This window comes from Colobus angolensis, unplaced genomic scaffold, assembly GCF_000951035.1.
Source record: "Colobus angolensis palliatus isolate OR3802 unplaced genomic scaffold, Cang.pa_1.0 Scaffold354, whole genome shotgun sequence".
Taxonomy (NCBI): Eukaryota; Metazoa; Chordata; class Mammalia; order Primates; family Cercopithecidae; genus Colobus; species Colobus angolensis.
The window spans coordinates 1,391,594-1,462,697 of NW_012116866.1; the positions used below are offsets into that span (position 1 = coordinate 1,391,594).

General features: G+C 47.1%; 2 protein-coding genes across 3 annotated transcripts in view; one reads left to right on the forward strand and one right to left on the reverse strand.

Annotated features, from left to right (window-relative positions):
- Window positions 1–2,807: 2,807 nt before the first annotated feature.
- Window positions 2,808–43,375, forward strand: OLFML2B (olfactomedin-like 2B). Of its 2 annotated transcripts, none has more exons than XM_011952977.1 (8): window positions 2,808–3,475; window positions 6,528–6,791; window positions 8,768–8,875; window positions 20,082–20,258; window positions 26,360–26,588; window positions 28,338–28,871; window positions 41,592–41,768; window positions 42,297–43,375. In XM_011952977.1, exons 1-8 carry the CDS (start codon window positions 3,302–3,304, stop codon window positions 42,896–42,898), a joined length of 2,265 nt encoding a protein of 754 aa, XP_011808367.1. In that variant the 5' UTR covers window positions 2,808–3,301; the 3' UTR covers window positions 42,899–43,375. The 2 variants fall into 2 exon arrangements, with proteins under 2 accessions (XP_011808367.1, XP_011808369.1); XM_011952979.1 differs by having other exon boundaries at window positions 26,363–26,588.
- Window positions 43,376–67,624: 24,249 nt separating this feature from the next.
- The window catches only part of ATF6 (activating transcription factor 6), a 208,030-nt gene continuing 204,550 nt past the window's right edge, over window positions 67,625–71,104 (reverse strand). Inside the window, exon 16 of the mRNA XM_011952980.1 lies at window positions 67,625–68,239. Coding sequence (XP_011808370.1) covers window positions 68,031–68,239 — 209 coding nt within the window. The 3' untranslated portion in view covers window positions 67,625–68,030. The remainder of the gene's footprint in view (window positions 68,240–71,104) is intronic.

Consider the following 71,104-nt stretch of genomic DNA (forward strand, 5'->3'; position numbering starts at 1 on the left):
CGTTGACTGTGGTCAAAGACACAATCAAAGACAAGAAGTCGGGGAAGAGTAGCACCAGAAAGGTTCTCTCTTCTATTTGTTTATTTTATGAGGAAGCAAAATATCTTGTCTGGGTGGTTACCCCTAGATGTAAAGGAGACTGGGAAATTGAATGTCTGGTACAGGGGTAGCTGGAACTTGCTTAAATCAATTATGACTAGGTCAAAAAGCCAATGCTGTAAGAATAATGGAGTGGAAAATGGAAAGGGCTTGGGTCCTCGCTGACATCACTGAGTTGCTGAATTAAAATTTTAAACAGCCAACCTTGTCTTCTTAGAGTGGGATAATAAATGTGTATTTGATTGAGACATTTCTAGGAGAATTTTCTATCACTTGCAGTCAAATGCACCCTAATGGATACAGAGATGGTATTTATAAAGGTAACTGAGCCTACACCCAGTTGGACTATTTGTAGTTCCCATTCATTCAACCCATATTTATTTAGTGTCCACTTTGTTCTAGGCACTGGTTAAACTCTGAAGATATAATGGTGAGCAAAACCAACAAGGTCCTTGCCCTCTCGAATTTATAATCTAGTGAAGACAGGCACCCCCAAAACAACCCACAAAGGAGTATAAATATCCATCTCTCCTGCTTCTATAAAAAGGTATGTGGTATTATGGAAGCATTTAATAGAGAAATTATGCTGGTGGTGGAGTCAAGGAAGGCTGCCCTGAGAAGTGAGCAGCCCTCTGTAATACTAATATGCACATTCAGGATTATGTCTTTGCCCGGAATGCTCTCTTTCTCTCCCCTGCCACCGACCCCCGACCACATCATGTTGCCTTATCCACCATTTTGTTGAAACTTCCCATCATCCCAGTCATCTTCAGTATCATGCTTTCATGAAATCCACACTGACCTTTCCACTAGAAGTGACTTATTCCCTATTTAAACCCCATGAGATATGTTCTTACTCTGCCTCACAACTTCAGTGCTTATTCTGCTTACCTCCTGACTCCCACCCCCACTTGTACGTAAGATGTGAACGATCTCATCTTCCCATTAAATGTATAGCAACCTAGTTTGTTGTCTTGCACTTGGCCAACATTCAATGCTTATTGATTTTTTTTTTTTTTTTTGAGACCAAGTATTGCTCTGTAGCCCAGGCTGTAGTGCAGTAGCGGATCTCGGCTCGCTGTAACCTCTGCCTCCAGGGTTCAAGCGATTCTTCTGCCTCAGCCTCTAGAGTAGCTGGGATTACAGGTGCATGCCACCAGGCTAGGCTAATTTTTGTGTTTTTAGTAGAGATTACAGGGGTGAGCCACCATATTCCGTCCCTTAATTGAATTTTAAAACTACTTTTTATCGGTGGAGCGCAGTGGCTCACCCCTGTAATCCCAACACTTTGGGAGGGCAAGGCAGATGGATGGCTTGAGGCCAGGAGTTCAAGACCAGCATGGCGAAACCCCGACTACTAAAAATACAAAAAATTAAATGGGCATGGTGTCATGCACCTGTAATCCCAGGTACTCTGGAGGCTGAGGCATGAGAATCACTTGAACCCAGGAGGTGGAGGTTGCAGTGAGCCAAGATCATCCCGCCACTGCACTCCAGCCTGGGCAGCAGAGCAAGACTCTGTCTCAAACAAACAAACAATCAAATACACTGCATTTTATCAATGTTTATCCCCATATAGCTTCAGAAAAGATTTGATAGCTTACACAGAGGAGAGTGTGTGCATGATGTCCCCACAAACCCAGACACCCAGAGCATTGAATTTTTGTCCATAAGCTGAGTTTTTTAAAGATTAAAATATATTAATAGAGGTTATTATTACACGTAAGTCAACTATTACTTATACACGCTAGTTTCCTTAGTTTATTACAACCCTTATTCCTCAGCATAAGAAGCAAGGTGCTTGAATTTCCCAAGGGTCCGTAATATCATTTGAAGGGGCCTGGCTCTGTTCGATATTCCGAGTGACAGTTGTCCAGGATGGCACAGTGCCCTTCCTTAAATTCACATATTGCTAGTCTTCATTGTAGGTTTATAAAAGGTTGTCCTCAGTAATTGAGGGACCTAGTAACATAATTGCACACTATTGAAAGTGGACCCTCTCTTAGAGATAATCTGGTAACAGAGACCAGGAGATTTGTCCCTAACCAGGAAGACAGGAAGAGCTGTTCCCTTTGGTAATCATTTATCAGGCAGCAGCTTTCCCCATGGGGACTCGCGGAGAGTGTCGGAGATGTACAGTCATTCCTCTAACTTTCAATGTTTACACAACTCAGGATACACTCCAGAAAGGAATTCAGTGATTCTCCTCTGGGTGGAAGTATTACTAGGTTCTAAAGCCGTGGCAGGCAAGCAGCTACCAAGGGCGCTAGGTTCAAAGCTGCCCGAGAACTCGCCCAGAGTTAAGTCAAGGAAAAGAAATGCCTGGGAACAAACGCCCCTTCTTCCTTGCCCCAGGTGTGCAAAAGGAGGATGCCGCAGATCCGCAACTGACTCGGGATTGGAGTGAGGGCTGGGTGCCTGCGATGGAAACTCGCTCTTCTAGGCGAGAATGGGCAAACCCCCAGACTTCAGTGAGGCCGCTCTGGGTAACTTCTCTCCACTCACTTGGGATCAGATGAAAGGAAAGGAAAGCCCTTCCGACTTCACCCCCAGCCGGCGCGCGGCAGCTGAGCCCCAGCGGGGGCTGGGTCCGCCGGGTCCGCCTCAGTCCGAGTCCGCCTCCGCCCGAGTCCCCCTCCGCCCGTGTCCCCCTCCGCCCGAGTCCCCCCGTGCGCTTCCCGGTTCTCCTCCTCCGCGCGGTCACTGGCTGCATCTCCGCCGCCCCGGCACAATAGAGGCTCCGCCCTCCTTCCGCGCGAGTTCTCCGCGGCTCCCTAGCCCAGCAGCCTTCGCAGCCCGCGCCGCCACCGCCTCTGCCCGCCCGGTGCCAGGTCCCTGCGCTCCCCGAGGCTCCCCGCCGACCGTGCCGGCGCGCACCGCGGGCGTCTGTCCGAACGCCTTACAGCCACCTGAGCCCTCCTGCGGGCGACGCACTCAGCTAGCCCTTGCCCGCCTCCCCTCTTCTCTGCGTCTGACTCTCCACTGGGGCTGCACAGTCGAGGGCTGCTCGCGTGGGGAAGGAGATGCCCAGAGTCTCTGGGGCGCACCCTCCCGTTCTGCTCAGTCGCACCCAGCTTTAGAAGGTGCTCTGAGCAGCCACTTTCGGCCTCTAGCTAGGACACCCTCTCGCAGAAGTCCTTGCCGAGACCCCCGGCCCCAGCCATTCTCTGAAGGGGCTGAGGACCCTCTTATCGCGCCCCTCATGGCCAAGCCTCGGCTGCTAGTTCTCTACTTCGTTCTGACTGTGATTCCGGCCTGGGTGTCCAGCATTGTCCCCACAGGGACAAGCGAGCCCCCAGATGCGCAGACAGTGGCGCCTACGGAGGACGAGACTCTGCAAAACGAGGCGGACAACCAGGAGAACGTTTTATCTCAGGTAGGATGCCGAGTGCCACGACCGCTCTTCTTGCCCTGAATGGTGGTGAGAGCCAGAAGCTGGTCCTTGCTGAAGTGTTTAAGGGCAGCTGTTTTTCCTTCCATTACCAATGGAAAGGGCATTTGATTTTCATGTATCAGAATATTTTCTTAATGGAAGGATGTAAGTTCTCCTCTCAAAATCATAGGGTCTTTAATCAGGAGAAGAGAGAGATGAAGGAAGGGAAGATGCCGCTCGACTTCTTGAGAAGAAAGAAAAAAAAAAGTTGTTTTTGGTTTCAGGGTTGTGAAAAGTTATCTCTTATTTATGTGGTTGTTTGTCAGAATTGGAATGTGAAAACAGGCGGATATGTTGACCAGGAGGCAGATGGCATATCCCATCGGGAGATATTTTATGGCAGAGGGTGAGACATCAGGCGGGGGCATGGGGTGAAGTAAGAACAGAAGCTTGTGGTGAATGTGAGGTGACCCTCAAACAGAGAGATTGAGAACATGACGGGGTGTATTGGGAGGGGAGGGTGGGAATGCAGATGCAGGCAGCTGGGGCAGACGGTCAGTGGGGGCCCGAGTAACCCATGATAGCAGTGGACTTTGTAAAGTGTCTGTTTACCAAGTACTTAAACTTGTTTTTTATGACTCAGTCTTCAAAACACCCTAATACCCATCTATAGATAAAGAGATACATGAGTAGGCTGGGAGTGGGTGGCTCACGCCAGTAATCCCAGCACTTTGGGAGGCTGAGGCAGGCAGATCATGAGGTCAGGAGTTCAAGACCAGCCTGACCAATGTGATGAAACCCCATCTCTACTAAAAATACAAAAATTAGCCAGGCGTGGTGGTGGGCACCTGCAGTCCCAGCTACTTGGGAAGCTGAGGTAGGAGAATCGCTTGAACCCGGCGGGAGGCAGAGGTTGCAGTGAGCGGAGATCGGGCCACTGCACTCCAGCCTGAGTGACAGAGTGAGACTCCTCCGTCTCAAAAAAAAAAAAAAAGAGATACAAGGGTAGAGCCAGGGCTTCTGACAGTCTTCAGCCCAGATATCATGTCTGTAAGGGGTAGTTCTCTCTGGAGTGTTTATTTTGTGCTCTCCAGAGCCAACATGATGACGTGTGGTGAGTGTCACCAGAGTCCTCAGAATGGGGGATGTCTGAGAAAAGATCCTCCAGCGCTGCCTGTACCTTCACTTCCACCAAGCCCTAGGACTGGGCCTTGTCTCCTTCCTGTAGAGAGAATGATCAGCTGCAATTTGGGATTTATCAAACACTAGCCTCCTCACTCTTCCTTTAATAATGATGCTAATATATGCCCTCTGCCCACCTATTACCTCCCACTGACCTCTAAATTGAAAAGACATAAAAATCTCTCACATTGAGGCTCTGGAACACTATCAACAAAAACTTTCCTGAAACCCAAGCCTCCTGAAAGGAAGGAATCCACCCGGGGTTCTCAGAGCAGGGTTACGTAGGAATCCAGGCAGAGTTTCAGAGAGCAGACAGCCACAATTTACTGTCAATCCGTAAAGAACAGCTGCTTAAGCCACCCTTAACTACACCACCTTCTTCCACTGATCAATTCTGTATTTGACAACAGCCCTAAAGCAAATACTAATATTAGAAGAAACTCAACCTTTGCAAGGAAAACATTACAAGTCTTCTTCCCCCCAGACAGCATCCCAAGGAACATTTCCACTCAAACAAGCTCAATGCTTGCCTACCGGAATCATTTGTCAAATGAAGGGAACCTTTCTGCTTGCCTAGGAAGGGAGCCCTGGCTTTGGAGATGTAGGGCCTTTTGGAGAGGATTGGGAGAGAAGAGCCTTTTCCCAGCAAGTGCCCAGGGTTGGGGCTCCAGAAAGCCTACTGTCGCATGTTTTCCTGCCTGGGGAGGCTGGCCGGGGCAAGTGCCCAGAAGGAAATGTTTAGCATTGCAAAAGCAGCAAGTGCTGCCAGTTTGCTCTCCTGGGTTTGGCCTGGGGTTTGGGTTCAGAAGCATAAACTCCTAGACTGAGTAAACCTTACTGACTTCTGGACCTGTCTCTTTCCTCTCAATTCCCTTTCTCCACATCTAACCCATCCTTCAAGGCCCAGATTAAATGCCACTCCTCGAAGAAGTCTTCCCTGGCTTCCAGTTGGAGCCACTCTTAGCTCCCACTGCCCTTTCTCTCTGCCTCTTCAGGGGCACTTATCACTCTCTACTCTGTGTGACTGCTATTTATATGCCTCCTGCACTGCAGGCTTCTTGAGAGCAGGCTCTCCGTCTGGCCCATCTCTTTATCCTTCACAGCACCTCAGAGTCCTTAGTAGGCACTCCATAAATGTTGAATAAACAAATGAGAGATGCCAGTAGTCTTCAAACTTGAATACTAACTTTTCAATCTCTCCAATTTCTTCTTTTCCTTTTTACATTTACACCTGGATTCTGACTGGGCACGGTGTCTCATGCCTGTAATCCCAGCACTTTTGGAGTCCAGGGCAGGTGGATCACTTGAGGTCAGGAGTTCAAGACCAGCCTAGCAAACATGGTGAAAGTGAAAATACAAAATTGGCTGGGCATGGTAGTATGCGCCTGTAATCCCAGCTACTTGGCAGGCTGAGTTAGGAGAATCACTTGAACCTGGGAGGTGGAGGTTGCAGTGATCTGAGATCATGCCACTGCACTCCAGTCTGGACAACAGAGCAAGACACTGTCTCAAAAAAAAAAAAAAAAAAGAAAGAAAGAAAAGAGAAAAAGAAAAAAAAGAAAAGAAATAGAAAGCAAAGGCTATTGGACAAATGACAGGGCTCATCTGTTTTTTCCTTTAAATAATGAAAGGCTAAGTCCCCATGAGAAAGGCACAGCTTTCCAAGACAAATGAAGAGAGCTGAACTCTGAATGCCTTCAAGGAAATGTCAGTCAGCAAACTGCATTTCAATGACCTGTTGGCTCCATGGTTCAGAGTTGTCTGAGGTCTCTGACTAGTGCAGCACGTTTGACTAAGTAAATGGAGAGCCTCCTTCTGGAGGCTGACTGACACCTGTGTTTGCATGCCCCCAACCCATTTTCTGTGTATCTAGTTGCTGGGGGACTATGACAAGGTCAAGGCTATGTCTGAGGGCTCGGACTGTCAGTGCAAGTGTGTGGTGAGACCCCTGGGCCGGGATGCCTGCCAGAGGATCAATGTGGGGGCCTCCAGGAAGGAAGACTTCTACACCGTGGAAACCATCACCTCAGGCTCGTCCTGCAAGTGTGCCTGTGTCGCACCCCCATCCGCCCTCAATCCCTGCGAGGGAGACTTCAGGCTCCAGAAGCTGCGGGAGGTGGACAGCCAGGACTTGAAGGTAGGACCTGGTATGGGGCAATGCCTTGGATGAGAGGGCACTTTTGAGACCCACAAGTCTAGCAGGGCCATGGTTGAAGATTGTAAACCCTTTGAAGAGGGTCAGGCCTGGTCCCTGGAGGGTGTGTGTGGATCAAGGTTGATGTCCTGCCAAACTTGTCCTTTTCAGCTCTAGTGTATAAGGGAGATGCTTAAAGCAAAGTGTGCCTGCCCCTCCTTATGGAGCCAGAGAGGCTGGGCCTGGGAGCAGCTGCCAGGCCCAGCTGGCCAAAAGAACTCAGTGTTCTTCAGGAAAATTGCTGCCACAATTTACTGTCAGCCCAGCACACACCCCAAAGACTCAAAAGAAAAATGCGAGTAAGCCTTTGGTCCTTAGCGCAAGGGCTGGGTTGGCCTAGGGAAGGAGAGGCCTGGGGCCTGCTCTAGATTGGGTCATCAAACTGTGATCCTTTCATGGTCTATAGGGTAGGGAAGCTCAGTCCCCACTTAGGCAGCCCCATGGATTGGCTGAGGACTTCTTCTGATCCTGCACCCCCACTTCCGTTGCAGCCTTGGGTAGTGGAACAAGCTGGGTTTTGGAGTCAGACGGATTTGGGTTCAAATCATCGCTGTGTGATCCCACTTAAGTTATTTAACTTGTCTGCCCCCAGCTCCTTGAATAACGTGGGAATAATAACATCTACTTGGTGGGGTTATAAGAATCAATGAGATAACAACTGGGAAGTACTTGGCACACTACCAGACATTCACCTAGGCATGACCATGTAAATGAATGAATGGATGACCATGTAAAGTGCTTCTGGCACCTGCGCTCTGCATGCCCTCAGTGCCGCCAGAGCCTTGGCCACCTTCCTCCCAGGGTCTGTACTAGCAGGCAGGATGGTATTGATAAACACTGAGAAGGCTGGGTGCACTATGGCAGCTTGCCATAGAGCAAGAGTCTCAAAGATGGGACACTGAGTCCTCTTTTATCCCAGGGTCAGTTTAGCATTTTGTGCTAAGGAGAACTTGTTGATGTCTTTCAGAGCCTTTAGTAGACAATGAAGTTGAGTGTTTCAGAAGCATATCCTCAAGGTGTTGACATGTAGAGCCACCTTGTTGAGTGTTTATACAATAAAAATACCTGTTATCAGCCAACTATCTTGGGGAAGCAGAGATGAAGGATACATGGACACTGTTTGCTTTCTTTTTTCACTTTTATTTTAGATGTAGGAGTACATGCGCAGGTTTGTTATAGAGGTAAACTCACGTCACGGGAGTTTGTTGTACAGATTATTTTGTCATCCAGTTGCTAAGCCTAGTACCTAATAGTTATTTTTTTCTGCTCCTCCCCCTCCTCCTACCCTCCACCCTCAAGCAGGCCTTAGTATCTGTTGTTCCCTTCTTTGTGTCTATGAGTTCTCATCATTTAGCTCCCACCTATATAAGTGAGAACATGTGGTATTTGGTTTTCTGTTCCTGTGTTAGTTTGCTAAGGATAATAGCCTCCAGCTCCATCCATGTTCCCATAAAAGACATAATCTCATGTTTTTCATGGCTGCATATTATTCCATGGTGTATACATACTACATTTTCTTTATCCAGCCTGTCATTGATGTGCATTTAGGTTGATTCCATGTCTTTGCTATCGAGACACTACTTTCAAGGAGCTCACAGTCTAGTAGGAAAGACAGATGTCAATGCAATTGACAGATTTCGTAAAAGAGGTATAAACAGTTTGTGAAGAGGTCTAGACCTCAGGTTTACTTGTTCTTATAGGACTCTCCCATTTTCTTACCCAAACATTTCAGAAGGCAGACTGCACATACACCATTGTGCTTGCCTACATCCCTGCCTACACAAATGTGTTTCTCGTGGCAACCTCTCAATTCCTGGCTAGTGACTTTCCTGTCGAGCCCCCAGCATGCAGATCTGAAAGGAAACTGCCCTGTGTCTGTCTGCCCCAGCCCTGGACTAACCCTTTGCCTTGTTTCATAGCTCTCCACAATCATAGACTTGTTGGAAGGAGCATTCTATGGCCTGGATCTCCTGAAGCTACATTCAGTCACCACCAAATTGGTGGGACGAGTGGATAAACTGGAGGAGGTAAGGAAGATTCTGGTTTCCATATCTTTTTCTTGATCGAGCCCAAAAGTGTACCAAACATCCCACAGTAAATTTTCAACTAACAGATGTGCTGACTAGACTTAACCCATCCTATTCTATGAAAGGGAAAATACACATAAAAGATTCATCCAAAACTATGCCAAATTGTTGGTGACAAAGAAAATCAGTTAAGGAGAAATGCCAATACTGTACCTTCTTTTTTTCATCTATAAAATCCTCTTAATCATATAATCAATGTCTTTCCATTTTTACCTTGACTTCCAGGGACCTCAGAACTCAATGAAATATAAAGGTACAATAAGTATCTTACCTCCAGTTTTAAGGTGGAGTCATCTCCTTCCTTCATATATGGTTCCTAACTTCTCTTACTGTTCTGGTTCATACCCCTGTACTTATGTGTGTGAATCCATCTGAAATTCATTTTAGAGGAAGAAGACATAAAAATGATTACTAGTAAGTAATGTTCCCTACTCAGCATTTAGACTAGTCATGCCCAGGATGAATGGACAAGTCATGCAATTTTCATAGACAAAGACACCATACTATTCTGACTCGGCTCTGGGACTTGTACAGGTGGTGCTATGGTTTTCATCTAGTGGTGTGTGACATGATGATGGGAACACGGAGTTGTTACAGATACTGTATTAATGTTGACAGTCTTGTTGCTGTGATGCCTTAACATATAGATGAGAAATCATTTAGTCACCCAAAAAGTAACTAACGATCATTATTCAATATTATTAGTAAGAAACTTCATGGATATGTTTCATTGACTCGCATCTGGCTCTTGGACTGATACTTGAAACAGTGACTCAAAGAGCTGCTGCTCTGAGTGGAAATCTATTTCTTTAATGTTTGCAGCGTTACTGTAAGTGGTAAATTTAATAGCACAATGACTGTAAACATATCAATATTCCTTATGAAAAAGGGGACTTTTGGGGGGATATCATGAAAAAGCTAAGGTTCTTTAATCTATGATTAGCAGATGTAGTAGTTTGTGGCAGAAAGAGCAGCAGGCTCGGAGTCAGGACAGGATGAGTTCCTTATCTCTGTTTGAGCTGCCAAGCAGCCATGTCCTACCTTCTCCATCTGGACAGTGAGAATAGTACCCTGCCTACTCCGTATGATTACTCAGAGGATACAAAGTACACTAATCAGTAAGAAAATGCTTTGAAATGGTTTCATTAAACAAGGCTCTGACCATGGAGAGATTGAGGACAAACATTCCTACATTACTTTGCCAAGAGAGCTGGCACAAAGATGATGAAACATTGAAGTTACAAGTATCAGTTTCAGCACACTCCTTCCACTCCTAAAAATTTTCCCAGAAAGTGAACACCAGTTCCTTTCCCACCCGTCCTTGGGCTTAGCTCCTCCAATGCTATGAGGAGGTGTTTTCTGAATATGGCTGTTGGCTCTGGGAGGGTTGGTAGGTCCTTAATCATATCAGTTGTGAGGTCTGATGAGAGGGGTCAGGGTTTTGGATCCTGAAATTTGTAGACAGATCAGGGTGGCCAACAATACTGCATCAGCCTCCTCCTCGCTGTCTGCCACTCTCTTCAAGGGGTTCTCTCAAAGAACTAGGACCCTGGGCATCTTGAGTATCTCCTTCCTCAATGTTAGCAGCTGGAATGATGACATTGTGGATGGTCAGCACCATCCCACTACCAGTGGACTTCATGCAGGCTTCGGACTCTTCCTCCTAGTTAAAACTACTTTCTGGTTCTTTCAGATGCATTCAAAAGGAATTAAACCAAGGTCCCATATTGGGAGGTGCCTGTGTTTTCCTAGGCCCCCAGAACCATCCAAATGTGCAAGGCCCCTTTAAGAAAGGGATTGCTCTTCTATAGGGACAGGAGCAACAGCAACCTCTTCTGCTTTCACCTGACCTTGGCAGCCGAACAGTTGCCATTCTGCCTGGAGAACATAGCTTGAGAAAGGTAGATTTGGTGGGAGAGTACAGTGCTCTGGAGGCTAAGGTCAGGTGCTCAGTCTCTGAGAAGGCCAGTGGGCTGGGCTTGTCCAAGGACCACAGTCTCGTTACAGCCTTGTCCAACAGCTGAGCCCTCCCTGCTCAGGAGGGAGTATGGGTGAATTTGATGCAGTACCACTGTCCCAGCAGGGTGGTATCATCTATATAGTCACACAGTGACCTGGTTTTTGCAAAAAACCGTTTTAGTTACATCAGTGAGAGTATCTCCTTGCCAAAACTGTGGTATGTTTAGTAGCAAAGATTGGACCTTAATAATAATAATCCCTTACATTTATATAGCATATTATGTTTTGTAAAGCATTCCATATACATTTAGTCCATTTGTTCCTGGGTAGTATGAGAATCAAGGAAATTAGATGACTTGGCCAAAATCACAGTGCTAAGAAGTACGGGGCCTTCTGGTTCCTGGTTCAGGGCTCTTTCTAATCAACCCTGTAAGTGTCTTCAAATCATTGCCATCTGCCCTGCAAGCATCAGTTTTTCCTAACAGGAATTTCAAACAATAGCTCTTCCAAGGAAATTTCTAGGCAAAACTGTGACTGTATCCCATAGTCCCATTAAACAGGATTAAAGTTGAGTTTGGGAAGGAGGTTTCCCCAACTACAGAGCCTAAGGTGATAGGGTGCTGAAGTGTGACAGTAGTCTTCAGATGGATCTGGGCCCCTGCGCCCGAATAGTGGTGCATTGTATTTGCTCGAGTTTGTCTCAAGGCTCATGCCAGCTGACTGTCTGGAGTCTGCAGTAATTGAAAAGGCAGGATGTTGGGTAAATTGAAAAAACACTCCCTCTCCAGCTCGGTTCTGCAGGAGGAATGGAAGTTAAATTCTGCTGCTGGTCCTTGAATATTCTTGAGTCCCAATGGGAGTTCTTTGGAGGTCAGACAAGACAAAAGGGGTCAGACTGGAGAGGCATTTTGCCCAGAGTAAGATCAATGGTTGGCAGTATAAGCAAGCACACATTTATGGGATATAGCTACAGTTCCACCTTGAGTATATAGGAGGAGGTAGGAATGGAAACTTCATTTGCGGATGAAAGAGGAAGGAAGGAGAGAGAAATGGAATCTGAACTATTTTGAGTTTACCTTTTGGTAAAATCAGCTCTGGGAGCAGCTCTGCTTAGTGGAATGATTTTGGGTAAGTTTTTGCTTTAAACAATGAAAAATGACACATGCATAGAAAAGTGTATAAACAATGAATGTAGTTTAACAAATTACTGTGAACAAAATGCCTATGTAACCACCAACCAGCTCAAGAAACAGACCAATTTTAACACCCTGAAAGGCCCCCACATGCTCTCTCCTACTCATACCCTTCCCTCAAGGGAACCTTTATCCTTACTTTTATGTTAAGCATCTTCCTTGTTTTTCTTTATGGTTTCGTCATTTAAGGATGCATCCCTAAATGTAATCGTTTTGCCTTTTTTGAATGTTAAATACATAGAATCTTACGGAAGTGTGTGTGTGTGTGTGTGTGTGTGTGTGTTGGACTTTTTTCATTCAATTTTATATTTTTAATATTTATCTATGTTGTTTTAGTGTCTTGTGGTTCATTCATTTTTATTGCTGTGTAGTATTCTATTGTATGAATATACTACAATTTATCTGTTCTCCTGATGATGGATATGTGGATTGTTTCCAGTTTCTGCATTCATAATTGAGAATAGCCCCATGGACATTCTTGTACATGAACATCCTTGTGCATGTACCCTGGTGCATGTGTGCCTGCATTTCTCTATGGTACATTAGATAAATGGAACTAGAAGGTAAGCATTAGTTATGCTTATCTTCAACTTCATGAGATATTGCCAAACTGTTTTCCAAAATAGTAGTATAAGTTTACATTCCCTCCAGCAGGGTATAGAAGTTCTATACACACTGGGCATGGTGGCTCACGCCTGTAATCCCAACACTTTGGGAGGCCAAGGTGGGTGGATCACGAGGTCAGGAGATCGAGACCATCCTGACTAACACAGTGAAATCCCGTCTCTACTAAAAATACAAAAAATTAGCCAGGCATGGTGGTGGGCACCTGTAGTCCCAACTACTCTGGAGGCTGAGGCAAGAGAATGGCATGAACCCGGGAGGCAGAGCTTGCAGTGAGCTGAGATCGCACCACTGCACTCCAGCCTGGGCAACAGAGCAAGACTCTGTTAAAAAAAAAAAAGTTCTACACACATCATCACCAACACTTGGTATTGTCAGACTTTCCAGATTTTGTCAATTTGGAGGGTATAACTTAATAGGATCATTTTGCTGTGTTCTAGAAACTTAACGCCAAAAATATCTTTCCAGTTCACTGGGGGAGGTCTGAAACCTCATGAAACAATTTTAGAACTGCTCCAGGAACAAGAAACACTCAAGGTGGTCAGCAGTCCAGCATAGACCCCAACTGACCTTTCTTTCTTGTGAGTGGCTGGGAAGGGGAAGGGCATGCAGGAAGTGTGGGTACATGTTGGAGTTGAGGGGTGGGTGGGCACAGAACATAAGTATCTGAAGATATAGGAGTTAGAAGTCTATAAAGAAAATCTGTAATTTCCAAAGGCAAAGGCAAGCCCTGTTTGTTGCATACAGAGCTGGCAGTGGCACTCACTCAGCTCAAGAAAAGACTTCATCCGAGCTCCTAGTGCACTCGGAGACCCAAAGACTTGTAGGCTGCCCAGGCCTAAAGGTGGATTCTGAAGGCAGCAGGACTAGAGGCATGGTGTTCAACCTGGAGCAGCACATACTGCTTCCAGGGGCAGATTGATTACTAAAGTGGAGAAAAAGACAAACAGAGGGACAGATCATTAAAATAATCTTCAGCATCAAGGCTTTAGTTGGTTTCAGTCATTTCTGTAAAATTTGCAAATTTTATTGAAGAAATGTCCCACTCCCACCTTGCTGCAGGATACCTGTGTTTATAAGTGCTTGAAATGCTTATGTACACATGTGCCTTTGTATATGTGTGGGTGCATAGCCCATGCTCTTAAAATAGATGCATGCCTGTAAGCTTTCCATAGTGTGATTTCTGCCTTGTCCCTTCTGGTGTGCGTCTCTTTCCTTTTTCTCCAATCTACCTGCTGGAATTTGCAAACCACACCCATGAGCATAGATGGCACCAGGGAACCTTGTGTCCCAGCTGAAGCCTTTTCTCCTGATAATGTTGCCTCCAAGGAAGATTTAAGTCCATGATGGATTTACCAGACCCAGAACTGGCCTGCTCCCCAGAATGTACTGGCATAGGCATTGCTGAGGTCTTCTCCCCCACACCTAAAGCACTGGTGGCTTTTGTGTTTCTGGACTGAAAGGCATGATCAAAGAAGCATTCCTGACCCTGGTGGATATATCTTTTCACCGGCTAATAAGAAAACATAATTTTCATCTGTGCAGACTTGGCTGTGAGTTGGGGGAGCTGTCTCTTTCCAACCCTCCCCTTTCCTCCCACCCTGCACCCCTGTCGAGACACCCCCAGGGCTCACTCTCTCTCCTGATCAAATCTCCTCTCTCCGAGGGGTTTGCTGTAAGTCATTTCACTCTTCTTCCTCAAGTGAAGGCTGGGAGAGGGGCACTGCTTACCCGGCCTGACTTCAGTGTCCTCATACATGAAAAGGCAGAGGGTTGAAGTTAATGTTTCTAAGATATATTTCAGCCCTAATGCTATTTAATTCAATTTACATCTTAATATGAGTTAAAGCCAATATATTACCTCTCCTGGGGTTGTATATACTTCAAATCTAATTTGCCATTGTGGAATATAAGGTTTTCTTCTCAGCTAAAGAGACTTACAGTGCAAGTGTCAGCCCTCCATCTGTCTGCCTAGGAACAGTTTAGAGCTGCCAGGATGTGCAGGCGTGCATGGCTCGAGTGGCCCTATTTTAAGGGGTAAGGTTATCCCTAATACAGAAATTCATCACCAGAGGCTTGGGACTTCTTGTTGTTGCCTTGTTTGACTCTCCTGCCAGGCCCTGGACTTCTTAAGGGCAAGTTGGGTCAAGTCATATTTGTTTCCCAGGCCCTGGTCCAGCACCTGATGTAGGACGGATGCTCCACAGCTGTTTGGTTGGATGAGTGTTCAGTGGGGCAGCTGGTGGCTCCCTGAACCCAGGCCTGCCTGTCTCTCCCATCAGCTGTGGTCGGAGGGATTAGGCCACAGCCCGCCTGTCCTGCCATCAGGAGCGCCAGCTGTTTCCAGCTGTTCTCTTCCCCAACATTCTTACCAGGGGCTAGGAGACAGCTGTCAGCTGGGGTGGCTGTCCCAGGCCATCTGGTCCTAGCTGTCTCCTGGATGGTGCAAAGGGTGAGCATGGCGAGCTGATGGGAACTGCGAGCCCTCCCTCCTTGGGTCCAGTACCCTCACACTTGCTTAGTTCACTCCCACGAGAAACTATGTCCCATATGCCCTTGGGCTTGCCATCTGGATCTTAGCCCTGTGCACATCCAGCTATCTGCCAGGGAATCCTGATGCCCACAGGACCTACCAGGCAGCCTCCTACGCAGCCTCCTTAGATGTGGCTGTGTGCACCTGCTGTGTGACTTGGGGCCAAGGTTTGGCCCACCTGCAGTCTGGCTTCGTCTACTCCCACAGGTGTCTAACATGTCTCTCTACAGCACACCAGCCTTGGGTACTTACCTTCCTCCCCACGCCAGCCATACCAAACCCTAGCTTCCCTTTCCTTTTCCACCTGCATATCTGCATGGAGACCCCAGGGGTCCCTTCCACTCCAGCTTCACCCACATGCCTCAAGCCCGATTTCTGTGCCCAGCACTGCACCACATGCAGCCCCTCATCCATCTCCATGCCAAGCCTGAGTGAGGTAGGTGTCATCATTCCTTCTTTTTCCACCTGGGGCCTAGAGAGGTTTCATCCCTTGCCCTATGTGGTTATATAAGCAGGCCATGACTGTGGTGTGGGTTTACCCCTGATCTCCAGAGCCAGACCCTCCCCTACACACACCCCTGTCCCTGGTTCTGGTTGTAAAAGCGAGACCACAGAGAACTGCCAGAGTTCTGCCCCATGGTCATCTTTCCCCTGGTCCTAAGGTTTTGGCTTAAGCCACTACACAGTCTCACCTTAGACAAGGTCAGGATACAGTCTGTGTCCTTCATACCCGTTCTACCAGTCTACACATCTGGTTGTGCCGGCCCTCCATGGCTTGTCAAAACACCAGCCATACTGACTAGGGCTGACTGATGGCTGTACTCCTAACTCCACCTGCACCCTGTTCCCCTTTGACAAGGGTCCCTGCCTTGTTTGCACATTCTCTCCCTCTGGTGTGTGTCCATCTGGCTGAAGTCAGCAGTGGACACCTGTTCCATCTGGCAGTGTGGCACCAGTGGACACCTGTTCCCATCAGGCACCCTCTAGTGCCCAACTGCATACCAGTCCTGCACATGGCACTTATTCTATGAACACCTCTCAGTTCCTTGGCTCTGCCTGGCCCGAGAAATCATGAGAACAAAGTTCCCAGATCTTTCATTGCCACAGTTGGCTGTGTCCAGCCTTCTGTCCCAGCCCTCTATCTATCTGCTCTTTCTCCCTCTTCCCTTCCCTCTTCTTCATTGTGCCAGGATCCTTGGCAGGGGCCATGGGTACACTTGCTTCTGCCAGATAGGTGCAATTCCCACCTCCTCTGCCACATTGCCAGCACTGCCCATAAGCCAAGTTGCACACACCATAAATGTCATGGTTGTAGCTGTCCCGGGGGAAAAGCCTGAGGCATGAGATCATGGGGTTCACCTATCCCCCAGGGCAGAATCGAGGCTACCCTGTGCAGGTGGCATCCCCTGCATCTCCTGAGAATTGCCTCACCAAAGGCCTTTGGTGTGAGGAGCGCAGAGTCCCAGGGAGAGGTGGGGAGCTCTTGAGGGTCAGCACCTCCAGGTTAGAGGTGGCTGATTGGGGGTGGCCAAGGAGGGGCAGCTGTGGCTGCTGCCCTGGGGGACACCAGCTGGTTCAGCCCTGCAGGCCAATGGGGTGATGCCACCGCCAGCTTCTTGTTTATTCAGGCGGCTGGCGGGCTTTGCCATTCCCGTGAGGGGAATAAACTGTACTACTCCTCCGGGTTCTCAGGGCAGGCTTGCCTAAAACCCTCCTCTGTGGAAATACAGAATAACAGCTCCTCACTGACACCCGAAAGGGGATGGGAGACTATAAACCAATGTGAAGGGGGGCTCCCTAGGGCCCTAGAAACCCCAAGACCTGGGGGGGGACGCCCTTTGCCTCACAGTGAGCATGGCACAACCACTGATGCACGATGTTTAGGAATCTAGTGAGATCTTCTGTCAAATAATAAGGATGCTTAGGCCCAGCCAGCCAGTCCACCCAGAGGTATCAGCGCCTTTAGTAGAGTCCTGGGGCCAGTGCTGGGCCGCAGGTGTGGACACTCCTCAGTCCGCTCCTCAGAGAAGCCTATCAACCTGACCGAGGAGTCAGTACCTGCATCTGTCACATCACCCTGGCAGAGTTTCTGCAGAGCACTTTTCACTTGTTGATATTTTCTTGTCTATTTCTTTGTCTATTGCCTACTTACCCCTCATGGAGGGTGACCTTCACCAGGGCAGGATCCCAGTGGCCTTGCTCACCCTCAAACCCTCAGTGCAGCACTGAGCACATGAACGCCTTAATAAAAAGGTAACACATTGAATCCCTGCACTTGCTGGACTTGGTGATCTGTCTTAGGCTGTGAGAGCTACAGGAAAGGCATCCACAGGTGTTGCTCTCAGCAGGTGCTGATGGACTACAGAAATGCTTGAACCCCACTAAGGGGCCAGGAACTTTTCCCATCAGTCCCAGAAAGAACTTAGCTCCTATAAAACAGACCTTCTCACACATTTCTGTCCACTTTTCAAGCAGCTGTGCCCCAAGCTTTCTCCACTTAAGGCGGTGCTTCTCAAACTTTAATGTGTACGCAGAGCGTCTGGGGATCTTGTTAAAATACAGATTCTGATTTGGCAGGTCTGAGCGGGCCTGGGAATCTGCATTTCTGACAAGCTCCTGTGTGATGCTGATGCTGCTGAACTCTGCACCACACTTTGAATAGTGAGGATTTATGAGAGTCCAACATTTCTGTATTTCTCAGCATCTATGCATATCCTGTCATGTATCCTGAACCCAAACTGCAAGTATTCTCTGGTTTTTTGGCATGCTTGGTGCTGCTGAGAGCTGTATGTGTGCCAGCATCCTCTCCTGGTGTTCTATATGTGTGCCAGGATCCTCTCCTGGTGTTCTTAGTGATCCAACAGGTGAGCTGAAGGAGCAAGGGCTAGGAGACCGGGTGCTGGTTCCACTCTGTCACTTTTTTGTAGTGACCTTGAGCAAGTCACATTCTTGCTCTGGGCCTCAGGTGAAATGAAAGGTTAGGCATGAGTTCTTGGGTCCATTCCAGCTGTAACATTTTACGAAAAATAACAGCCACTTAGTCCGGTATGTTTCATGCACATCCATATATATTAACTCACTTAATCCTCCTAACAACCTATAGGAAAAGTGCTAGTACTATCCCCATTTTACAGATGGGAAACTGAAGCAGAGGTGTTTCAGTAATGTGCCTGAGATCTCAGATCTAGCAATAGCAGCATGGAGGGGTGAACCGGTTTCCTTCAAAATCCATGCTCTTACCCATTACACTTGACCTCCTGATAGATAACACCTATCAGGAGTAATTGTGCACCCAGGAAGATCACTCATTCTGGGTGTTCTTAAAACAAGACCTCTTTCTCGTGGAATTTAGCTCTCACAGTTAATTCTGTGCAATTTAGAGAGGCTGGCTTAGCCTAAGTGCCATGGAACACACTGAGCCCTTCCAGCGCTCAGGATCTGGCATGCAATGAAATGCCATAAGAATGGCATGGCTGATGGTTCGGGAGCCAGGTTCATTTAACAAGCACCTATTGGGCTTCTCTGGGCAGCCCCTGTAGGAGCCCCTGGAGCCGCGGTGTCTGGGTGTCACTGCCTGGATATACCCATGTCCCCTGGCTCTGCATCACTGGGACTTTCCTCTAGGATGTTAGTAGCATCCCACCAGGCTGCAGAGCTGTGCCTGGCAATGTCAGCTTTTACACTTCCTGTGTCTGTTAGTTAAAGAAAGATGGAAAGCAAACACATCCTGTATTTTACATTGTTGCTTCCTCAACCTCATAAACAGGGCCCAACGGAGGACATCACATTTAAAAATGTAGATGCTCATGGAAACTTTAGTATGAGGGCCAAAGTTGGATCTCAGTGTAGTCAAATCTCTTTAAAAATAACTAGAGGAGAAGGGACACCTATAAGGCTGTCGACAACTTTCCTTGATTTAAATCCCATTCAGTGTTCACCTTCTCTAGGAAGCTACCCGGGACGCCTCCACTCTCCTCTTGCTCTGAACTCAGGAAACCTCACATTTGGCATTTACAGAACTTGACATGGTTTGTCCGTCTCCAGTTATAGTTGACATCTCTCCCACCCCGCCCAGGTCCAGAACCCCAAGGATACTTAAAGCCTTTCTTTCTGTAGCACTACACTTAGACACTCAAGAGGTACTCACCAGTGTTGGTTGACTGAAATGTAGCCTTGACCCTCTCTGGTATTAACCAGGTCTGGAGCATGGCTAATTTGCCAAGTGAGGGGTCATGTAGTGAAATGGTTTTTATGAGTAAATAGGAAAGTTTGAAGCAGGCCTATCAGTTTTCTATGTAAATGATGTTTTTAAAGTACCAGGGAATGGTTTGTGCTCATTAAAAAGGCAGAGTAGTTTTGTTGTTGTTGTTTTTTGTTTGTTTGTTTGGCCACCTCTTCCAAAATTGCTTAGAAAGCCCCTCTTTCATTAACTGAGCTACTGGTTCACATGTATGGGATGCGAGTGAATGGAATTCTTTAATGTTCTTCAACACGGAGTAAGGGTTGTATATATACCACTATATACAAAGGACAGAAAAAGAGCCTGGTGTCCTGGTGGCCCAGAGACTTGACAATGTTGTTAATAGAAAAGCTATGGTAGTTTGGGCAGTATTTCCTGTAGTTGGATATCCCAGGGCTGAACTGCCCTGGAAATACTGCCAGGGGACCTGGTACCAGTGCTAAGCCCAGGACTGGGCACACTCTCTAGCCCCAATCATTTGTTGGATGAATTTTCAGCCTGTCTGTTGTGTCTATGTGCTCTAAGTGAAGATGGCTGCTAGCTGCCTCCTGCTTGTCTTCGGGTGCTTTAATGGATCATCTTTTTTTTCCTTCTCAGGAAGTTTCTAAAAACCTCACCAAGGAAAACGAACAAATCAAAGAGGACATGGAAGAAATTCGAACTGAGATGAATAAGCGAGGCAAAGAAAACTGCTCTGAAAACATCCTAGATAGCATGCCAGACATCCGCTCAGCCCTGCAGAGGGATGCGGCGGCAGCCTACGCCCACCCAGAGGTACAGCCCCAGCCTCCAAGGGCCTCTGATCACAAGCCCTGGAGGCATGATACCAGCATCTCTCCTCTGCATAGAACTTTTCAGGCTTCAGACTTTTAACAAAGATGAGCTCATTTCATCCATACAATAGTTCTGCAGGTTCTGTAGATTTGATGGGCAGTTGACCCCATTTTACTTCACACTGAAGCCCAGAGAGGTTCAGCAAGTGTTGAAGCCAGGACTGAAATCTGAGGCTGAATCCCAGCCCCTATTTTTTTTCACAATCTTATGTCCCACCTTTGTGAACATCTCTTGTGTTTGTAAATAGGGAAGATACGCATGCTGGCTTGTCTGCGACCATCCTGGTTTACTCCTGCCATAGCATTTTTTTTTTTTTTTTTTTTTAGAGACAGGTTCCAGCTCTGTCACCAAGGCTGGAGTGCAGTGTTGTGATCATAGCTCACTGCAGCCTCAAATTCCTGGGCTCAAGTGATCCTCCTGCCTCAGCCTCCTGATTAGGTGTGATTACAAGTGTGAGCTACCGCACCCAGCCTCTTCTTTTTTTTTTTTTTTTTTTTTAGAGACAGGTTCCAGCTCTGTCACCAAGGCTGGAGTGCAGTGTTGTGATCATAGCTCACTGCAGCCTCAAATTCCTGGGCTCAAGTGATCCTCCTGCCTCAGCCTCCTGATTAGCTAGGACCACAGGCACATGCTACCATGCCTGGTAATAAAAATTTGTTACTTTTTATTTTTTGTAAATATGGGGTCTTGCTGTGTAGTTTTTGTAAATATGGCCGGTCTGGAACTCCTGGCCACAAGCAATCCTCTTGCATCAGCCTCCCAAATCACTGCGATGACAGGCGTGAGCCACCGTACCTGGCCCTGGCATGGTTATTAATAGCACCCTCTTTTACTCTCAAAAATGCCCCAGTTTGGAAACAAATTATATTTCCCCCCTCCTCATTTATAAGGGACTTTGTAATTTACTACATATTTTCATCCCTATACCATGTGGCTATCATCACAGCCCTAGAAAAGCAGGCCGGACAGAGATCAATATCCTCATTTTACAGATAAGGAAACAGATCCAGCTGTGGGCATGGTCTCCCTCTCTCAGTTGGGAAGTGGTGGCAAAGGGTCTCAACCCTCTGTTTCTTCCTACCCAGTTGTGTTCCTAGCACAAAGTTACCCATGATGGGAACACAGTCTAATGTGATTTGAGTGATACCGAAAGACCTGCTTGCTTAAAAATGCCTCCCCATTTGGTGCCTGTTTCTTTGGTTCCGATTACTACTAAGTTATTTTTATGTACTAGTGGTTAAATGCTGCCATTTAATGTATTGGGTTATTTACTGAATTGTTGTCCAAGAAATAGGCATTAATTTGGGAGATAGTCCAAAAGGAAGAGGAAACAGGTGGCAGGACTTGAAGAGTCCTATTAGCAAGGCACACTATTAGCAAGACGGGTCTGGCTCAAGTATTGTAAAAGGGGTCATTGGGCAGCCAGGGGATGGCAGCATTTAAGAGAGACTTCGCTGATTTTAACTGGTTACCAGGGGTTGATAGTAGATGGCAGAGCTGTGACACACTGGTGTCTGGGGAGTGGGTTCCAGGTGGGCCATTGAGGGATCCTCTCAGCTTTGGGGAGTCGTTCTGAGTGTGGATTGAGCAGGGCCTGGGACAGCTGGAGCCCCTGAGCTGGTTTCTCTGTATGCTGTGACGTGAAGAACTTTTGGGAAGCATTGCTGTGCAGGACTGTGTTGCCTGGGCCATTAAGGATTTAGATAAGAGAGGAAGGAAGGCTGGGTATGTGGGCTTGAAACTCTTGGGTAGGGCAGTTCATCAAAGGGTGCCAGGCAGGCAGCAGCTGGGTTTGGGGATCTTAGGCCCACATGTTCCAAAGGCAGGACTGCAGGCAGATTGGGGCTTTTGAGGCAACAAGCCCTGAAAAGAGTATGGTGCTTCCACCCTCCCCAATATGTAACTCAAAATAAAAATTCCAAACCATAAAATAGATATAAAACAGGTCAATAACTTTCTGGCTTTGCCCATGATGACTACTTTGGTGCTTTTTTGGAAATATCATATTTCTTCAAAAATTATTTTGATTCTCATTTTGGGTGTACCTGACATGCTGGCTACTGAGCAAGTGTTTAGTCTGCTTGGTGGGTCATCTCTGAGTGGGTCTGAGCTCATAAACCAAGGAGCCAGAAAACATTTGGGCTGGAAGGGAACTTGATGGCTCCCACTCATTACAGCTGGGTGCAGTGTCTCTTATCTCAGCCCACCTGGCATCAGCGGCCCAGCTGCCCAACGGAGCCAGGTGTCCCTTTCCCGCTCTGGCTTCCAGTTTCCCAGTCGGCTGAGCTTAAGAATGCATCTGTCGTCTTGATGACACATTATGTGGTATGTTCGGGAACCCAGTTGAGAATTCCTGAGGGCAAACAGCAAAAACCAAATCAAACACACCAAACCCTTTTTCTCCTTGCTCAGCAAAGTCCCTTCCCCTCCTCCAGTCCCCATTCATCACGCTGCTGAAGTTAGCACAATCCTTCCCCACAAGGACGGTGGGGCAGAAAGGGGAAGTGGCGCAGGAGGCCCCAAGGCAGGATCTTGCCATCCCTCTGTTTAGTGAACCCCATGCCAAAAAGCGGGTCGAAGGGGCACTGGGTTTGGTTGTTTATTTTTAGGGTTCCTGTAGATTATGTCAGAGCTTTCTTGGAATGGTAAGTGGTAATTTGTTGAGGGCTTCTCTCTAAGATGGTCCTTGCCTGAGGGGTTGGCATGGGGCTCTGGGGGCAGGGTTGGGAATGGAGAGAGCAGGGTGAGAGTGGAGAGAGCAAGGTGGGAGTAGGAACATTCGACTCCAGGAGCTGAAGTCATACAACAGACTCTTGGATTCACAGAGAAAGGAAATCAAAGCTTGGAGGGGGCTGCTGCCACCCAGCGCAGCCTGTCGCCAGTGGATCCGAGGAAATTATATGTTCTCTGGCAAGGGCTGTCCATGGTCTTGCTCCATTTCCTTGGTTGGGAGAAAGCACTGCAGTTCCCACCCTTCCCTGAGAGCCTGGAATTAAAGACAGTTCCTGGGGTTTGTGGCGAAGAAATGACAACCTGCTTTTGCAATGCAGAGGGAGACCAGGGTCCGGTAATTAGATGCCCTTCAGTGTCTGAGTCATGGGCTGTGGCCAGGGTCTCCTGACAGCCTGCCGAGCAGCTCTTCCTAGTGGGAAATGAGGGATCTCCCAAGTCTGCTGGGTGGGAGCCAGACCACGACCCGGAGGACTAGGGGAGGCAGGAGAGTTTTTGGATGGCAGGCGAGTTAGTCCTGTGGTCACAGCTGCAGGCAGAGGCTTAATGGAAGGAAGAGGCAGGCTCTGAGGGCAGGCAGCCTGGGGCTGACCTGAGTTGTGTGACTTGAGAACTGCCCCTCTCAGCCACTGAACTGATTGATTTTCAACCAAATTGCTGAACAACTCTGAGCCTCTGTTTCCTTATCTGTAAAATGTGGATGATGGTATCTACTTTCCCCATTGTTGTAAGGGTTCAAAATAATACAAAGGACATGGCCATAATAGGTGTGCATTAAAATATCATCTTCACCAACCAGATACCCGCTACAGCTCAGGTGGAGGTTACATCACCAGCAAGAACAGAGAATTGAGGGAGGGGCAAGGAGCAGGAGTAGGGGCTGCCCCAGGCACAGCCGGGCAAGTTGGCCTGTTTCCTCTGGGCAGACAGGGGAGGCTGGCAGAAGGGTGTCCCCTGCCTTTCAGGAGTCGGTCACCACTGTGTGCTGGGGAGACAGAGATACACAACCCCATCGGTTGTGCCATCCAGAACTCTCTTGTCATGAGAAAATAGGCGCAGGCTTGGGGGTGTCCTTGGGGGTAATGAGGACTCAGGGCTTTTTCTAGGCCAAATTGTAAAGATCAAAGCAAGAGCTTGGTTTGCTTCTTCCTGTGCAAAAGGAGCACATTGGCCATGGTGGCCAGGTTCCTACAGCCAACATGGAGTGGCTAAAGGCCCTGCCCTGCCTCAGGGCACTGGGCATCTAGGAACACAGGTTTTGTTTCCACATGGGCTCTGCTCTCTGGGTGGCTTCCACCAGGCCTAGAATTACAAGATTAAAGGGAGCTCACTCACCTCCCCCTGGCTGAGAAGGGACCTCATGGTTTAGGGGGCTGCTGGAAGCCACCTCTTCATTATTCAGCCACTAGAGTCCTGGGGAGAGCAGGGCTGGGCCACACTCCTCTCAGGCTTCCGCACTTCTCTGATGGAGCCACCAAAGCAGCTGGACCCACCTGTGGGGTGGCCCTGACTTTGAGCACAGTCAGTTCACAGGTCATGTGCCCAAGGTCCTTTGCTTTCAAAGGTGGGTAATTATAATCCTGGACAAGGAATCTGACTGGACAGACCGACACAGCACCAGAGATCTTGCCACACTGTGGACACAGGGGCTCCTGACCTTGCGCAGCAGCTCTATGGAGGACAGAGTGGGCCATCTACACGATCAGAGCTGTCATGGGGCACTCTCACAGCGCCATCCAGATGCCCAGTCACTGGGCCATGTGAGCATCATTTGTTTTGACAAAATCAAATGCCAGTTAGTTACCAATGTAGACAATTCCTTGGGATTTGTTGTGATTCAGAAATTCAATTTAACAAATATTAGGGAGCCTCCATCCAGCGAAATCAAAGATGAACAAGAAATGATCTTTCTTCTTTCAGATTCCCATAGTCTGCAGAGATAGCAACATCACTAAATAGTGCCTGTGGAAAGCAGGCTAGGAGAGGCGCTACAGCAGAAGCACAGACTTGTATTCATTAGGACTTGTGTTCGGCTTGGGTAAGAGACCCAAATACAGTGCCTTAAACAATAGAAATATTTGTTGTTCTTTCACGTAAAAGAAACTCTGGAGGCAGGCAGTCCAGGGCTGGCATGATTAGCTCCAAGATGTCGTTAGTGACTTTCATCCTCAAAATCCCCTCATGATCACAAGATGGCTGCTCAGCTCCAGCTATTCTGTCCACGTTTCAGTCCAGAGAAATGAGGAAGAGAGCAAAAGACGCCTCCCAGCTGAATCAGCCCCCCTTATACAGAACTTTTCCAAATGCACACCCCATCAACTTCTTCCTATACCCCACTGGCCAGAATTCAGTCCCATGCCCACTCCCATAAAACCAGGTCTTCATTAGTAAGGAACAAGAAGGCAGGGAATTTGGGTAATCAATGAGAAATCTCTGCCATAAAGCACAAAATGAGGCTTGGGGAAGATTGATTAATTCTGAATTAGAAGGTCCAGGAGTATTTCCTTGGGGACCTGAAATTTTAGCTGGGCCTTGAGAAGTAGATATATGGGGGAAGAAGGTATAATGGTTTTCCAGGCAGAGAAAACAGGCTGAACATAGATCCAGTGGCTCAGGAAAGCCAAGAGTTTCAGTAGTCAGCCAAGTGACTGGAGTGCCTAAGGTGTGGGGTGCAGGGCACGCAACAAGAGAGAAGAATGCTGAGCTAGATCAAGATCAGTTTTACTTTGGACTTTATTCTGTACGCAGGAGGAAGGGTTTGGGGGCTGGGGTGACATGTGTTTTAGGAAGTCCATTCTGATTGCCGTAACAAGCTTCATCCTGAGGCAGTGTGCATCCTGGTCCTTGGGCTTCATGTCCCAGCCCAGGCATCCTTCCCCTCACATGGATCTCACCCAAAACAACTTATACCAGATCTAAGTCACCCAGCATCCCTAGGCCAGAGCCAAGAGGAGGACTGAATTCTTTGGGCAGTATGCGTCAAGTATAGAGACGTTGATTCTGGAACCAGACATCCTGGCTTCAATCTGCCTTACCACTTACCTGTTGTGGGACTTTGGGAAATTTATATAACCTCTCTGTGCCTCAGTTTCCTGAAATGTAAATGATAAAAATAGGTCTTACCTCATAGAACTGATGAGAAGATTAAATTAGTTGACATATGTATGTAAACGTATAAAGCACTTAGAACAGTGCTTGGCTCTTCGGAAGTGTTGCTGTTATTAGCACAGCCTTGGCTCCAGCCTTGCCCCCACCTGCCCACTGCCTCTCTGACCAGTGACCTGACCTTCCCTTGTGTCCCCTTTGAGGAGCAGTATGAAGAGCGGTTTCTGCAGGAAGAAACTGTGTCCCAGCAGATCAACTCCATCGAGCTTCTGCAGAAGCAACCCCTGGCTCCGCCTGAGGTGGTGAAGTCACAGCGGCCCCTGCAGAGGCAGGTCCACCTGAGAGGCCGGCCGGCCTCCCAGCCCACCGTCATCCGGGGCATCACCTACTATAAAGCCAAGGTCTCTGAAGAAGAGAATGACATTGAAGAGCAGCGTGAGTTGGGGTCAACAGGGTGGCCCTAGAGGCAGGGCAGGGAGGGAGTCACCATTTGGACCATAGGGGGCTGGACTTCCTGGGAGCCATACACCCCTCCTGCATTCTGATTATTGCTGTGACCCTATTATCCAGCGCTACCACTGCATTTCCTCACAGCTAGCTGAGTGGCCTTGGGCAAGTCACTTAACTTCTCTGGGCTTGAAGAAGACCATATGGCAGAGCGTGGCTGGGCTGGAAGGGACTTCAATGCCCTCCAGTCCAGTCCTCCCCGTTTGCAGTGAGGAAACTGAGGCGTGGGGGAACTGACTGGCTTAGAGCCACAAGCCACTTGTTCCTCCCTCCAGGGGCCCTGAGGTTCCTGTCTGAGTCTCCAGGACCTCCCCTTTGATCTCTGTCCTTCATTTTTCATGGAAGAGAGATGATCCCTTTTCACTTCACCTTTACCTTGGTTCCTTAGGCTTCTTCCTCTTCCTGTGCTCCTCCTCGCCACTTCCTCCTCCTCTTCTCTTCTTTCTTTTCCTTGCCCAGCACTTCCAGCAGGCCCCAGCTCTTCCCCTCTCCCCAGTGTGTCTGAGCGGGTCCTTCCCCATCAGGGCTGATGCAGCAGCCTCCTGTCTGTCTCCTTGCTTCTGCCTTTGCCTCCACTATGTTTATTCTCCACCCAGTAGCTGGCATCATCATTTTGCCCACGTTTAACTGTGCTTTTTGGTCTTTTGTGTGTGTGTGTTGTTGATTTGTGGGAGTATTTTTTACATATTCTGATTACAAGTTCTTTGCCATCATATGTATTGCAAGTATTTTATCCCTACCTATGGCATGCATTTTTAGTTCCTTAATGGTGTTTTTGATGAGCACATGAAGTCTGTTTTACCAATTATTGCTTTTGTGGTTAGAGCTCTTTGTGTCCTCTGTAAGAAATGTTTGCCTCTCCATGTTCTGTCTCTGCTCAAAATCCTGCAGCCTCCCCCATTTCATTCAGAATAAAAACTGAACTCCACACACAGCCTGTAAGTCATGCATGCCCAGCACCTGTCCTCGCTCTGACCTCACCTCTGCTTCAGTCACACTGGCCACCTCACTGCTCCTGGGCCACTGCACACGTGTCCTGCCTCAGGGCCTTTGCTCTGTGGTTAATCACCCCTGGAATCTTTGTGCCTGATGGCTGCTCAACTGACTCCTTCACCTCCTCCAGGCAGCTGCTCATCTCCCTAGCTCAATGAGTCTCATTCTCACCACTTTATTCTTCTCTGCAAGTTTCCCTTCCCTTCTAGCTTTTTTGACCCTCTTTACCCTACTTTTTGTTCCCCATAGCACCTTCAATTGCACAATCCTGTCTATTGTTTAGCATCTCCACCACTAAATAGAAGCTCCAAGCAAAACAAGGATCCTTGTTTTGCTCGCTATTGTTATCCACACTCCATAAACATGTGTTGGATGGATGGATTGGATGACTCACTTACTCCCAGCCATTGGGGTTTAGGACCCCAATGCGTCCTGCCAGTGACCCCTGAGTCCTGGAGGGAGCATGGCTGCAGTCATTTCAGAGAAACCTCCTGGAAATTCAACGTCCTTCCACCTGTGCTCCTGTCCACATTCTTCCGAAATCCCAGCCAGGCCCCCTCTCTAAGTCAGGCCATCGTGTTAAGGAAAGGCACCCTGTAATTCACCTGCCCATTGCTATGTGCTCTTGTCATCTGTAGCTTGTTTCTCTCCTGTGCCACAGTGAACCTTGTGTTTGTTTCACAGAAGATGAGTTTTTCAGCGGTGACAATGGAGTGGATTTGCTGATTGAAGATCAGCTCCTGAGACACAATGACCTGATGACCAGTGCCACCCGAAGGCCCACAGCCGCCCATCAGGGACACAGCACTGCTGTGACAACGGACCTGAACGCTCGGACCGCACCCTGGTCCTCGGCCCTGCCAGAGCCCTCAACCTCAGCTCCTAGCATTGCCAACCATGCCTCAGTGGAACCACTCTCAGCAACACTCCAAACAACCTTGGTGTCTCCAGATCCCACGAGGGAGTCAGTCCTGCAGCCTTCTCCTCAGGTACCAGCCACCACCGTGGCCCACACAGCCACCCAGCAACCAGCAGCCCCAGCTCCTCCAGCAGTGTCTCCCAGGGAGGCATTGATGGAAGCTGTGCACACAGTCCCAGTGCCTCCCACCACAGTCAGAACAGACTCGCTGGGGAAAGATGCTCCTGATGAGCAGGGAACAACCCCTGCCAGCCCCACACTGAGCCCCGAAGAAGAAGATGACATCCGGAATGTCATAGGTAAGTTCATTGTATCTGGCCTTGGTCTCCTGATCAGCTCAGGTAAAAGGCTGAGCCTGGAAATATGTTGAAAGGAGAGGGAGGGACCAGATGGTCAAATTTCTTTATGGGAATGGCAAATGGAGTGATGCCTTTGACTACCGATTAGCTTTAACATCTAGGGTTTATGTATTGAAACCGTGCCAGTGGCAAGAGTGGGACTCTTTTTTCCTAAAATAGAGATATAAATTAATGGAGCCGAGATTTGGCTTCAGGAGTCAGTTTTGTAAATATTTGTTGAGGGCTTTCCGTACACGAGGCTTTGTGATGGCTATTGGGGTATCCAGTGATTAATAAGTGAATTTTTCTGTGGTAAGTTTACAAGTCATAAAAGAACAAAGGGTTTTTACTGGGGGAGAAGTCTCAGATTTGTAGCAGAGGGAGAGCCAGGGAATAGCCAGTGCAATGGGCCTCAGTGCAAAATCATGAACCCCACTCGTGGAGAGCATAGAAACATCATGGCACCATGTCACAAGTGCTGTAGCAGAGGGATGGAGAAACAGAGGAAAGAAAGAAGGAATATTAGCTTGGCCTGGCTGCCAGGAAGCCTGGGGAAACTTATCTCAGGAGGTGTCATTTGAGCTGAGATTTGAAGGATGAATAGGAGTTTTCTTTTTTCTTTTTTTTTTTTTTTTTTTGAGACAGAGTCTTGCTCTGTCACCCAGGCTGGAGTACAGTGGTGCGATCTTGGCTCACTGCAAGCTCCACCTCCTGGGTTCACACCATTCTCCTGCCTCAGCCTCCTGAGTAGCTGGGACTATAGGCACCTGCCACCACGCCCAGCTAATTTTTTGTACTTTTAGTAGAGAAGGGGTTTCACCATGTTAGCCAGGATGGTCTCGATCTCCTGATCTCATGATCCACCCGCCTCAGCCTCTCAAAGTGTTGGGATTACAGGTGTGAGCCACTGCGCCCGGCCTGAATAGGAGTTTTCTAAGCAGAGAAGGGAAGCCTCCTGACTGTTAGGTCTAAAAGAACAAGGTATGTTCCAGAAGCATGGAGAATGCAGCCCTATTCTGTGCCTGGGAGCTCCATGGCCCAAGAGAACTCAGAGCGGTGAAATAGAAAAGTAGAGAAAAAAGGCAACTACAAAAGGAAAAATGGGAGCTAGTTACAAATGTCTCTTCCAGAAAGAACTAAACCAAACATCACTGATCATGACTGAAAAATAACACTATTGAGTAATAATTTCATCAAAATGTTTGTTGAAAAATACACTTGATTTGACAGAGGATATGGCCTGCCTTATACGTATCTTTCCCTTCTCCCATTTTTCTTGCCCTTGGCAATCTCGTTCCCAATCCCTCCTCAGCATAAGGTACGAGCTGCTGCCAGAGACAGGGTGGTGAAGGAGCACCTGCCGGGAGTCAGACACTCTGCTCTCTGCCATTGATAACTGTGTGGCTTTGGCCAAATCTCTGCCTTCTCTGGGTCTCAGTATATGCCATGGTTTTCCGCAGGAAGTTTACCAGGTCATGATACAGCAATGGATTCTTATTGGGTGAAAGTTTCAGAATAATGGCAGAATGAGAGCAGTGAAATAGCCAATTAAAATGGACCCTGGGGCAAAATCTCATGAACCCTTGCCTGGAGGAAGCTAAGCAAGAAGGCAGTTCTTGGGCCTCAGAGGTGAGGGTGGGAGCAGGAGAGAATGTTTAAGTTTCTGAAGTGGGGTTCCTGCTGTATTTCTGCAGACTGCCTTGGGGTCGGAGCAGAGGCTGCCACTTGTGCACCCACTCTGGACAGCCTGGCCTTTGCGCTCTTGAGAACAGGCCCTGAGCCCAACACTCCATCTGCCCCTCTGCCATAGGAGTGAACTTCCCTGGGCCCCCATACTTCACCATTTCAGCTTCCTGTCACCCTTGGGTGAGTGGGAACATCCCTCCAAATATTTAGAAATCTGGCCTCTGTCACCCCTACCACAGTTTTCCAGAACGCTAACAGTGAAGACAGGCTGCAGGTAGGACCCACACACCTTGCATGCCATCAGGCAATGGTGTTTGCCAGCCTGGGAGCCTCTTCCCTCGGTGACTTGCTAGCCAGGAGTGAGGTATCCACTCTCTCCATAACCTACCAAGCTGAGTCCCAGAACCCAGCCTGTCCCCAACTGCCTCCCCAGGGCTTTGCCACCAGCAGGCTTTTCTGCTATTTTCAGGGACACTTAGAACTCTTTCCCCCTCCAGTAGCCTGACTGAGATGCTGATGCCCAGAGAAGCCCGGTGTCCCAGCAGCCATTTACCTGGTGGTAGGAATGACATTTTCTCTTGTTCAATATTCTGTTTAACTAGAATAGCGTCATCATGCTGAGGATGTAAGGTTTGCTTAAAGACTAACCCGTGGCATTTTTCGGAGGAGCTGGGGTTCTCACCTCATATGTTGACTGCAGAAGAAATAGACATGGACACAGATGTAGTGTGTTCTTCAAATGCCAAGGGGTGAGAGGAGGGGGTGGCCCAGAGAAGAAGAAAGGTTTGGCTGTTTAGGCGATGCGGAACTTTGACAAGTTTGTTTCTGGGAATTATTTTCAATAGTTTATCACTGCCAAGTGCCTCCCTCCAGCTGCTGTTGGTGTGGATGGGATTTTCATACCCTAACATTCTCTGCAGTCCCCTGACTTGCCTATGCCTGGCCAAGGAAGACTGTGATGTGCTGACATCTCCCAGTCATCAGTAAAATAAAAAGCTTTTGGCTGAAATAGACACAGGCCACTGATTTGCTACCTGGGAAAGCTTGTTTGCTGTTTGATGAATCCAGTAATTTTGATTTTTGAGCTATTTAAGATGTGATTGTAAACAGGGCTAATTTTAAAAGAAAGATTTTATCCCATAGTTTCCAATCCTGATTTTGTGATGTCCTAAGATGTCTACCATTATTCTCAGGATAGTTATAAAATGTTCAAAAAAAAAATCCAAAAACAAGTAAATTAGAATTTATTTTTGGCTGTGCAAACAAAGCATTTGGCCATAGTATAGCTCTAGGGCAGAGAGAGGAAAAATGTTGTCAGTAATTGGAGCCGGGGTTTGGGTATGATTGGTACCATCCAAGAAGATGCTTCTGCTCCCAACAGCCCTGGCTTTGGGAATAGCTCAGGCTACTGCAGCGAAATGAAACTGCCACGTGGCCAAGGCTCTGCAGATTCTCAAACTTTAGCAACTACAATTCCTGATGCATTTTGTAGAAGGGGGTGGTTTGGAGTGGGGGAGGGTGGGTATGAGGAGCAGACAAAGAGGGCAGTCAGTTTATGACAATACCAGAGAAAGCCTGGCTCCTATTTGAATCTAGGAAATACCATGAACTATGAAGAATGTCTCCCCCACAAAGCAGATGACTGTAACCACCCCGAGGCTTGGCCAGCTGCGCTGACCATAGGGCGTGATGGCCAGTCCTGCCTGTCTCGTGTCAGGGAGGCTGGTCTGGGGCAGCCCAAAGAAGACGATGCTGACGTGGGCTGGGGCAGCTTCCAGAGCCTCTGCAGAGACCAGACTCTAAGTCACTAGACAGGCAGCTCCCCCGGCCCCAGCTCCACTGGTCTCAGTCTCTTTGCTGACGCTGCTAATCCAATTCCCTCAAACCACTGGGAATCCAGTCATTGTATAACACAGGGGCCTCTGGCCCTAGAAATAAGGATATAAAATGAATAAAATAGGTCCTTGCAGGTGGTAAAGGATTAAAGTCTAAGCCTCTTGATAAGGATAAAGAGTCGACTAGTATTAATAATTCATCCGGCACTACAGTGTGCTCGGCTGCAAAGATCCAAAGTGAGCAAGAAGTGGTCACTTTCCCAAAGGTTCAGGGAGGCAGCAGTGACTGAAGTGGCCGAGCAGGTGGGAAGTGTGGCCAGCAATGGATGCAAGCTGTCCAGGGGCGTCGCATCACTTCTGTGATGGGGCTCCTTTCTGAGGCTGTTCCCCAGCTCACCAGGCTCAGAGGGCAGAGAAGAACTCTCCAGGCAGAGCCAAGAGCATGGGCCGAGGTGGGCAGGGAATGGAAGGCAGCCCAGCTGTGCCAGCACAGATAGGGACACATGAGGGAGAGTGATGGAATTCCAGAGTAGGGAGCCGGGGCCTGTTGATGAAGGACATGAGAAGTAGGGACTCGATGCTAAAAGAGGTAGAGAGGGCTCTAAGCATGGAAACAATATTCGGATTTGGTCCAGTATTAAGTGCTGAGCACTCAGGATGTGTGAGTGCCGTGGGTGTCAGGGATGCAAAGACAGATACGGCAGGGGCCCTGTCCTGGAGTTGCACAGCTTGTATGTGAGACCGACACAGACACATGACTTCAACCAGGGTGGTGAGCACTGGAGGGCACAGGCCACAGTGGGTCACAGAGGGAGACTGAGGCAGCCCAGGACCCTTTTCCAAAAAGAGGTGCTGGCCTAACTGTCTTGTAGCATGAGGGGAAATTAGCCAGGCAAAGAAGGAAGGGGGCATTGCAATGAGAAGAACCAGAGCCAACAAGAGCACCAGGGCCCAGTGCAAAATGACAACATAGGACCTGTGTTCAAAAGGCAGGGTAAAAGTGCCATGTAAAGTAGTAAATAGAAAGTTCTTCTTCTTCCATTCATGTTGTGTATGTGCCTCTCTCCCTGTCTCTCTCTCTCCTTCATGGTGTTTTTTATTTGCTATTCCATGCTATTTTAAGTAAAGAAACAGGCATGCCCCCATCTTATCATGTTTTGCTTTGTTGTGCTTCACAGAGAGTGCATTTTTTACAGACTGAAGGTTTGTGGCAACCCTGTGTCAAGCCAGTCTACCAGCACCTTTTTCTAACCCTGTGTGCTCACTTTGTGTCTCTGTGTCACATTTTGGTAATTCTCACAATATCTCAAACTTTCTCTTTGTATCTGTTATGATGATCTGTGATCAGTGATCTTTGATATTACTATTGTCATTGTTTTGGGGCATCACCAACCACACCAATATAAAGCAGTGAACTTAATCCATCAATGTTGTGTGTGTTCTGACTGCTCCCCCAAATGGCATTCCCTGGAATCTCTCCTGCTTCTTGGAGCTCCCTATTCTGTAATTCCTAATTACAATAATATTGAAATTAGGCCAATTAATAACTCTACAATGGCCTCTAGGTGTTTAAGTAAAAGGAAGAATCCCGCACTTCTCACTTTAAATCAAAAGCTAGAAATGTCAGAGCTGAGTGAGGATGGCATGTCAAAAGCTGAGATAGGCTGAAAGCCTTCTTGTGCCAAACAGTTAACCAAGTTGTGAATGCAAAGGAAAAGTTCTTGAAGGAAATTAAAAGTGCTACTCCAGTAAACACACGAATGATAAGCAAATGAAACAGGCTTATTGCTGATATGGAGAAAGTTGTAGTGGCCCGGATAGAAAAACAGTCCAACCATGACATTCCCTTAAGCAAAAGCCTAATCCAGAGCAAGACCCTAACTCTTTTCAATTCTATGGTGGCTGACAGAGGTGAGGAAGCTGCAGAAAAAAGTCTGAAGCTAACAGAGGCTGGTTCATGAGATTTAGAGAAAGAAGTCATTTCTGTAATGTAAAAATGCAAGGTGAAAAGCAAGTACTAATGTAGAAGCTGTAGCAAGTTATCTAGAAGATCTAGCTAAGATCATTGATGAAGGTGGCTACACTAAACAACAGATTTTCCGTGTAGGCAGAACAGACATCCATTGGAAGAAGATGCCATCTAGGACCTTCATAATTAAAAAGGAGAGGTCAATGCCTGGCTTCAAAGCTTCAAAGGACAAGCTGCCTCTTCTGTTAGGGACTAATGCAGCTGGTGACTTTAAATCAAAGCCAGTGCTCACTTACTATTCTAAAAATCCTAGGGCCTTTAAGAATGATGCTAAATCTACTCTCCCAGTGCTCTATAAATAGAACAACAAAGCTTGGATGATAGCACATCTTTTTACACCATGGTTTACTGAATAATTTAAGCCCTTTGTTGAGACCTACTGCTCAGAAAAAAGAGATTATTATTAATATTATTTGAGATGGAGTCTTGCTCTGTCACTCAGGCTGGAACGCAGTGGCACAATCTCGGCTCACTGCAACCTCTACCTCTTCGATTCAAGTGATTCTCCTGCCTCAACCTCCTGAGTAGCTGGGATTATAGGCGCATGCCATCACGCCCAGCTAATTTTTTTGTATTTTTAGTAGAGATGGAGTTTCACCACGTTGGCCAGGCTGGTCTCAAACTCCTGACATCAAGTGATCTGCCTGCCTCGGCCTCTCAAAGTGCTGGGATTACAGGCATGAGCCACCACACCTGGCCAGGAGATTATTTTTAAAATCTGACTGCTCTTTGACAATGTACCTAGTCACCCAAAAGCTCTCATGGAGATGTGCAAGGAGATAAATGCTATCATGCCTGCCAACACAGCATTCATTCTGAAGCCCATGGATTAAGGAGTCCTTTTGACTTTCAAGTCTTATTATTTAAGAAATACATTTCATAAGGCTATAACTGCCATAGATAATGATTCCTCTGATGGATCTGAGCAAAGTAAATTGAAAACCTTCTGGAAAGGATTCATCATTAAGAACATTCATGATTCACAGGAGGAGATCAAAATATCAACATTAACAGGAGTTTGGAATAAGTTGATTCCAACCCTCATGGATGACCCTGAGGGTTCAAGTCTTCAGTGGAGGAAGTCACTGCAGATGTGGAAATAGCAAGAGAACTACAATTAGAAGTGGAGCCTGAATATGGGACTGAATTGCTGCAATCCCATGATCAAACTTGAATGAATGAAAGAAGTTGCTTCTTATTGATGAACAAAGAAAATGGTTTCTTGATATGGAACCTACTCCTGGTGAAGGCAGTGTGATCACTGTTGGAATGGCAACAAAGGATTTTGAATATTACATAAACTTAGTTGATAAAGCAGGTGGCATGGTTTGAGAGGCTTGACTCCAGTTTTGAAAGAAGTTCTACTATGGGGTAAAATGCTATCAAACAGCATCACACACTACAGAGAAATCTTTCATGAAAGGAAGAGTCAATTGATGCAGCAAACTTCATTGTCTTATTTTAAGAAATTGCCACAGCCCCCAGCCTTCAGCATCCACCCCTCTGATCAGTCAGTAGCCATCAGCATCGAGGCAAGACCCTCCACCAGCAAAAAGATGATGACCCACTGAAGGCTTCGATGATCATTAGTGTTTTTTAGTAATAAAGTATTTTAAAATTAAAGTATGTACATTTTTTTAGCCATAATGCTATTGCACCCTTAATAGACTGCAGTATAGTGTAAACATAACTTTTATACTCACTGGGAAACCAGAAAAGTTATGAAACTCACTTTATTGTGATATTCATGTTATTACAGTGGTCTGGAACCAAACCCACAATATCTTTGAGGTATGCCTGTATTAAAAATTTAATTTACTAGCATGAATTATACCATTCATCTTTATATTGTGCAATGTCAGTTTTAAATGCAAATATAAGATCTTTCAACTTTTATGCAGAATCCACCAAAATGACTCATTTTCATATTTTGTAGCTCCTACATACATATGTATTTGTTCTTATTAGAATAGTGGAAACACTGCAGAAAACTAACTCATCTGTTTTTGTTTTACTTGATATATGAACATCTTAACAGCACTCCTTGCCTTCAGCTTATTGAGTGAGGAAGGACTAAAAAGAAAAGGAACTATGAGTTGCCCTATCCTTCCCTCTTCTTCTGTATCAATTTCAGCATAGGTTGTTGTCTAATACAGGGAAATAACACAAGAAAGAATATGATAGGGTTCCTTGACCATTTGTGTTTCTTAGAACACCACTGCCTTCTTTCTGCTTTGAACGATCTGGTTCAAATGGAAAATGTGGCCTCCGAGGCAACACACCTACCTTGTGCTCACTTTGAATCTCACTGAACTCAGGCATGTAGTGGGTCTACCTGCACTTCTGTGCTCATTAGGTATAGCAAACCCTATATGCAAGTGGGGGACAAAGAAGGTGACCACACATATCTTGCATTCTCCTCTGCTCACACTCAGGCTGCATTGTTAAACTTCACATAAAATACAAGTTCGAGGGTGAAAAAAGATGTTCAAGATGGCGACAGCAGATCATTAAATGAAGGGCAGCCCTTCTGAGCAAGCGTCCTGTGTGATTGCACAGATCATATGCCCATAAGGCCAGCCCTGGGTTTATGGTGAATACCATAGCCCTGGCAACTACGGTGAATACAAGCAGCTAGTTATGGGCAAGAGATCTCAAGCTGACAGCCTGAGGGCCAAATTCATCCTAAGATGTGTTTTTATGTTGGATCTGAATGCCTTCAGGTCAGCTCTTCCAGTTCACCACAGTGTCTTCTGCCACCTTTTGTCTCACACTCAGCCTGACTCATCATTTCAGTTCCTGCCTGACCCGTGTAGGCATCTGAGTTTGAGACCTCTGAATGAAGGCAGATGACAACAAGTAAGAATGGTGATGCAGGAAGGGCTGATGTGCTCGGATGAGGACTCTGGGCTGCACGTGATGGTTGGAGATGATGGATCATTAAGGGTTTAAGAAGATGTGCATCTTGGAAAAGCAGCACAGGGAATACTGGGGAGAATAAGTTAGAAGTGGGCAGAGATGAGCCAGAGAGACCAACTGGTGCAATTGGAGTGATTCAGGCAAGAGGTGGTAAGGTCTGAACTATGCCATAGAGGTGGAGGATCAGGGTCAAGATGTTACTCAGTGCTGAGTTGGAGTGTGGGTGAAGGGAAGGGGGATGTCAGGGATGACCTAGGTTTCTGGCTCGGTTGGTGGAAGGCATACCATGGCTTTCTCTGGGACAGTAAATACAGGAGGAGCAAGCCGTGAACTGAAGCAAATGATTTCCATTTTCAGTCCTTTAAGTTTGAGGAGCCAGGAGGACACCCAGAAGGAAAGCGCCTTGTACGTAGTTGGATGGATTCATGGTGCTCAGAATCAGGACCTGGGCTGAGTTGTCGGCAGGAGCTGAGTCTGCAGGAGGAATGAGGAGAGAGGAGGCTGAAGGTGGAACTCCAGAGGGTGACATTTGAAAGCAGGCAGAAGAGGAAGCACTAGCCAAAGAGCTGGAGAAGGCCAGGCAGGCAGGCGGGACCAGGAGAGAGTGGTAGTGGAAGCCGAGGGAGGAAGGAAACGCCTTCTGAGGTGGGTGGCTGGGTGCCGGTGGGAGCGGAGGGTGGCTACCTCAGTTTCCAAGCAAAAAGCAGAGGCTTGACTAGAATAAGAGGACTGGAGAGCACCCCGAGGGGCAGCAGTCAGGTTGAGGGGCTGAGAGGCATTGCTGACGAGGTTGGTCGGGGAGCAGATGCCCTAAGGACCCTACTGGGGAGGCTTGCCAAGTGAGCACCGGAGCTGAGAGCTGGGGAGGGCCGAGAAGGCTCTTGCTTGCTGATTTATTTCTTTTAGAATGCTGAGATTCGAGGAGGTTTACATGCTGAGGGGAAGGGCCCCTTCTTTTCAGACCCAGGTAACCTTTGAAACAGGGCCAGCTGCCTCCCAGGACTGTTGGTTAAATGACGGAATACATAGAAAGTGCGTAGTAAATGTCAGCGTCACCAGCATCCTTGGCAGCCCTACTCTGGGGAAACCTAAGATGCGATGCAGACTGCACTCTCCTCTCTGTAGTTCCTTTGAACTTTCCCCCATCTTTCTGTCATCCCCCTTGAAGAGTTGTCAACATGCAGTGCCTTCTCTCCAAGGCTGACGGTTTGCTGCCAAGTCTGGGAGCATCTGAGCTGCCCCAGATTCTCAGAGCACAGTGATGTGTCTGGGTCTCATGGTTTACTGGCCTCTTCCCTTGATCCTGTCTTCAGATGCTCTGAAATCGTTTGCATTTTTCCTGTCTGGGCTTGTCTGCAGGGCAGTAGTGTTTACTCTCTCTGAAGGCATGTGAAAATACAGCCTGAGGTTCTAGTACCAGGACAATGAAGCTGCAAATGGGGACTCCCCTGTTCCTACAGAAATAAGGATGCCCTAACCCAAGAAGCTGACTCCATTTCTATCCATTTCCTATGCCTCCAAATTGCCACAAGCTTAGTAGCTAAAAACAGAAATGAACTCTCTAACAGTTCTGGAGGCCAGAAATTCAAAATGAGTCTTGCAGGGCTAAAATCAAGGTATCAGAAGGGCCGGTTCTTTCCAGAGGCTTGAGGGGAGAATCCGTTTCTTGCCTTTTCCAGCTTCTCGTGGCTGCCAGCATTCTTTGGCTTGTGGCCATATCACTTCAGTCTTTGCTTTTTTCATCACATTGCTTCCCCCTCTCTTGTGGTCAAATCTCCCTTTGCCTCTGTGTTATAAGGATACTTGTGACTGTATTTATTCAATAGGACAACCCAGATACTCCAGTATAGTCTCCCCATCTCAGAATTATTTTATGTAATCAGATTTGCAAAGTCCCCTTTGTTTCCTTTTGACCCAGTCACAGGCTCCAGGGATTTGGACCTGGATCTCTCTAGGGGACATTACTCAGCCTAACACATCATCTTCAGAGGGGACTCCCCATGCATTCTGGTGAAGGAGACAGGGAATGCATTACAATCATTTTACTTCTGAAGAGATTTAAACGTTTTGACATTATAGTGGCAACACAGACTTTGGAGTTGGTGGCTGGGCCAAAACCAGAGCCAGGCCTCTGGCCCAAGCCTGGGGCACATCTATATAGCCCAGCACTGGGGCCCTGCCACTGCAAAGCCTCGGTGTGAGACGGGACCCTGCAGGGATTTTCAGGGCTGCTGGAGTTGCACAATGAGTCCTGGCTTTCAAGAGTCCATCTGCAGTTTCTGTGTTTGGTCAGAGAGGTGGCGTGGCCATGGCAATCCCCAGACAGAAAATACCTCACCTCATGTCTATCTGTGGGGCTTAGGGGCATGAGACAGGGGTGCCTCTGGACAGGGAATTGGTGTCCTTTCTGGGCTTTGCCAGGGCAGAGGATTGCCCGGTGATGGCATGCTAGGGCTCAACTCAGTGCAGAAGGAGCGTGGCGTCCTCACTGGCAGCCAGGGCCCTGCTTAGATCCAGGGAATGAGAGGTTTTCCATCAGATCTCTGCTGCCAGGGCTCAGTCAGAGTTTTCTATTTTATTGTCTTGAACAGATGAGCTCAGCTCTGGGGGAATGAGGCATTGACAGGGAGATTCTTTTGTTTGTCTTATGGAGACTGAATCTCTCCCCACTCCGTCAGACCAGGACCTAATAAACCCCACACTGAGCTGCCTAAACCCTGCCAACTGCACCCAGCTATGGGGCCTGCCTGCAAAACAGTGTTCATGCCACTTCCACCCCCAGCTGCCCCAGACCCAGGGCCAAGGACCCAGCTGCTTGCCCCTGTCCTGTCAGCTGCAGGGCTTGGACTCCTTCCTCAGTCCACTTCGGGGGGAGCAGAATAGATGGAATGGATTGGAACAGTTTGGAAATGAGGGTGGCCTAGAATTTAGAGAACTCTGGAATCCAAACTGTAGGGTCTTTGTTACTTTTGTCCCACGTGAGTGTCAAGGACCAATTATTCTCATCACCCATCTGTGTCGTCAGTCTTGATGGCAGGTAGGGCAGGGGTTCTGCTGGTAAGGAAGCTGTGAGGGTAAGATTCATGTGGCTCTCTCACTGCCCCTTTCCACTGCCCTCTTCCCACCTCCTCCATAATCCACAAGTGTGAAGACAGGAAGAGCACATGCCCTTAGTAGTCACATGTGACTTCACTATCATTCAAGGCTATGTTCAATAATAATACTGCATATGAGCATTGCAGACTGTCAACTTCATCTAGAACCCAGTATAGTTCCAGTGGCCTTTTAACACCTCTCCTGGGCACCCGGTCCAGAGCCACTCAGAAGGATATTGCTGAGTTCCTGTCCCATCGTGGCTGACTTGATCTCTGAAGGAGGCTTCTATACCCAGAGTCAGCTCCTTATTCAAGTACTTGGTATCTTGCCCCCCAATTCCCCAGCAGGGAGCCCTGGCATCCTGTTCCCAGTAGTGACAGGGGCATAGGCTTGGGGACAGCTCTCTAGGACAGCAGGTGGGCCTCAGGGACGTGAATTGCTCTGTTAGGGCTGGTCCCACAGCCTGGAGCGGCTCAGCAGCTGGCAGAGCCGAGTTCCTGGTTACACCCAGTAGAGTCCTCTCCTCTGGCCATACTTCTTATGCTGCGTGTTCACCCGGTGATCAGACGTTTGGGTGCCTGCAGCAAGCCAGATACTGTGTTCTGAGCACCGAGAATGTAATAAGGAAAAGCCACATTCCTTCATCCCTTGGTGCCTACACTCCAGTTGGGGGTGAGCGTGGAGGGAGGAGAGAGAAGCACAAGCATTATGGAGATGCAGGATGACATGCTGTGTAAGAGAGCAGCATTCATGATACCCTGAGAGCTGAATGGAATAAAATAGAATAGGTCCCCAGAGGAGGGCATGGTGTCATAAAAGGACTCTGGATCTTAGGTCTTTGAAGGATAGGACTGAGAAGTCAGAACAGGAGCAAAGCATGGTGGTGTGAAGGTGGCCAAAGATGGGCACGGTGGAGGCTAAAGTGTAGGATCAAGTGTAGGGGGGGTAGCAGGGGAGTAGCAGGAGATGGTATGGAAAAATGTTTTGGGTCAGGTTATACAGAGCTATTAAAGCCTGCCATGGAGTCCAGACTCTAAATAGGAGGAACAGCAAAGGTTTAAGGGGTGAGGCATCACTAGATCAGCACAAAACCTCCATCTGCCTTTTCTCCACCAGGAAGGTGCAAGGACACTCTCTCCACAATCACGGGGCCAACCACCCAGAACACATACGGGCGGAATGAAGGGGCCTGGATGAAGGACCCCCTGGCTAAGGATGAGCGGATTTACGTAACCAACTATTACTACGGCAACACCCTGGTAGAGTTCCGGAACCTGGAGAACTTCAAACAAGGTGCGTGATATGGATCCGACCCAGGCGGCTCCTTCCCTTCCCCACGTCCTCTGTTTTTATCACAGCCGGGCCTCTTTGGGTGGAAATGGCAGATAGGAAGGTGACACTTTCTTCTGATGACTAAAGGACCTTTCCTTGGAGAGCGGTCCCCCTTCCCCACTCCCTCACATTCTCTGCCTCTCAGCTCTTCCCCTCCTCCCGCGCTCCTGGGACATGGAAAACCTCCAGTCCAGAAGACTGCCTCCCTTTCCCATAGCCCTTGACAATTTACGAACCACATTCATGTATATTAGCTTCCTGGATCCTTGAAAGAAAGAGGTAGATGGGAATTGTCACTTCCCTATGACAGATGAGGACGCTGAGGCACAGACAGGTTGAGTGATATGCTACAGGATGCTAGAAAGTGACAGAGCCAAGACATAAACCTGGGTTTCCAGACCCCTCGTTGATCATCACTCACTTAACCACATGGGCTGCCCACCTCCTGCCATGCCACCCTGAAGCCTCCTGTTTTCTCCCCACCTGCAGGTCGCTGGAGCAATTCCTACAAGCTCCCATACAGCTGGATCGGCACAGGCCACGTGGTGTACAATGGCGCCTTCTACTACAATCGTGCCTTCACCCGCAACATCATCAAGTACGACCTGAAGCAGCGCTACGTGGCTGCCTGGGCCATGCTGCATGATGTGGCCTACGAGGAGGCCACCCCCTGGCGATGGCAGGGCCACTCAGATGTGGACTTTGCTGTGGATGAGAATGGCCTATGGCTCATATACCCGGCCCTGGACGACGAGGGCTTCAGCCAGGAGGTCATTGTCCTGAGCAAGCTCAATGCCGCGGACCTGAGCACACAGAAGGAGACCACATGGCGCACGGGGCTCCGGAGGAATTTCTACGGCAACTGCTTCGTCATCTGTGGGGTGCTGTACGCTGTGGACAGCTACAACCAGCGGAACGCCAACATCTCCTATGCCTTCGACACCCACACCAACACGCAGATCGTCCCCAGGCTGCTATTTGAGAATGAGTATTCCTATACAACCCAGATAGACTACAACCCCAAGGACCGCCTGCTGTATGCCTGGGACAATGGCCACCAGGTCACCTACCACGTCATCTTTGCCTACTGACACCCTTGTCCCCACAAGCAGAAGCACAGAGGGGTCACTAGCACCTTGTGTGTATGTGTGTGTGCGCACGTGTGTGTAGGTGGGTATGTGTTGTTTAAAATATATATATTATTTTGTATAATATTGCAAATGTAAAATGACAGTTTTGGTATATTTTTTTATATGGATTGTAGATCAATCCATACGTGTATGTGCTGGTCTCATCCTCCCCAGTTTATATTTTTGTGCAAGTGAACTTCTCCTTTTGACCAGTAACCACCTTCCTTCAGGCCTTCAGCCCCTCCAGCTCCAAGTCTCAGATCTTACCCATTGAAAAGGTTTCATCTGGGTCTTGCAGGAGGCAGACAATACTAGGAGCAGAAGTGAAAGAGGCAAGAAAGAAGTGCTATGTGGCGGGAAAAAAGTTTTAATGTATTGGAGAAGTTTTAAAAACCCAGAAAAATGCTTTTTTTTAAATAAAGAAGAAATTTAAAATCAGCCCCCAGTGCACTTTTGTTTAGCACCGATATGTCTAGCCAGGTGTTGGATCCCGCTCCTGGAAGGAGACGAGGTCTGGTGTTTCTTAGAAATGTTCTCTAACTGAACTGGGCTGCATCCCAGTTCAGTTCCTAAGAGCTCCTCCTCCCCTCCTGACAGGGACTTCCTGGTGGGGGATTTGGAATGAGCTGACCCCCATGTTCTCTTTAATTTTGTGGCATTGATCCCTTCATCTCTCTGTCACACTAGCTTCCTTGCTCTGTTCTGCTACTCCTCTCATCATTTCACCCAAGGTTGGGGAACCTCTTCATTCATCAGCCCTCCTTCTCGAGGGTCTGGTCTTAGGCACTGTTGAAAATACAAAGCTGAGTGAGTGCGACCTTGTTCCTGCACTTCCTTAAGAAGTTCTCAATCAATCCATCTCTCTCCTCCTGTCTCCTTCTCCCCATAACCCTGTCTGCCTTTTCCTGAACTAGCTCATTCAGCCAGGCTTTCCCCTCCTGCCTTCCCTTCCAGGAAAGGGGCCCCTTTCTGAAATGAGTTCCTTGAGGGAAGCGCTTGAGGGACGGGGAAGAACTGCAGCCCCTCCTGGTGCAGGGCTGAACCTTGTGCAGTGCCTGCTGTCCACAAGTGTGATTCTTCCTTCACATTACACAAAACAGGAGATAGAACATCTGAAAAAGCCTCAACAGGCATCTCCTGAGGTTATGAAGGAGGGCAGGACCCAGGGATACTGCGGGGAGATCAGCACAGCTCTCCTGTTGCAGCTCCCCTCAGCCTCCTCCTGACCCCTCTGTAGGCGGCCTCACTTCCTGACCCCCAGTTAGAGGGTCACACCAGGGAGCACCCCCCTGTGTAGAGAACAAGGTGGGGGCCACGAGGAACAGCCCTCCAGGGAGGCCGGCTGCAGCTTGTCTGGGTGAATCAATTGGCTTTAGAGCCAAACTGCCCACTCAGGCCAGGTGAGGACACTTCTCAGGTTCCTCCCACATGCCAGAAGGAGGAAGCAGAGGCAGGGGTAACCACAGGCCTGAAGCTGGGTGGTCAGAAATGTTTTCCCTGAGCACAACATCCAGGACTTCTTCAAGCAGCTTTCTTTTGTGGGGTTAAACTTTGGAAACACCAAGACTTAAAATACCAAGATTTAAACAAAGAATGAGTTTCTCCAAAACCTGAAGAGCAGAATCATGACCAGGCTATGCTCCACCTGCTGCCGTCTAGGGCAAGCCCTGAGACCTGCACCCTGACCCTTCTGGGCCTCTGCCCTCACCTGTAAAATGAGGGGGTATTTCCCAGCCCTCAGACTTGCTGGCTGAGTCTTCAGCTCTGTAACACCTTGTCAAACTTAGAGCATTTTAATTGCTTGATACTGATGGGAAATATATTTATTTTTTTCCTGTTAAAAGACTTCCTAGCAATATATTTCAAAAGTAGAAAAAAAATTCCTAACAATTTATCATTTCATTCTTTTTATATTCATTGATTTATGTGTACATTTATTCATTCAGTAAATATTTATGGAGCCCTGACTGGGGATGGGAGTAAATAACACAAAGTCACTGCCCTCATAAAGCTTATAGTCTAGAGAGTGAGAGAGAAAAAGAAATACATTATGTGTAATGTGACAGGTGACAATAAAATAAAGCAGGCAAAGATGGGAAGGGAGGGGGTTGAAGTTTACATGGACAGGTCTGAGAAAGCCATCTGATCAGGGGATATGGAGCAGAAATGGAAGGCAGAGGAGTTGAGCGAATCTCAGACCTGGAGGCTGTGGGCAGGCAGACAGTAGGGAGCTAGAGGCCTGAAGGGGCCCCACGGGCACCCCAAGTGAGGCTGGTGGAAGCACCTACAACCAACTGAGCACCCTGGGCAAGAACAAGGTGCATTCTGCTGTCACTCGGCATCCAGCACAGTTGAACACAGTTGGGTGATGGTGCGCAGGCCTTCTTCCTACCTGCCTCCTTCCCCACCGTGGAGATAGGTGTCTGATGGAGAAAACCATCTCCAGGGTCTGGGTCTTAGTCCTGCCTCTCCAACTTGTGTTTTGTGAGACGTTGGATAAGACCTCTTTAAGCCTGTCCGCCATCTGTAAAAAGGACCACATTCTGTCTACAAGAAGGGTAGATTCATGAAGATTCAAATAAAGCAAGGCAAGTAAAAGAGTGTAAAACATGCCATTATCACCGTCTAAAGTGAAATTCCTTAACTTGATTTCCCAAACCAGCTCCGCCTTTGGCCTTCCCTGGTAATCTCCCGGTCCCCTGGGATATAAGCTTAGGGGCCCTCTGTTTAATCCCTACTCCCAGGGTCTCCACAACAACTTAATTACCCAGACCTCAGGTCCTTTCCTCCCACAGAGGCGCCGTGGGACACAGTGGCCTCTCATGGCCAAATCCCAGCTCTGCCCAGTCTGGCTTATGATCTTGGACAAGACATCAAACTTCTCTGAGCCTCATTTTCCTCCTCTTTAAAAAGTGAGTAATGAATCTGTTTCACAGGGCTGTTTGGGGACATAATGAAACAACATTATGAAACATGAGGCAAGTAACAGGCATTCAATACTCTGTTTTTTTTTTTTTTTTTTGAGGTGGAGTCTCGCTCTGTCGCCCGGACTGGAGTGCAGTGGCCGGATCTCAGCTCACTGCAAGCTCCGCCTCCTGGATTTATGCCATTCTCCTGCCTCAGCCTCCCGAGTGGCTGGGACTACAGGCGCCCGCCACCTCGCCCGGCTAGTTTTTGTATTTTTAGTAGAGACGGGGTTTCACCGTGTTAGCCAGGATGGTCTCGATCTCCTGACCTCGTGATCCGCCCGTCTCGGCCTCCCAAAGTGCTGGGATTACAGGCTTGAGCCACCGCGCCCGGCCACTCTTTGTTTTTTTAATTGACACGTAATTATATAGCTTTTTATTATGAAAACCTTCAATCATACAAAAAAATAGAGAGGAAAGTGTAATAAACTCCACACTCCTATCACTAAGATATGAAAATCATCAAAATTTTATTACATTTGCTTCATCTTTTCTTTCTTTCTTTTTTCCTTTTCTTTCTTTTTTTTCTTTTTTAAGAGACAGGGTCTCACTCTGTTGCCCAGGCTGGAGTGCAGTGGTGCAATCATAGCTCATTGTAGGCTTGAACTCCTGGGCTCAAGTCGTCCTCCTGCCTCAGCCTCCTGAGTAGCTAGGACTATAGGCACTATAGGCACTAAACCAGCTAACTTTGTTATTGTTTACTTTCTGTAGCAATAGAGGCTCCCTATGTTGCCCAGGCTGGTCTTGAACTCCTGGCCTCAAGTGATCCTACTGCCTTGGCCTTCCCAGTAGCTGAGATTATAGGCATAAACCCCTGTACCCAGCCTTTCATCTTTTACAAAATTTTTTGTGCAAATATTTTAAATTAAGGACAGCATGACATTTTACCCAAACACTTTAGTAAGTATCTCTTAAGAAAATTTTTAATATAACCTTAACCTAACAAGATTAATTATGATTCCTTAAAATCAATAACATACAACCCAAATTTAATTTCCCCAATGTTCTCAAAAGTGTCTTGTACAGCTGGGACTTTAAACCAGGATCAATCAGTATCCACACATTGAATTATGTTTTTGTATCTGAAATCTCCCTCTATCTCCTCTCCCTTCCTCTCCCCTCCTCTCCTGTAAACTTTTCATTTTGTAATAATTTTAAATTTACAGAAAAGTTGCAAAGTTGGAAAGAGAGTTCCTGCACACCCTTCAAGTAGTTCCCCCTAATATTAGCATCTTGCATAATCATGGTATTTGTCAAAGCTCAGGAAACCCATATTAGTGAATTACCATCAGCTCCAGTTAAGCCTCTTTTCATCTAGAATGGTTCTCCCTGCCCAACCTCTTTCTTTCACGTCACTGATTTACTGATGAAACTGTGTTGGGTTTTTGGTGACACATCACTTTCTGGATTTATCTGATTACTTCCTTCAGGTGTCACTTAACTTATTCCTCTGTCATGGTCTGAATGTTTGTTCCCCCCACCCCTAAATTCTTATTTTGAAACTTACTCCCCAGTGTGATGGTGTTGGTAGGATTAGGCCAAGTGGGCAGAGCCCTCATGATGGGATTAAAAGAAGCTCCAAGGGCCAGATGTAGTGGCTCACGCCTGTAATCCCAACACTTTGGGAGGCCAAGTCAGGTGGATCACCTGAGGTCAGGAGTTCAAGACTAGCCTAGCCAACATGGTGAAACGCCATCTCTACTAAAAATACAAAAATTAGTCAGGTGTGGTCATGGGCACCTGCAATGCTAGCTACTTGGGAGGCTGAGGCAGGAGAACCGCTTGAACTCAAGAGGTGGAGGTTGCAGAGTGCTGAGATCGCACCACTGCACCTCAGCCTGGGCAACAACAGCAAAACTCTGTCTCAAGAAAAAAAAAAAAAAAAAAAGGAAGCTCCAAGGAGGCCTGTTGCCCCTTCGGCCATGTGAGGGCGCAGCAGCAAGGAATCACGTAGGAAGCAGAGGTGCCCTCACGGGACACTAAACCTGCTGGTGCCTTGATCTGGAATTCCCAGCCTCCAGAAATGTAAGCTGTAAGTTTCTGTTGTTTATAAATTACCCAGTCTAGGGTATTTTTGTTATAGTGATACAGACAGGAGACAGGGAAATACTGGGTAGAAGAGCGCAGTTCCCCAGCAAAGGCCCCACCCTCAAGCCTGAAAACTCACAGCCCTAAATGAGGACAGACATTTCTGTTTTAGAGCCCAAAAAGTTGCCTTTTGGCCCCCCACGCCCCACCCCCCCATCCTGCCCCCATATAAACTCAAGACCTTAGCGGGAACACACAAGCAGCTTGGCCGTTCCCCAGCAGGGGACATTGGGACTAGCAGAGCAGCAATGGTGGACCAATGCGGCAGAGAAAGACAGAAGAGGATGGAGGCCTGGACGCCGAGGCGAGTTTATCCGGGGGCGGTCAGAGAAGAGTTCAGCCACTGGGCAGCCCGACTCCAGGGGAAGACCACCTTCCCACTCCATCCCCGACTTCTGGTTCCCCATCCATCTCCCCGAGAGCCACCTCCATCACTCAATAAAACCCTGCACTCATCCTTCGAGTCTGCGTGTGATCCGATTCTTTCGGGACACTTGGCAAGAGCTGGGGATACAGAAGGCAGAGGGTCCATTGAGCTGATTAACACACAAGCCGTCTGCAGACAGCAAATCTGAAAGAGCCTTGTGACACACGTCTACTTGGGCTTTGGGAGTCGCAGACACCCGCCCCTAGAAGCTGCTGCGGAACCAGAACCCAAAAACGGATGGGCAGGCTTCTGCACGTGTCTCTAGGGGTTTGAGCTGCGGGGCGACTGAGCAGGCGAACCATAGCCCTGTCTCGCTTGCTGCCAGGGGAATCAAGGAACTCTCCCTTTTCAGTAGCAGTCTGAAAGGCCTAAGACATCCTCTTTCCAGCTTTTGCCTTAAAGTGGAGGTTAGATCTAAAAGCTTGATTAGATTTAGGAGAGACATTTTTGACAAAAGACTTCATCGTGACGCTGTGAACTTGGTGCTCCCTATTTTCCATATTTGTCCTACTCTTTTCAGTGCCTTTTGTCAGCCTCACCACCCTAGGATGATGTATTGCAAACACCCCATACATGTTCTGCCTGCCTTCTTGGTCCCCTCCCACCCCCACACATCTGTAGTTCCCATGCTGACAGATGAGTCTTGCTTTTTGGTCCTGTCCCTGTAACCACTGTCAGGTTAAACAAGAGTGCCTCCTGGGCAGTAGTCCTCAAGCAGGTTTGGTTTTTCCCTGTCAATATCCCCATGAATTTATTTGGTGGGCTTAGTTCTTTTCCTACTCCTGGATGAAAACTTGGACAGACCCCTTGATTTCTCTGGCAACTCTCAGGTAATAAAAAGTCCTGTGGTCACTTTAAATTAAAACAAGAACAACACAGATTCTGCTGGGTAATTGAAACAGCCAGTCCATTTTAATCATCAGAATGTTGAACTTGACTTCAGGTTGCTGCTCCCAGCCTTGTCCTTGCTGAGGCCACTGGTGAGGGGTTATCCACTTCCCCCATGGCTAACTTTGGTGTCTGCCCTTTCAGAGTTGAGCAGAAGAAAGAGGGGAGGACAAAGAGGGCAGGAAAGGTGTTACTCTGCTGGTAAAGTCATAGGGTCTAGCACTCCTGAGAGGTGCTTAAAGTCTCCTGAGCACTTTTGTGGGTTCTTTGAAGAACTCCCCCTTTTTGCTAGGGATACCTTGTCACTTTCTCTTCACATGGACTAAAGCTTCTCTGTTCTGGCTGGTTGTCCGCCCCTTTTCCAGCCCTTAGAAACCTAGGGGTACCAGGCCGGGCGCGGTGGCTCAAGCCTGTAATCCCAACACTTTGGGAGGCCGAAACGGGCAGATCACGAGATCAGGAGATTGAGACCATCCTGGCTAACACAGTGAAACCCCGTCTCTACTAAAAATACAAAAAAAGCTAGCCGGGCGAGGTGGCGGGTGCCTGTAGTCCCAGCTACTCCGGAGGCTGAGGCAGGAGAATGGCGTAAACCCGGGAGGCGGAGCTTGCAGTGAGCTGAGATCCTGCCACTGCACTCCAGCCCGGGTGACAGAGCAAGACACCGTCTCAAAAAACAAAACAAAACAAAAAGAAATCTAGGGGTACCTCTGGCTGATTCTACTGGTATCTCTGCCCCTCTAAATGGTCCACTTGGATAGGACTTAAGATGACCCCATACATGGCCACATCTAGTGCATAGAAAATTCCCATACATTATGTATCCTGATAAAGCTGGAGTCCAGGTTGGTCCTCAGTTAAGTCATCTTTGCTGAAGAGTAGCTAGCCAGCCCACCTTCTCTAATTAGGTCTCCCAAATAGGGGTGCATCACTGGTCCACTGTTACCTGCAAACTGCAAAGAACGTGGACTGAGTGCCCCAAGAATTCCACTTAAAACTCTCCTCCCTTAGCCTTACGATAAGGGGCAGGCACATCCCACCCCAGGATGGAAGGGGTGTGATTTCACAAAGCTCTCTCCAGAGGAGTCCTCTTCTAACATCCTCTTTTAAAAAGTTTCCAACTCAATTCTTTTACATTCTTAATGTGGTTGAAGAGTTTTAAAGTCTCTAATCGGTTTCTGGACACCTTCTTGGTGAATGTTGCCTGCGGTCTGGCCCATCCTTTGGAATGTGAGATCTGGCATCTCCTGAGGCCTTGGCTGAAAACTCCCACTCTTACACCCCATAATGCTTTGGCAGTTCCCTCCTCCTAGGATGCCTTCTCAGTCACCCTGCCCTTCTTGACACCTTAGACTGTCCTCAAGGTCCAGCTCCAGTAAAGTCTTGTCCGATTCCCTAGCCGGAGCAACAGTAGCCCTTACTACCATGCATGGCACCAACTACATGTGTCTTTTTTTGCATGTATTTGTGAACAAATCTAATCAGTTCAGTGAAGTTCCTCTCTCTGGAAAAGCAGAGGCTGTTCCTTATTCACCAGGGACTCACCGCAGCTCTTAGCACAGAGCCTGACTCACAAAACCTGCTCATTAGGGATCTGTTAAATGAATAAATGAATGAACAAGGAATTCATTTTGGCCTTACAAAATTCAAGGTCACATGAGTGCCTTCCCAAACAGGAATCTGACCAAAGTCACAGGCCCTCCTGCAGTCTGTATTTGGGGAGCCATTCTCAAACAGTGCTTTTCTCAAGGGTACCTCCCCACAGACTTGTAGTGCAATGCCCACAGACCAGGTGGATCTGGTTCCTGGAACTCAGGAAGCTGAAGCTTGAGAAGTACAGGCCACCCTTAAGATAGAATCACTGCAGAGGCCAACAGTCTCCACGCCACGGTCATCTGTGAGCCCAGGACATGTTCTGCTCATCTTGTATCACCAAGGTCTCAGTGAGGATAATGGGCTATTTCCCCACTTGAAAGCAAGAGACACAGAATTATGCCCAGTGTCTCAACCCATTATACAATTAACAGGAAATATGACCACTTGGGGTTTTTACTGAGCACAGACGAACAATATGCAGTGTCTGAGGCCTTGATCCTGGGTGGGTTGGTGGGTGACCTCAGCCCTCCTGACCAGGGAGCTTTGTGTGGCTGCCCATGTACCCTCAACAGCCGGGTCGTCTTCCCTGCCTCCTCCATCAACACTTGACTTTCTCAGTCTGTCCCCAACTGTCATGAAATCACAAATGGGCACCAAGAAAAGGTCTTGGACTATGACTTTCCAAGAAGACAACACAGAAGGAACACTGCTTTTTGAGAGCATTCTATTATTCCTTATGAACTTATTAGCATCATACCTTTAGGAGTCCTTGGTTGTAAGCAATAGAAATAGAGTTTTTCTAGCTTAGGCAAAGAGGAATTTATTAGACGGATACTTGGAAGTTCACAGACTCAAAGAAAAACCTGGAAAATCAGGCCATGGGAGGGCGAAGAACCAGGCTGGCTCTGGGCAGCAGGACATTCTCTTTGAAGATATCTTCATGGGAGCTTCTGTTTCAGCCATGCATAGCCCCCAGTTGTCTCCATTCAAGACACAAATTTTTAGGAGAGAGTCTGGTTGGTGACCTTGTGTCCAAAGACCACCTTGTCACCAGGGTTGGATTCTGTGGTTGACAGCTCCGCCCTAATCACACCAAGTCGGGAAGGGCCAGTTCCCCCAGTGAAGGGCTGCTGAGCAGACAGAAACAAACAAAAACCAAAAAACAAAATCAGATGTCCACTAAAAACATTTCCACTATTAGTGAAATTCAATTTCTAAATTAGTGATTCAATTTTCCAAAGTTCAGTTTAAATACAACTCTTCATTTAACTGAATTTCTCTTTTCCTCCTACCTGCTGGAAAGTTTAAGGTTCATAGCAAGCATGTAGGATGTCGATGGTGTCCATGTTGCCTTTGCCTCTCTCCTGGTTCTATTTTATGTTTTTTGTTTCATTTTGTTTTGTTTTTTTAATGTTCCTTTATCTCTAGTTTGCTGCCTTGGTGTATGCTGTGACTTTTCTTCTTCTTTTTTTTTTTTCTGGAATAAGGCAGAATATAAATGAGCAGATTATCTGTGACTCTTCAGAAATGCCTTATGGTGTAAAGCAAGGTTTGTCTGTGCTGCGAGTTTTCCCACTGGAAGGGCTTGTAGTTTGGAAGCCAACAGTGACAAAGATGTCGTCGTCGTGGCACGGAATCCCTGGAGTTCTCTACTTTTAAAGCTTTCCCAGAGCGATTAGATGCATACAAGTTGCATCAAACTTTTACTGCATAGTATTCCTATGGTTAGGGGAATGCCTATGGAGACAAGCCAGTTGAGAGAGAGAGAGAGAGAGGATGAACAAGAACAAAGGGAGGTTGGCTGAGGAAGCCTGGGGCCGGGCCCTGCTCTGGGGTTATTTTCCATGTGACCTCAGCTGAGCTCTCTCTTCTGGAGGATCCTGCCTGGTTCTGGAACACCAAGGAAAATTTGGCAGTGCCTGAGGGAGTTAAAGTATGGCCAACAGCAGCAGGTGCCAGGAAAGGGCTGGAAAACGCTGGTGAACTTCCCAGAGTCACACAGCAACTTCAGTTATGGTTTGGAGAGGAAAGTCTGGGGTTGGAAAGGAAAGTCTGGGGTTGGAGAGAAAAGTGGGAGGTCTGCCAGCTGCCCTCAGAAGAACCCCAGCTCCACCCTCCAACCTCTGTGATAAGCCGGCTTTCCCCCCTGAGCCCAGAGGGTAGGAGAGGCCCGAGGGCTGTGCGCTTATCAAGGGTGTCTTGGTTGTGGAGATTGGAAACCCACTCATCCTGGTTCACAGAGAAGCTAGCTGTAAGAGTGCCCCAGGCAGTCCCACAGATACTCAGTGAGGCTTCACACTCCTCTCAGGGACCGGGACAGGAAATTCAGGAACCCTGTCAGTCCTCCCAAAGTGCTCAGGGCCCTCAGAGCACTCTCTCACTCCTGCTTAGCAGCAGCACAAGGAGCCTCCCCAAGCTGCCCCAGCTCAAGCATCCATGACTCACTGTCCCCCTCAGACTCCCTGAAGGGCTCAGCTCATCTGTCCATGCTGAGCATGTGGACTGACCATATCCACCCTTCATCCAGCCAGCTGTGTAGGAGGAACAGGCCATGTAGACCCCTAGGCTCATAGGAGGGCTCAATACATGTGGATCCCATTGGGAAGTGTCAACACTGGTTCTTCCTGTAGTCGAAGGGCCACTGAGAGGACCCACAAGAGCTTCAGGGTCCAGATGGACTCCTGTCGAGAGCACTGTGGGAGGGGTTCCTGCACCCCAGGGCCACTAGGCTCAGGGACTCTGAGGACACGAGGTGTGTTTTGGTCACTGAAGAAGAGCAATGCTCTATGACTTCCAAAGAAACAGACTCACTTTGCAGGCTGACACCCACGTAGCTCCTCCTAGGGACCTCCTCCAGCATGACTCTCTTGACAAGAGACAGAGCTAACCAAGTTCAAGGAACCATGTGAGCCCTCAGAGGGTTATTCAACACCGATTTCACATTGAAGTGGTACTTGAATGCAGAAAGTTGTCTACCCATCAGCTTTACTCCCACCGGGGCCCAAGAGGCCTTTGCCAGGAGGCTGCGCTGGCTCCTGTCTCTTCCCTGCCTGTGCTCAAGCTGTTCTCACCCCTGCCATGACTGGACAGGCATCCTTTCCCAGTCACCACCTGATTGACCTCTCCCCCTCCCTTAGGCCTTAACCAAAGCCCACCTCCCGCGAGAAGGCCCCAGTCCCATCCTCTCCTCCCCCTTCTTCTCCCTTGGGCCTCCGCACCTGTGTCTTAGCCTGCTTGGCATCTGGCCGCCTCCCAGCTACTTACGCCTGTGTGTGCTTTCCTCCTTAGCCTGGTTGCTGGAGGACATCTCTGTGCCCTGTCACAGCGTGGCCAGGAGAGCAGAGGGGCTGAAGGGCTGATGTGGGCTGCCACCAGAGAGCTCCAGTTCTAGTCACACAGAAGGACTTCTGGCCCTTCAACAGCCCCTGGAACCCACCAGGGCCCAGTGGCCCCTAGGTCACCCTGCCCCTCTCTTCCAGCAGTGGAATTCCCCTCCACCCCCGAAAGACCCTGGCCCTGCACTGACTCCCTCACCTCACAATAGCCACTTCTGTTATGGAGCGGCCATACCCTGCTGTGGCGCATTTTCAGAACAGAAAGGGCCTTCACTGGTACGCCCTTGGGGTTACGGCATTCCTGCAGAATGCACTGGCCTATTCTCTGCAGCTCTGCAGGAGACAGGACCCTGGATACCCAGGGTGAGTCCCATCTTAACTTCTCTCCTCTCTCTTGAAAGAGAAGGGCCAGTAGCTGGCGCTGACCCCAGGCTCTGTCGCCTTTCTCACTCTGAGGAAGCCAGTCCACATTTTGTTTCTCTATGAGGCCATGCCATTGGTCAGGATGGACATGAAGCAGCGCAGAGAGAAGGGAGTTCAGTCAGGCAGTGAGGAGCGGAGGCCCCAGGCCGCTCTTCCGCAGGAAACTGCTGTCTGGAGGCATGCAAGGCGGCTCTCTGCTGTGGGGCACAAAGTGTTGTCCTACGAATCCCCAGAGCACCTGAAACCTAGATGGCAGGACAGCCTGGGGAGATGACAGTCAGGGAGAGAGGACAGTCTCGGGGGAGAGGACAGTCTGGGGGGAGAGGACAGTCTGAGGGACAGGACAGTCTGAGGGAGAGGACAGTCCAGGGGAAGAGGACAGTCAAGGAGGAGAGGACAGGATAGTCTGAGGGAGAGGACAGTCTGAAGGAGAGGACAGTCTTGGGGGAGAGGACAGTCCAGTGTAGGAGGACAGTCCGGGGGGAGAGGAAAGTTCATGGGGAAGGACAGTCTCGGGAGAGGACAGTCTGAGGGACAAGCCCTGTCCCCAACAGGGAAGAGGACAGTCCGGGGGAAGAGGACAGTCTGGAAGGAGAGGACAGGACAGTCTGAGGGAGAGGACAGTCCAATGTAGGAGGACAGTCCAGGGGGAGAGGAAAGTCCATGGGGAGAGGACAGTCTCGGGGAGAGGAAAGTCTGAGGGAGAGGACAGCCTGAAGGAGAGGACACTCCAGGGGAAGAGGACAATCTGAGGGAGAGGACAGTCCAGGGGAGAGGATAGTTCAGGGGAAAGGACAGTTTGGGACAGTTTGGGGAGGGAGGGCAGTCATGGGGGGAGGACAGTCCAGGGGGAGAGGGCAGTCCAGGGGAGGGGACAGGACAGTCTGAGGGAGAGGACATTCTGCGTGGGAGGGCAGCCATGGGGGGAGAGGGCAGTTGTTGGGGGAGAGGACAGTCCTGGGGAGAGGACAGTCCGGGGGAGAGGACAGCCTCAGCCCAGGTGCCGAGGGGCCTGCCATGCCGCAGAAGAGTGAAACTGGCTGGTAGATACACTCAGCGTCATGAAGCACTTGATGTTGACATTAGCTTTGAATAAGTCCAAAAGGTTCACCTATCTTGACACTGTAAGGAAAACAGCTCCGCTGGTGGGGAGCATTGATCGCAGGCTGGGCTGGTGAGGGTCTTCATACTGCTGCACGCTTTGCTGTCCCACTAGCGAAGATGGGACCTGCCTGCCCACTCCCAGGGCACACTGAGAAGCAGAGGGGCCATATCATGGGCTGGTATTTTGACTTTGCTGATGGCTTGTCATAGCAGGTGGGTTATAATCACACCCCCTTGCGAGCCGTCTCCTGATTTTGTACAAAGTTGGAGTCAAATCTTTCCTCTAGGAATTTAAGAACCTGTATAATTTTTCTTGGTTTTGTCTTCAAAGCTTTTTTTTTTTTCCCCTCTGTGACTCAATATTTGGATGTCTCTCCCTGAGAGAAGCCATCAGAGTGAGATCTAAGATTCAGGCTGGTGCCAGCCTTAGAGAGGGGGAAGCCGCCTCCACCCCAACAGTCACGGAGCCAGAGGCCTGCAACCACAACTCACCTGCCCGTCCCTGGGGCACTGCCCCTCAGCTGCCATGGCAGCACAAGCCCTCTCCCCAACAGGGAGGTTTCAAAGAGGGAGGGTCTGGCTTTCCAGCCACAGACCCAGAGCTCCTTTCTCTAGGAACTCTGCAAAGTCTGGAGGGGAGAGAACCTTCAGGACGGAAGGGAATGAACACATAGGCAAACTGTAGTGTCTTTTCCCTTGCCTGAGGGCTGTCGTAAGAAGGGGTGCACTCAGCCTCCCACTGGTCCAAGAGCCTGAAGTGGGGTGGCTTTGGCTGGCCCGCTGTTTGTGTGTTGTTCTCTCCCTCCTGATTTACCGTTTCTTCTGTTGCTTCAGGCTTCTTCTGGGTCAGCAGTTATCCTCTTCCCCCATTCCTCACCCAACCCAAACCTTCTCTCCTTTCCTTTGCAGTTCTTTTCACGTCTTTCTGTTTCTGTTTTTGTTTTTCCAGTTCCCTGAGGTTTGGGAGCAGACTCTCCCTCTTGTTCTGTCTGCGCCAGGGCCTCCCTGCCAACTCCTCTCCTCTCTCCCTCTTCTCCTTCTCCCTCTCTGTCCCTCCTCTCCCAGCTCCCTCTCCTTCCAAGAATATGCCATTTCCCAAAAAGTTCCATTTTCACAGCCATGGTTATTTTCATGCATTTCCCCGTTCTAACATCGCAGAGGAATGTCTGACATCATCTCCACAAGTGAATCCAGCACTTTCCAGCCCCTACCCCTACCTCTCTCCCCTCCTTTCTTTCCCAGCTGTTTGCTAGGTTTGGACTTTCATTATCTGAACGCATTTTCTTTTTCTTGTTCCAGGGACCCTACTCCACCCTCAACCTCTAGGATGATGTCGCTCCATAAACATCAGAACTAGGCCTCGAAAGACAGTGTTCATTGGTTCCCGAGCTTTTCTGCACATTAGAATCACCTGGGGAAATGTTCACACTCCTATGCCCAGGTCACACCCTGTACCAATTCAGTGAGAATGTCGGGGTGGGAGCCAGGCACCAGTATTTTTTAAAGGTCCCCAGGTGGTTTCAAAGTGTAGCAGAGTTTAAGAACCACCAAGCTAGGACTGAAGTGAAGGGGGTTCCAGCCTTTAGCCAACTCTGCCACGGAGCCTGGGGCACACACCTTGTCTTCAGAGCTGTGAAGGAGGGGCCAGGAGCATTCTCTCTGGGGTGCCCCTCCAGCGCTGGGGGTTCTCCCAGCCACCCAGTGAAGACCTGTTCCAGGTCCCACAGCAAAGGGTGCTGGTTCAAAGCAGGGGCTCCCAGGAGTTCAGTGCCTAGGAGTCCAGCCATGGACTTGTGGGGGAGCAAGCAGCCAGTTCTGCCTCTCGTCCCGGATGTAGCCCCCGAGCCTGGATGGTGGCTGAGTCGACTGAGTGCATGCATCTGATTCCTTAATCAATTCTTTTTTTCTTTTTCTTTTTGCATAGGGTGCGGTAGCTAGTGCAGTGTGACAAATACCAGTCTATCATGCACATTCCTGGAAGGGTAGTGTGTATTTGTGGCTTTCTAAATGCTCAATAATTCAATGAAATCCTGATTTAGCCTAAAATGCCCAAACCACCATGTCCCAAGCACACTATATCCACAGGCCTGATTCAGGCCCTTCAGCTGGGGGTGCAGCCACCCAGGGCAGCAGCAGCAGCAGGAATGGAGGCTGTGGATACTGAAGATGTAACTCCTGTGGACTTCCAAAAAGGCAGCACACACACACACAATTTTTTTTTCTTTTAATGGAGACAGAGTCTAGCTAGCTCTGTCGCACAGGTTGGAGTGCAGTGGCATGATCTCGGCTCACTGCAACCTCTGCCTCCCAGGCTCACGCAATTCTCCTGCCTCAGCCTCCCAAGTAGTGGGAATTACAGGTGCGCACCACCAAGCCTGGCTAATTTTTGTATTTTAGTAGAGACGGGGTTTTGCCATGTTGGCCAGGCTGGTCTCGAACTCCTGACCTCAGGTGATCCTGATATTCCCACTCACCCCAACAATAGCAGCCGGGGGAAGATTCCCCTCTGGCGGGAGTCTGGATCTTCCCATCCTCCAGCCTTGCTGACAGGGAACTACACGGGTATTTCCCAGGCCCCTCTCAGAGTCCTCTGGGGGGCTTGCTGAAACGCAGGGTACTAGGCCAAGCCTCGGAGTCTGACTCAATGGGTCTGGGATGGGGCCAGGAAAGTTGCATTTCTAACAAGTTTTGAGGTGCTGCTGCAGTCTCAGGGCCCCACTTGCAGACTTGCTGGTTTACATCCTCTTTCCAGGCCCATTTCTAATATGCCACGGACTGAAGTCAGAGGAAAAAGCAATAGGATGAAATGAAAAGGGGAAGAGGAAAACTAATGATGCCTTGTCTTTTAAGGGAAGGCAGGGATCTCTGCTGTTTCCCTTGCAGTCCTGCCTCAGCATTGGGCATCGCACATCCTGCAACTTCTGTGCCCTGTGAATATCCGCATAGGGTGCGGTAGCTAGTGCAGTGTGACAAATGCCAGTTTATCATGCACACTCCTGAAAAGACAGTGTGTATTTGTGGCTTTCTAAATGCTCAATAATTCAACGAAATCCTGATTTAGCCCAAAATGCCCAAACCACCATGTCCCAAGCACACTATATCCACAGCACTACTAGAGAAAAAAAAATCAAATTCAAGACATCAGTACGGTTCCTGCTCTTCTGGAGCTCACTGTCCCACAGGGATGATAAATGTTTAACCGGTAATTGCAAAGGCGATGAGAGTTAGGAAAGGAGAAGTATGAGATGCTGCTATGGCGACAAAAACAGTCTTTCTATGAGTGGCCTTTTCCTTCTTTGGACTGTTTGTGCCCTGCTGACTTGTGCTGGATGATAAATCCTGGGAAGACGGAATCAGCCCCAACCATGCTGCTACTTGCAATGTGCTTCTAGTTGTGCTCCCTTAAGTGGTGACCTGTAGAGCCATTTAAAACAAGAGATTAAGTGTTTCAGCATCTTTCCTGCTCATATTGTCTAAATTAAGATGAATTTCCAGCTCCCCCAAGCTGGCGATTTGATGGAAACAGCCTAGCTGGATGTGTGGAGGTTGCTGTAATTCTGTCTTCCTAAAGGCTGCCAGGCTGAAAGGGGCAACGTGTTGATCTGATGTGAACGAGTGGCTTAGCAGAGGAGAATTCCAGCAGCACCAGGAAACCAGAGACAATATGGCGAAATGGATTGTTTGATGTCCTGGGGCCAGCAGCCAAGTGAGTGGGTGAGATCTGGGCTCATGACAAAGATGCTGGCCATGAACTTCCCACCCCCAAACTCTCCTGAGAGCAGCTTGTGTCCAACTGAACTTTCTTTTTCAGGCTGACCAGAAATCGTACCCTTGCCTGGAAATGGTCTTAACTCTTCTGTGGGGACAGAAGGGTGACCACAGAGTCCTAGGGAAGAGACATCACTCATGTCTCTAGACATGTGAAGGATATGTCAAGGATGTTGTCTAGTTCATCATCTACATGGTTTCCCACAGCTCCATGATAGATGCTGGAATTTCACACAACACTTAGAACTGGTGGCAAAGGTTTAAATTCCAGGGCCATTGCCTCTAGCCCACTATGAAGAAATGCAGCCCAAGAATCGAAGCTCCATGAGGTGCTCAGGCAATGGAGATAACCTCGGGGGCTTCAGAAGTCAAGAAGGACACCTAGGGAAGGAGCATCTGAGATGGCTTTTGAGGCTCTCTGTTCTTCCTTTGTACCCAGTTGATGTTTGCAGAAATATGGACCATACCGTAAATAATTGGCAACAGTATTTTCTGTTAGCCTGGCAAGGTCCCCCTTCTAAATGGATACAGCTTTTAGGACTGACATTGCTGCACTCAATCTTACAAGATGATCCATTTATTAATATGGTGTGTTGTATTTATTTTAAAGATACGTCCTTCACTTCTGAAACAAACCATTTCAATTTTGAGTCTGCAGATTAGTGATCTCTTACATAAGCATCTCTATTTCATAGTCCAGCATCCACAGCAGCAGTTAATTCTGCAACGAAAACTTTCTATAGAAGTAGAACTTGTAATCACAAGGCAGACGGTGGATACATCCTGGGATGGAGCTGGATGCCACACTTGGGTGGGCTCTTGGGTATGAGTAGAGTAGGAGAGTTGGGAGAGCCTAGGATCTTCAATTATGGAGGAACCAGCTTGTATCCACTCCACTGGGTAAACTCATCCAAGATGGAGACAAGGACTGAGGTCTAGAAGAATTGGTGCAGCAGCCCAGCATGGGCTCTGCATGCAGCCAGCATTGAGTTATGCCTTCTGAGTCACTCACAGAAAACCCTTGGGTACTGCTGGACCTTGCCTCTTAGCGACTCTCCCTCTTTCCTGAACATGCCCTGGTTGCCCGTGTTGTGTGGCTTGGTTTCTTCCTCGCTCATTTGTCTCTTTATGACTTCAAAGGATGAACCATGATGTAGCATAGTAGAAAGAATGTGGCTTTAAAATCATGACAGACTTAATTTCAAATCTCAACTCTGCTATGTATTAGTTGTGAGATTCTGGGCAAGTTATTTAATCTCTTGTGACTATTTCTTCATCTGTAATTCACAGACATGGGTATTAATATTATTATGTCGATGATGAAGGCTTGCTGCAAAGCTCAAATGAGTTAATGCTTGTAAAGTCTTAGCATGATGCCTGGAAGGTTAAGTCTTCAATAAGCATCAGCTCCTACTGTGAACTGAACCAAGAGCAGGGTTCTCTTTAGGCATTTGTACAGATCACGCTGAATGAATATGATGGAGTGAAATATGCTATAGGTTTCCTATGGTGAGCAAAACATTGGAAGGGATTTAAATCTCTACCAAAATTGGACCAGTTAGGTAAATTACAGGGTAAATGCTAAAGAAGCCCTCTATTTGTGATACCATGTATTATATAACCCAAATGTCATTTGTGGTTACCCTTTGAGATTCAAAAATTGACTTGAACCATATCCCACATAGAGTGAGAAGTCCAAGGGGGACAATGCCACAAAGATTGAGGGTGGGGGGTGGGGGTTGAAGCAAGTTTTTATTGCCCTATTTCACCTGACGTCCACTGACATTTCAGTGTATGAATTATCTTGCTGTGCTGTCTTTTTCTTCACTAGTTATACCACATTGAGTCCCATCCTCAGTCTCTCACTCCCAAGGCAACATCGATACAAAACTGTGTATCTGCTTTTACTGAAGAGTTGGGGCAACGAAGAGGATTTGCATTTCAGCATCACAGTTTGTAAAAGTCCTTTGCCCTCCTGCCACCAGGGGGTCTTTTCACGACACTCCCCTCAGGGGCTTTAGTCTCCAGCCCTATTGCTTGGTCCCATTCCTTTTTTCTGCTGTCAACTCTCTACCCTCCAATCTCTGCTAACTTTCTCTGCAGAAGAGGTGATTTGAGGTTGGTCTCCTTCTAGATGGCGGGGGTGAGGGGTGGGTCTCATTTTCTAAATAAGTCCATTAAAGTATCTTCTGAAACAAATGTAGTTTTGCCTCTCAGAGAACCCTGATGTTATTGTCAGTTTGTAATTTATGTATATGGCTCCATGGGCTGACTGTGAGCTCTTTTAGGGCATGAACTTATACCAGATCTATGTATCAGGAGGTGGAATAATATAGTGGTGAATAATTCACATAATTGGCTGGGCCCAAATATTGGGTCCACTATTTTTTATTTTTATTTTGAGATAGGGTCTTACTCTGTCGCCCAGGCGGAAGTGCAGTGGTGTGATCTCGGTTCATTGCAACCTCCACCTCCTGGGTTCAAGTGATCCTCCCACTTCAGCTCCCCATGTAGCTTGTAGCTGGCATTACAGGCACCCGCCACCATGCCTGGCTAATTTTTGTATTTTTTGTAGAGACAAGGTTTCACCATTTTGCTCGGCTGGTCTCGAACTCCTGAGCTCAAGTGATCCACCTGCCTTGGCCTCCCAGAGTGCTAGGATTACAGGCGTGAGCCACTGCACCTGGCCAGCTCCATTACTTATTAATAACCATCTTACAAAATAGGATGTAGAGAAGACTGAAATAAGATAATATAGTTAAACCAGTGTTGGAGGCATTCATTGGGTGTTCAGCAAATGCCTGCATTAATTACTCCTGGACGGATCCCTTGCTGTCAGTCTGCAGTGACTAGTTTCAAGTGTGGTGGCATTTGCCATTGCAAGCTAGGAAGAGGCCTTTGGTGAGGACAAGATGTGTGACTGAGTAACCCAGTTTCCTGAAGACATAGAAAGATAAAATATGGGTTTTTCTATTTTTTTTTTCCTTGATAAGATTGTAGTTTAAATATCTGGACACTTAAATAAAGGAAATTTTTACTTAATTAGGCTTGGGAGAAGAGTGGAAAATAGTTCAACAGTTTCATCTTAACAGTAACACAAGCCACAAAGCTTTTCAGGCTTCCTTTCTCATTACTAATCCCCCAACACTGAAGATTCATTTGGGGGCTTTATTCTCTCTTTCTACAAACAGAATAAAACAAGGTAAGTTTAAAAATTCTTTATTTGAATTTTAGAGAAATAACAGGAATTATATTATAAAGACTTGCTTGAAAGTATGAAATAGTCTGCTGTTATTATTTCTTTAGGTTTTGCAAACCAACATCATTATTAAGGGAGAGAATGGTACATCTCTCCTCCTCATCTTTAACACGTTCTTCAATTGGCATGGGTACAACCTGAGCAAAAAGATCCTGGTGAAATGGTATCTCTGACACTCCCTCCTCAGTTCTAACGGCTCCATGGATGAAGCCCTACTGGACTTAGACCAGCCATACTTGCCAAAGTGGTAACAGGAAACCAGTGCCTCAAAGGCTAGTAGTGCATAGTAGTTTTCATCTAAAGCTCTGTTTCCCCATCATCTCCTCTGTCCTGGTGACTGGCCTGGAAATTATGGCAAGTATGAGTTAAAATGGACCAATATACAATTGCTGTGAAAGTCAACCTGCTAATCTCTAGCTGGGATTAACATAAAGGGGATATGCCAAGCCTCCTGGTTTATTCAACTTCATTGAGAGCAAACAGCACAACAGTGTTGTTTGTTGGCCTTGGCAAATGATAAACTATGATTTATTTACTCCTTAGTTACCAAGCCTAATATAATTAAAAGTATTTTAGTGTGCTAAATCCCTAATGCTTGAAGTTAGCAAACCAATATGTTGAGAATGGCACCTACTGTGTGACAGTGGCTGGCCATGACATGGATTCATACATAAGATCAAATTTCCTAATCAGATACCTTTGTCATTCTTCTTTGCATAAATTCGACTGCATCTAATAACACAGATATTAGAACAAACTGCCGAAAGTTCTAGTCTTACCCAAAATAAACTGTTTTAAGCTTAGTCATTAAAAAGATAAGAACAGAACACACTTTACTTTCTTTTTCTTAGGTAGGAGAAAACTGCTTTTCTTTTACAAGCATAGTTCCTTTTGGATTCTGGCAACATCTTTTTGGGTAGTCCAGTATTGTTTCCTAGAAAATTAAAAATCAATTCCAGTCCCTGTGGGTGGAAGGAAATGGGAATATTCACTTCCAAATGTTATTAGGGGTGGGAATGAACATTTCTTGTATTTCATTCTCTATCTTTTAGGCTTTATTCTTGTTTTTAAAAGTTATAATTGGTATTCATATTAGCAGCAACAATCCTAATTTCTGTAAGTTAGAACGACTCAAGACTGATGAAAATAACATTTTTGGTAAGGAATATGGAGTCCACAGATGGTAATAAGTGTCTATCAATTTTGGCAATTAACAATCTTATTTAAGAGGTTAATTGGTATGAAATAGCCAATAGTTAATTGGTATGAAATAGCAAATAGCCAATGAAAAGATCTCAGTCAGCTGAAGGAAGCTGAGTCAGCCCATCAGTATGCAGTGGAAAGAGGGCTTTCATGGCTGCAAAATTTCCCATGACTTCAGAGTGAAAGGGGGCATCGGTTCAGGCTCTAGCTCTTCAGGCTGTGAAAGCAAAAGTGGTTACTTCTAATATGTTGTTGAAAGTGAAAGTCACTTTGAAACTTTGCAATGTGTTAGAAAGTCAAATACAATTACAAGTTTTTCCTGTAATACATTTCTGTCAAGTTTCACAACCTGAGCTTAGTAAAATGGCAAGAATCAAAAAATAGTAGCAAAGTGGCAAAGAGCTTGAGAGTTTTCCAGTTTTAACGATGTTAAATGCTGCCACGGCAGTCTCACCAGCATCTTGCTGTGGTGACTACCAGGGAATACACACTGGGGAGGAAGGTTCAGGCCAAGAGGATTTAATCAGGATGATGTCTCTTTAAAAAATGATTTGAAAAATCAATTTGAATCCCAAGTTCCTTGTCTGTTTCTAAATTTACTTGGAACGCTTAAGAATGACTCACATAACATTAGCTTTCAAATACCTCCATGTCTACTTCTTACTGGCAAGAAATGGAAAAGAAATGCCAGTTTTGTGCTGGAACTTGTAGTCATTTTTTTGTTTTTAAATTAGATGATGCTCTGAGTTTTATAATTATGGTCTGAGTTTTATAATTATGGGGGATTTTTTACTTGTGAAAACACAAATCCCACCCAAAACTCAATGTGAAATTTCTGTACTACAAGCATGGCAAACAACAGATTTGTTTCAAGGTTGATCCTTTCACATTAACTCCTAACTTTGGAGTTAGTTTACACTAACACTCTAACGAAGCTGTGTCCCTGTACTGCTGGACATAAGTCAACCCCAAAGGGACAAGCTCCTAACATCTGACTCAGTAGTTAACATGAGGAAACATCCACTTACTTCCATTAAGCCTTAAAAATTTGGGACTTGCAGAAAGACTGTTCCCATCAGCCTCCACCATTACTTCTCAAGACTGTATCATTGTCAGCTCAAAGAGCACAAAATCATCTAATAACAGGAGGACCTGCCTCCTCCATGAGTTTATCTAATTGTCTAATAAGCTTGCAAAATCCCATTTAAAATTTAATAAATAAAAAAATACACATATTACCCACAATTTCTGGCTGCAACCCCCAAAAGGCAATCCCACCACAAAAAATAATAATAATAATAATAATTTTGTATGGCAACTTCTTATTTCCTAAAGGGCCTTGTGCATACAAACATTAAAATAAAAATGACAATTGTGCCTAGGGATTCATTATAGCTTTGCCAGCAATTTAAAAAGTAGACTACTTCTTTGCATTTGTCAATTTCCTTTCACTCATTTCCTGAAACTCTACCCTTAGGAGAATCCTGTTCCCTCATCTCAAAGATCCATTCAAGAACAGGCAATGACAAAGAGCAGAAGGGATAGTGAGACAGAAAAGAAGGCAAAGCTCCCAGGCTGCTCTGGGCGGCACCTCACAGGCACCCCTAGTTCTGTGGCAGGGCTGCCGGCCTGCTACCACCTTCCTGCTCTTCAGTGGAGACTCCCTCCCAACCGCTACCTACCTTTTCACCCAGAAGACAGGGACTAATGTTGGTGAATATGACATAACCAAAATCTTCCATCTGAGGAGTTGGTAAAATGATCACAGAAAAAGCTGGGAATCGAGAGATGAAGTAAAAGTGAAGCGCAAAGAACAAGAAGGCCATGAGATAGGTCCTTCTCCTGTGATTCTATGTCATGGAGAGGAGGGAAACTTTATTTATAACCACCCCACACAAATCAGGTTTACACTGACCATGATAACGTATGACAGTTCCAGCAGAAGAGCAGCTTGGGGATGACTACGTTGCCACTGTCTACTAGCCATGGTCACAGCCTCTGGTGTGGCTAATTCATATTACAGTAATGGGAAGGGGCAGGGTCAGGAGAAATATCCCACGATAAGACTGCCCAGTTATCTGAAGGTCTTCCGGGCATTTGCCTTATATTCCTTGGCACCCATTAGAAGAATGGTCCCCAGGGAAAATGGTTCTTGTCTGAAAATCACCCAGGATAGCCAAATCTAAGGGAAGTGCTGCACTGACTTAAAAAAGTTTGTAATGTGCAAAAAGAGGAAGGTTAATCAGCACTTTTCAAACTCCAGAATCCCAGGTAATACAACAATAAAACCCTCCTTTTCCCTGCTCACAAAAGTTGAACTGATTTCCTTGGAAAGCATTTAACTAGCTTGGACAAAGAGGCACCAGTCCAGAGAGTTAGAAGTGCTCATGGTTCTTTTTTTTTTGAGGCGGAGTCTCGCTCTGTCGCCTGGACTGGAGTGCCGTGGCCGGATCTCAGCTCAGTGCAAGCTCCGCCTCCCGGGTTTACGCCATTCTCCTGCCTCAGCCTCCCGAGTTCTTTAAAATTATTTAGGAGCCAGGCCTAATTTCACAGGCAGAAAACTAGCTAGCTATGTATAATCCTTGAGAGGCTGCTATAATTTCTCTTTCCCTTTCTTGCAAGCAAGAAGAGAAACTGACTGCTATAGTGTGGAACAAGAATAAATCTGACAAAGGCAAGTCAATGGAGGTAAGAAAGAGTGTTTGTAGATGAGTTACATCAAAAAATGGAAAAGTTTTGTAGGAGAGGGAGGAAGACTCACTTTAGAAACTGAAGGCAGAACATTAGAGAGGACATCACTGTCTCAGATCCATTTCTATGAATTTATCAAATGAAACATAATTGTCTACTATGGTAAAAAAAAAAAAGAGGCATAGTACAGTAAAAATGAACACAACTTTTTTTTTTTTTTTTTAACCATGGGAGGACAAAAGATTTAATTCCTTCACTGTCTTTTCATTCGAGAAACTGAAAATCGTTGCCATATTATGGGATGCATTCCCTCAGCAAGAATCCACATTCAGTAATCAGGATTGTTTTAAGGAGCAAATACTTGTCAATTCTCCAGTGAAAAAGCTTTTGTCTTGTTTAAGTCTAAAGTTACTTCCATGTTCCTCAGCTGATTTTGGTATAATTTCAATAGAAGAATGAAGGAAAATGAAAGCTTTGTCCTGTGGTCCATGAGGACCTATACCAGATTAGTAAAGAGAAAATATAAGTATGTGTGCTGATACTTGGTGGCCTAGAGTCCTCAAAATAAACAATAGCTGTGGCTTTAATCTCATACTGCAATCACATCGAACTTTCCATCTTTTAAACATGCGTATTAATGGAGCTATCTCCTCTCTTCAAACCCCACCACTGGCCCTTCCCTTACCCTTCTATTTTCTCAAATTTGTACACACTCCCTGACCCCCTTTGTTTAGGTGTGAGCCACAAATCCTAAGTAAAGATAAACTTTACCAACTGGGAGTTTTTCCTTTAGAAAGCTCCAAATTGTTTTGACTGTTTTTGGAGTGTTTTTGGCCGTTTTGGTTTTGAAATGTGTTTTCTCGAATAAGCACAATATCCAGAATGAGTTTGCATTAAATGAATGAAAAATCGAATCAGTGGAAACCATTTGAACATGCATGTGTGGCATAGCTTTAAATAAAATTCACTTTATGAATCAATAAGTGAAATGGCAAGGTGGATATTATTTGAAAGAAGATGACTGTTTAAACACAAAACCAACACAGAGGGAAGAGAGGTTTAGAAAGGTACAGAAAAAAAATCTACACCAGGTAACACCAGAGGATGCAGGACTACATTTGCCACTGAAGAAACATTGTTCTCTTGTGTCTGAATTCCAGTGCTTTCCAAATAGATGAGTAGATGATGAAAAATGGAGCAGCTTCTTTTATTTCTTCTTCTTTCCTCCTTGAATTCTAGTACGAGACAGTTCTCTGCCTGCCACCAAGGCAGAAAGCAGCATTTCGCTCACCTGCTCTTCAGCCTGGCAGACCCACGCTCAGTTTTCCAGCATAGCTGCAGGGTACTATTGTAATGACTCAGGGATGGTGCTGACAGCATGGGCTGCCTCTGTGGCTGCAGGAGGGGAGCCAAAGAAGGTGTTGGTTTGATTCCTCTGCTGATCTCGGAGGTAAGGAGGAACTGATGAGCTTTTGATGTGGAGGATCCTGGTGTCCATCACCTGACAGTCAATCTGCATCATCACTTCGTAGTCCTGCCCATTGATCACATTCTCTGCAGACAGGAATACACACAAAGAATAAATATTCAATAGAATGTGCATCTCTGCCATAAGCTTCAGCCCCAGAAAGAGAGAAATGTGTTTTAAGCATGTGAACTGTCAATAAACTTTCAAGGGTACAAAGGGACTCTCAGTCACTAAGCAGAGCTACAGGTGGGCGGGGTGCCAGGATGGCCTGTCCTCTCCCAATTCTAGCTCCCAAACAACCTCCACTGACTAAACAAGGGCTAAAGCAACTGCCAGGGTTAATAATGCCACAGAGCATCTGTCCACAGACATCGTATATCTTGCATGCTTTCCGTGTAGTGTATTACTCTGGTTAGAGCAACTGGAACAGAAGGGATTTTTAGTGGGGAATACAGAGAATTCCTAAGTCCTCCTTCCTGCCTTCAACAATGGGAAGAAACAACTGTCAAACGGACCAGCATTTCATGCGAATGGTAAGGAGATACTGGCCAAGTGTGCTTAGCTCCTATTCATCAGTATTATTTCTGACTTCATTAAGACACTTCCAACTACGAATGTAAAGGTTTGCCATTAGAAGTGCAAGGTACAGTGAAAACTGAAGTTATAGACATCTGACAATTATACTCTTTTCCAGAGATCACTTCTCTTCCATATTGAGGAGATCTTTATTTCCAGAGTTCCTGATTCCAGGCACAAAGTGTCAAATACAATTCCAACATGGAATTAAAGGGAGTCTCTAGAACTTGAAGGTAAGCTAGAGAGTATGTGCAGAGGGAACGGGAAAACCATGCGGAGTCATGCTTTCTACATAAGGGGTAACCCATTATCATGAGTTTAAATACACACACAGACTATATTCCACTCCTACTTCCTACAAGGATAAAAGCTTTTGATTTTAGGGAGAGGACTAAATTACTCCCTGATTTGTAATTCTGGGTGGTCATTTTCCAACTTGTAGTCAATGAAACTTAGACATAAAACTGATGAGAAAATTATAAATAGATAATATTTTTCAAGCCCAGCTGAATAATCACAGCAAAACAGTAAAAAGATGTGTGAACATGGAAGAATTCTGAGTAGGTAACAAGGCATCTGAGTTTGGCATTTTCATCCATGAATCCAGAGCCGGGTGTGGGGCTGGGGAAGAACTGCTGGCGACAGCCTCATTCTGTACTGCCTTTCTACGAAGATGACACACAGCCAACCAATGATTTTTAAAATTCAATGTTTGGCTTCTTCAAGACAAAGAATTGAATTTAAATGTAGAATTATTTCTATTCTTTTTTTTTTTTTTAATTTTAACTTTGACACTGAGCATGCCAAGCATTACAAATCTGGAGGAAGAAAATCCAAAGTCTGACATTTGATCTTCAGATTCCATTGTTATGTACGGGACAACTACGCTGTGGAGCTTGTCACTTAGGGAGGTAAAACAGGATTTTGGAGATCATCTAGTCCAGGGTATCCTAAATTTGGGTCTAATTTGTAGACTTCAGGGAGCCTGTAAGTTCCCTGAAATCGTATGCAAAGTTTTGTGTGTGCATGTTTTTGGAGAGAGGGGCCATCAGATTCTGAATGGGGTCTGTGACCCCCAAAAGTTAAAAATTACTAGACAGTTCTAATCTACCAATTCTAAGTGCCTTGAGCAGATGATATATTCTATTTTAAATCCAACAGAATACATCATTCCTCCACTTCTGTTGGTCACTCATTTGTTCCAATGTTTAAAATAGTCTTCATTGATGATAAATTTCCCATTACCAGTCTTGAAAATCTCTTCCATTATAGTTGAAGTTAATTTCCTTCTTTCCCAGCCTCAGCAGGGATGAAGAACAGCTGGTTGCTGCTATGTATTACCTAACCCTACCTATTCTTTAAGACCACTGTTATCGAAGCTTAACTCCAATTTCACAAGTACAGCTGCTTTGCAATGGCTATTACTTATCTTTACAGAAATAAATTTGAAAGTCTATAAGTTAGCCAATGTTTCTCATCACAGTGTTTTCCAAAAAGTAGGAGATGAAAGAAAGAAATCTTGTTAATGTGCTTGGAGTCATTTCATTTAGAACACGTGACTAAGTTCAGATTTCAAGGCGCCACACCAGTCATTTCCTTTTGGAACCATAGTCCCTCTCTCCCCATTTTAGAAAAACTGAAGGGCTGTGTGTGTGTGTGTGTGTGTGTGTATGCGCATGCACTGTGGAAGACCAAATAATGGAAAACACATGTATCAGAGACATGCAATACACATTACTAATTTTTACTGGTTTCCTGGATTAACTCAGAATCCAGATGACAGTTTAAGATCAAGACTAGGTTCTCTAATACAGCCCAAACCACCTGCAGAAGTCATTAGAGCCCATGTGCCTGTTATAGTTTAAACTGATAACTGGGGTTTTTAAAAGCTTTAAATATGAAGAAGAGATGGAAAACCTGGGAATATAAGCTCAGATGCTTTGAGGAACACGTAAAGCTGTGATCTGATTCCAAGACTCAGGAGTTCCTAGCCATGGTTGGAATGGCATTGTCATCTTAAGCCCAACCAGAAGGAGACTCAGGCTAGGTTTGGTCTAGGTGGCTTTAAAATGGGATCTCTTCCTCACACTCTTCTTCTGAAGGTAACAAATTCTGGACCAAGCAAACTATCAGCATTGCTAGAAGACGACTCTACCAGATAGCATGTGAATGCCTGAAGCTGAAGTCAGGAAGCTCCTTGACAAGTTGGACAGTTCAGCGTTTGGGGTAACATGCCATTAGGAGTCCCAACATAGCCACACCTCTATAAAGGATAAAGGAGTCACAGCAACATTCTCTGGTCTACTCTATGAGACATTATAAAAGGTTCTTTGGGTAGCTTAGTACTAATACCCCTGGACAGTTAGTGAGGCAAT

What these genes read in the sequence shown, in the direction of transcription:
- OLFML2B (XM_011952977.1), top strand. Translation starts at nt 3,302, where the DNA reads ATGGCCAAGCCTCGGCTGCTAGTTCTCTACTTCGTTCTGACTGTGATT. An exon ending in AGGAGAACGTTTTATCTCAG is followed by an intron (nt 3,476 to 6,527) that starts GTAGGATGCCGA and finishes CTGTGTATCTAG; the next exon opens with TTGCTGGGGGACTATGACAA. An exon ending in TGACATCCGGAATGTCATAG is followed by an intron (nt 28,872 to 41,591) that starts GTAAGTTCATTG and finishes TTTCTCCACCAG; the next exon opens with GAAGGTGCAAGGACACTCTC.